The sequence below is a fragment of the Calliphora vicina genome, chromosome 2 (assembly GCF_958450345.1).
Source record: "Calliphora vicina chromosome 2, idCalVici1.1, whole genome shotgun sequence".
NCBI classification, from domain to species: domain Eukaryota; kingdom Metazoa; phylum Arthropoda; class Insecta; order Diptera; family Calliphoridae; genus Calliphora; species Calliphora vicina.
The window spans coordinates 39203172-39275260 of record NC_088781.1 but is presented as its reverse complement, the minus strand read 5'-3'; positions in this window follow the sequence as shown (position 1 = coordinate 39275260).

Here is a 72089-nt window from a genome sequence, read left to right as displayed (position 1 = left end):
ATATACAACATATTTGGAGCGAAATTTGTGTAGATACACATATAAAGTAAACATTTATGACCCATAAAGTCCAATTTCGAGAATTTATCGAAATATCTTCAAAATTGCTACCTGTACTCTGCGCACAAGGTTTACATGGACAGCCAGCCAGCCAGCCAGACGGACGGACATCGTTTAATCGACTCAGAAAGTGATTCTTTAAGGTGGGTGTTAGACTAATATTTTTGGGCGTTACAAACATCTGCACAAACGCATTATACCCTCCCCACTATGGTGGTGTAGGATATAAAAAACCTTAAACTTGAAAAGCGATCAAGTGGGGATTGTAAGCCTAGGTGAGGACATACAAATACCGTTTTCAAAGATTTTGAAACACCCTCAAAATTTTGAGTTATGTATTTTGAAACAACTCACACATTTTTGGACCGATTTAAAAATTATAAACAACTACGCAAAAGCAAAGAATTAACCTTTCATAAAATATATGCATACAATTTATAACTTATAAATGTGTCAAAAAATTCACGTCATTTTAATAAGTTTTCTTTCTAAACACGTTAAAAAATTAAAATCTGCGAATTGAGTAGACGAATATCACTAAAAACGCTTTTCTAGAATAACATCTGAATTTGAAATTTTTTTACACAATTTTTATGTACTCAACAAGACCTATACCCACGCTAAGTCGTTTTCCAAGTTTTTTTTTACTGTAGCATCGTGTACAATGGATAGAAATATATTTAAAAAAATATTTACACAAAACCAAAATTAACATTTTCTCTGTCATATTTTTAATGTCCAGTTTATTTTTGATTTCTCCAGCTTTTTAAAACCCAATGTTCAGCTTTTTGCTAATCTGAATCTGGCATCCCTATATAGGAACTCTACATTATAAACTTCAATCGCAAGACAGAGGTTTACTGATTTTGGTTATGGCCATAAAAACACGGGAATTTTCGAAAATACTGGACACCTACTTTAGTTATATACATTCAAAACAATTGACAGAATTAACGATATGGTGTTGTCCGATCGGAGATTGAAAGTGAAAGAGATTGTGGAAGCAGTAGCCATCTCACATGGCTCAGTGGTTTTAGTTTTGAATGATCACTTGGGTATGAGGAAGTTTTCCGCAAGATGAGTCCCGTGTTTGCTCACAATCGTTCTCAAACTTAATCGTGTGAAACTTTGCTGAAGTTTTAGGATTTGTTCATCCTTCAAATGTTTAAAACAATAGCGAATATATCATGGTCTCATTCAGATACACCAGACAGACAACATTGATCAAAAGCATTGATGAATCGACATTCGGCACAAATATAATTGTCTTGCATAAATATCATCAAAAATTCTCCAATTCAAATCAAATCTTAGCCAGTTTAACACCCACGCTATGGCAGAAATATCCAACATAGATCTTTCTGCCGAAATTGATATTGACGTGGTTTCAACAAGACAGTTTTAATGATCGTATACTCTCTCGTTTCGCTGATAATACTTGGCTCCCTAGATCGTGTAATTCAACAAAATTGTTTTTTTTATTGTGATATTTTTGTTTTGCTTGGAGAAGAACTCGAGGGATCTAGGAAAATATGTTATGGGATGGAGGATAGTGACAGGAAAGACTTCACTGTCCAGTCGACTACAACTTGATGAGCGTCCTCTACGAAAGAGATACTGCCGGACGCTAAGTAAATTGTTGGACTTTAAATATTTCACAAGATGGTAGTTAACCATATTCTCCATTACTGTAGAAAGTGTTTTCCAAAAAAACCGTGCTTGCAATTTATTCGATTTGTTATTCCACATATAACATGGTCTTGAATAATTTAGAAGAATTTGAAGAACAAAATTTTATTTTCTATGTTTTAAATCTTGCGAACATTTTTCATTATCAATATAGCGCTATATAAATAGCGAAAAATACACTTCAGGGTATTTCCTAATTTTTAATCTAAGTTTTAAATTTATTATTATTCAACGGTAATGTCAATTATACGAGTACATTTATTGGAAATACCTTTCGTCAAGAAGTTTATGATTGGGGAACCTGGGTAATTTTACGACGTTATGTTTTTCTTATACAGTTACTTGAATATTAGGATTACAGAAAAGACTTCACTCTTTCTCACTACTGCTTCAACAACATTTTGATAAATATTATTGATATATGGAGTGGGGGTTTTGAAAATAAATTGTTTATTATTTATCAAAAGTTCAAATGCGATGAACTGTAAATTTAATATGAATACCACCACCACACACTTAATTATAATTACAGCAACAGCAGCAGAAATAATATAGCAACATTTCCTACTAAAATTTTAGCTAATAATTGTACAACAAGAATACAAATACCAGAATATAGAAATAATCATAATTTAGTATATCAACGACTCTTTTGTTTTCACCTTTATACAATGTTAGCCTTATAAGTTAATAAATAGTTTTGAATGTGGTAAATTTAGCACCTGAACCCCTATTAAAAAAATGTGTGCCCCCACCAATGTTACATCCACTCTGTGCACTCTTTTCAGTAAATGTTAGTATTTACAACAAATTGAGACAATTACCTACACGCAATTGTGTTAAGTTACCAGAAGTGGGGTACTCGAATATGGACTGTACTTGAGTTATAGTAAAGTATGGGGTGAAAGTGATATGAGTTTTGATTGTAATTGCGCTTGTACTTTTCGTTGGTGTAAAAGTCTCAATTGAATTCTTATTAAAAGGTGTTAAATTTATTTATTCATTATTTCTAACAGTATGTATTTTTTAATAAAGGGGCAGAATTCTTGGAAGTATTAGGAATTATATTGAATGATTTTGATTACTTAAATCTAAAATATGGAACGAAACGAAACATTTCGCTAAAAATAAATTAATTTTCAAACCTGGTAAGAAGAACTGCTGAAGCACACCGATTGCTCACAAAAGATTATGGTGCATGTGTTCCATCGGTTTCAAGGTGCGCAAAATGGTTTATGCAAATCGGAAGTGGTGATTTTGACATGGAAGACAAAGATCTCCCATGTCAGCCAAAAAAGTTGGAAGAACAAGAACTGGAGGCATTACTCCATGAAGATTGTTGTCAAACTCAATAAGAGTTTGAAAAATCACTGGAAGCTACTCAGGCAGCAATGAAAAGGTTAGCGGGCAGCAGTATTCAACCAAGAGGATGGCAATTGGGTACCATACAAATTGAAGATGAGAAACGCTAACTACGTGAAGTCCGGCCAACCAGCCCAATCGACACCAAAGCCAAATATCCACGGCGCTAAGGTAATTCTCTGTATATCGTGGACCAAAAGCTTCCTAAATATTATGAGTTACTGAATTCTTGACGGACCATCACAGGGTACTGTAATATTCCATCATGATAACACTCGGCTACATGTTGCAGTACCTATAAAACTATTTAGAGTGAAGAGGTTGTGAAGTTTTGCCTCACTCGATTTATAGTCCAGAACTTGTCCCGTCCGACCACTATTTATTTCGATCGAATCAGAACGCTTCACTTTGTATTCACAGAGTATTCGATATTGGCTTGAGTCATTCTTGGCCTCAAATGATGAGCAGTACTTTGGGCTCGGAATCCATATGTTGCCAGAGAGGCGGGCATAGGTCATATATAGTGTTTATAAACCGGTTAACCAAAAAACTGGGTTTTCTTCGAAATGTCGGTTTTTTTTTGAAATGTTTGAAATGTCGATTTTCGGTAAACCGGTTTATTCGGTTTATATCACTCGGTTAACCGGTTTTTAAAATTTGGGACTACAATCAATAAATCTCATGTTTTTATGAAGTTTTTATAGTCATTTATCAAATAGTTGGTCTAATTTAAAATCTAAACTGCTGACATGCAATACAAAGCTCTTTAAATAAATTACAATGATTGTAAGTAGTAGAGGACGATGAGTTTACTTAAAAACTTCTTCAAAATCAATTACACACAATGAAACTATGAAAAATTAAAATAAAATTCCAAATAATTCTAGCCTAAACCTAACCAATAATTCATTTAAGACTTAGTGATGATTTTACTGAACATTAAATTGATTTTGATATTCGTACATTCTTTCAATAAAAGTGACTTCAGGTATACAAACGTGCTAAGTTCCTTTTCAGAAATATTGCTGGGGAGACAAAATCCTTTATTTTAATTATTTTTGAAATCTGTTAATGCAGTTTTATTAATTATTTGGTATGATTTATAATGACAAATAATCACATTTAAGAAGAAGTGCGATTGCATTATATAGGTCCTTTTTGGGACGGAATGAAAAATTGACCAAGCCCACTTTTTTCGATTTATCTAAAATCGGAAAACGGCTACATCGATTTGGGTAATTTTTTTGTTTAAATGATCATGGTAATCCTATTTAAGTTTTTACTGAATGAAATATTGGCCACGCCAATTTCTTTTCGATATATCTAAAATCGCAGGACCCTTGGACCTATTTAACAAATTTTTTTTTAGTGTTCGCAATACATAGTCCTCCAAAGTGTTTACATAAATAAAAATTGTCCACGTCCACTAATACGCCCACTTATTAAATACATCTGCAAAATACATCGGTCTGTGATCAATCATATTACAGACCAAATCCGATTACTTATATAAAAACGCACAATAGCTTAAATCGATAATAAGTTTTGCAATAAGCGTTTAATCAAGAAAAGGAGCTCGATCTGTGATCATTCATATTTCCTAACGAAAATCGATTTTTTAATAAATATCTAAATTCGCTAAAAACTTGTCCAATAAGCGTTAATCAAGAAAAGAGCTCGATCTGTGATCACTCATATTTCTGACTAAAAATCGATTTTTTATATTAAAACTCAAAATATCTAAATTCGCTAATAACTTGGCCAATAAGCGTTTAATCAAGAAAAGGAGATCGATCTGTGATCACTCATATTTCTGACCAAAAATCGATTCTTTACACAAAAACTCAAAGTATTTAAATTCGCTAATAACTTGGCCAATAAGCGTTTAATCAAGAAAAAGAGGTCGATCTGTGATCACTCATATTTCTGACCAAAAATCGATTTTTTATATAAAAACTCAAAATATCTAAATTTAATAATATCTAAAAATAATAATAATAAAGGAGTACGATCTGTGATCACTCACTTTTCTGACCAAAAATCGATTTTTTATACAAAAACTCAAAATATCTAAATTCGCTAATAACTTGGCCAATAAGCGTTTAATAAAGAAAAAGAGCTCGATCTGTGATCACTCATATTTCTGTCAAAGAAAGGTTCTTTGTCTCTCATTTTTATCCTTTTCAAACCGCTTCTCACAAATTCACAAATCGAACACAAGCATTTTTTTAGCTTGGACAGGACAACGTCAGGTCAGCTATTAAATAATAAAACAATAATACAGTACATATTTACTAGGGTATTCGAATTATTCGATTTTTCTCTTGTTCGAATAAAACGAATAATTCGAATAAGAGATTTTAACTTGTTCGAATAATTCGATTACACGTTTAAAATTAATCGAATTATTCGAATTAAATTTTTTTTAAAAAAGTAGAGAATGAACTTTTGATGTCGGTTTTTTAATATTTTATTGTTAAAGAAAAACAAAAAATAACATTAAAGTTAACAATTCAAGTATTGATAATGTTAAAAAACATTCGAAAACAAAGTACATCATTAAATTTTCAACAGAAATATTCAGATTCCCTTCCCAACAATCTACAAAACAATTGGCTAGCATAATAGTTTCAGTTTTGGATCTATGCTTTAAAAAATGAGAGCTAGTTGGACATGATCCTGAATTCAAATACAATATAAACGTATTAAGAACTTTTTATGTCGTTCATTAATTCGGGTTTTAAATTGAGTAACTAATTCTTTAGTAAATTAATTATTCACTATTTTTAAATTATTTATAACAAATTGTATTATACATCAAGCTCTATCAACGTTGCCGAATCTTTCCTTAATAAAGTGGTCTTGGGGAATTACACAATAAAGAAGGGAGTCTGTCCAAAGTCTGATATCATTGTCAGTGAACGTGGCTTATTTGAAGTCAGGCAGTGCATGATTGACGCATTTACAAATACGCAAAAAGTTTATTACCATGTTAGACAAAGATGTTCAACATTAGTTTGCAATATTTGTGTTTATCATTCGATTTATTAACTATTTTGCAACACTTATGTACGCGGTTAATAACGTTAGTTATATATATTTTAAGATCATGGCATTTATCTATTTCAATGTAATCATTATAAATGTCATCCTCAATATCACATTCGACGACAGTTTCAAAATCACATTCTCCTCACATTCAACTCCACTTTAATCTAAATTAAAATTTTGATTATTAATTGCGATTCTTCTAATATTTCGCCAGCTAAATAACAAATATTTTATTCCGTACCTTTTATTTTCGTTGGTTCAAGTCCTAAGTTAAACAGTTTGAAAGATTTGTTTTTGGAATTGTAACTTCTTGCAGTAATATTTATATATTTATAGAAGGAGCTATCGGAACACTCATCCACAGTGATCGAAAGTCCCTTTGTCTTTAGTTATTTGTCGAATTTCAGAAACAATACAATTTTTGTGAGTCATTATTACTTATTTAAATTTGAAATTATGAAACATTTTAAGCAATTTAATAAATTCAAATATATGTGAACATTTATTCGTTTTATTCGATTATTCTACATAAAATTGTTCGAATTGTTCGAATAATTATTCGTAAGAAATTATTCGATTAATCGAACGATCATTAGTCGAATGATGTACCCTAGTATGTACCAAATTCTAGCGAAATATCTTTAAAATTGCGACCTGTAGTTTGCGCACAAGGTTTACATGAACAGCCAGCAAGACGGACGCACAGTGGCGCCTGTAGATCAAGTGAGGTTGCAAAAATCAAAAATTCCATGTCACCCTAAAAAATATTGAATAAACCTATTGTACAGTAAATTGTCCAAATATTTCAAATATGCTACTCCTAATACAATCAGATTTTTGGTTCTGAAGATATAGGCCTTCAAAGTGGACTGATTTTCAGTTTTCAAAAAACATACAATTTTGAAGTAATTAGGTCCGATTTCAGATACAATATGTCGAAAACTATGTAGCGGATCATCATTATTTTTGATTCTATCGATAGATATATTTATGAAAGAATAAATAAAAATAGTATTGTTTGCATTGTATTTGTTCAGGTAAATCGATATTTACCAACTATCCATTTTTTCAATGTTTCTCAAATTTTATGGAAAATAAAAAAAATACCAATTTCTATATTTGCCATATTTTCAAAATAAGTTCTTTGATTATTCCTTTATCTAATGCAAAAAATTCCAGCTGTTCTTGACCTATTTTTTTCTAGAGATAAAATTTTGAAAAATGATAAGGTTTCAAAAGAGAAAAACCAACATAAATTTTTTTTTCAAAATTTTTTTTTTTTTTTTATCTTTTTTGGAATAATTTTAGATCATTAAAGCCTTTAAAAAGAAACATAAAAACTGAAAAATTTTAAAAAAATATTTTATTTTACTTCCCATAAAATTGATTTTTCTACAAATTTAAATTTTGCTAACCCATAAGTAGGCACCTGAAAGGCTTAGGACCACTTTCAAACACTCATTTCATATGTTCAAAAGTTATGATTTTTGCAACGAAAAAACTCAAATGGCGCGACTGTGAGACGGGCGGACTTCGGTTAATCGAATCTGAAAGTGATTCTGAGTCGATCGTTATACTTTAAAGTGGGTGTTAGACTAATAACAAAACGCAGTATACCCTCCCCACTATGGTGGTGTAGGGTATAAATAGAAATTTTGATTGTTGGATCTCAAAAATTAAAAACATTTTAATTTTCTACCATTTTTGCTATAGAGCACCCTTCGTTCTTGTTTAAAGCATTTAATATTCTAAATTTCTACCATGAACTTGGTTGGTTTTCTGTCACTTTTACGAACAATATATAATATTCCATTATAATCTTAAATCTTTTAAAAAAATGATAACATATCAAATGTATTTATTGTCAACCAGCACATCTCAGCATATGAAAATGTACCGAGGTCAAAATATTTATTGCAGGTCACAAATGCAGCAGCATCACCTACTCATACAAGCAAGAAAAACAGCAGCCACAGCAGCAGTAGCAAACATTGCAAATATGTACTTGCTGTAAGAGGGAGGCAGAAGTAAAAAAAGTGTGTAACACCATCATCAGCCCAAGGAGAAAAAAATTGTAATGGAAGAAGAAACAAAATCAAGTTTACCAGGAAAACCATTTCACACTCGATAAAATTTTCAATGGCAGGTGACATGCACAACGAGAAGAAATAAAATAAACAAAAAAGAAAAAAAACTAAGTGGAAAATACAGCCAACAGCCACCAGCTAAAAATGACACATAAGTTGGACTTCAGGGAGAGCGAGATAGAGAGAAAAATGAGGACATGATGAAGGAAAAATATATGTAGTTAAAACAAAAAAAATAAAAAAAAATCCACAACATGAAATTGTATTAAAATGGAAAGAAATTTGCTGGTAGCAAGTACATAATAAATGTTTAGTTTTGATCAAGAAAACTTAGACACGCACACACAAATCTACAAACTGTTAACTTTTTGCAATATACAACAAGATGGAATATTGTCAATGCAACTTAAGGTGGAAACTAGAACTAGGACATGCCAAGAACAACAAGACTAGTATTTTTTTCTAAGATATAAAACTAATGTCACATTGATAATAATGGTCATGTTAAACATTCACCTCGAACTGCTAAAGAGAGCTGAGTGCAGTAAAGTAACATACATTTTGTATAGTCTTGTCTTTGAGTTTTTAAATGGAAATATTGTTACTGACAGCTACGGGTGAAATTGCTGAGTAAGTTGAAAAATAAGATGGGGAAATGAAAAAAAAGTACAAAAAGAAAATCAATAGTTTTTGTTTAGGTATATTATGAATAAAATAAGTTTTAATTTATGAAATACTTCTATTTTAATATACAATACATCACCATAGTCCAACAGCTACCTTAACGTATACCGACTGACTAAGAAGCACTTTCTGGATTGATTTAGCGATGTCTCAATTTTGAAAATATGTCTGTTAAATGTGGCACGAAATCTGGTTGAAATAAAAATGTGGGATTTTTATCAAATTTTCAGGAAAAAGTCATAGCTTACAATGGCCAATAAATTTATATTGTACAAATGTTTCAAAATAAAATCTAGAAATTTAAAAAAAAAATCCCGAATTTTTAATGAATATATGAATCTTATTTTTATATCCTACACACCATAGTTGGAAGCTTACATTGGTCTAACACCCACCGATATAATCAGAATGTCCGGCCATCCGTCTGGTTGGCTGACCATGTAAGCATTGTGCGCAAAGAACAGGTCGCAATTTTGAAGATATTCCTACAAAATTTGGTACATTTTTTCAGACCAAAGCCTATTGAAACTGGCATATTTTTGATTATTTACTTAGTGTAGGCTATTAAATGTTCGGGCTTGACAGACCATAATTTCTTACTTGTTTGAATTCAACTTGAATACTAAAAATTTTAAGAGTTTTATGCTCGTTAAAGTGATTTTCGTAAAATCACTCATAATCAGATCCCACAAATTTCTGGAGTTGTGCGCGATATTACCTTTATATTTTATGACTTGACAAAGTTTGTTCTGATATTTATCGCCATGTCAAACAGTTTTGCATAGAGTTTCGTGTTCGGTTTTAATCGAAACCGAAACCGCGGTTTTTCAAGGCCTAAAACCTTTAGTTTTTACTTTAGAAAAATTAAGAAATGAAAAACAAACTATTTCTAATTCATTCAGAATCATGTGTGTCTAAATTTAAAATAATTTAATATAACAAAAAGTACAATTAGAAGATAAAGTACCAATTTTCCACAATTTAACCCCAGTCAAGTTTGAAATCAAAGTAATTTCCTGATTATAGGTTCAATATTATAGAAAGTAGTACCATTTTGAAGAACGAAAAAGTACTCCTTAGTTTGGTTTAGTTCTCCTTTTCTTGATTATTTCTTTGCTGAAAAGCATATTAGCCAACTTTAATGTATATAAGCTAATTAATTTAATATATTAAAAAAGTACCATTAAAAGAAAATGTACCAATTTTCCTTTATCCTCTTGAACACCCATCAAGTTTGAATTTTAAATTTGTTAGCTTTTCCTATATTATCAACTGATTTTGTTTCTATAACACCGTACGACTCTCAATATTAAACACGAACCGGATGATATACGTTTGAAACAATAAATTAAATGGAGAAAAACTGTGTTTACAGTTTTTCATTTCGTGATCCTGTTTCCTTTTAAAAGGACTTCAAATTTTCAGAGGAGTACATTTTTAAAAAAATGTTTTAAAATACTTCTGATCATCCTACTATGTCAAATTTGGTGTCAAATAATCAAGAAGAGTTGTAAAATATTTCGTGTTATTTTTATTTTATCCTGTAGGGATCAAAAGATTTCAAAAATGTCCTTTAAAATTTTTATTCTTGATTATCCTTTTAGATTTCCAATATTTTTTTTTAAAAAAATAGTGAGTTAAAGATCCAAATATTGGATAACACATGCCAAAATTTCGTTTTATCCAAAAAAAATATCAAAATCCGTTGTGAAAAGCAACGAAGAGACTTTTCAATAATCAACTAAAATGGTATAGTCGGGCAAGCCCGACCTTATTATACCCTACACCGGTTATATGATTATAAAGAGTTTTCTTTTCATATGAAACTTATTTGTGTTGAATACACATATTTTCGATAGTGGGCCTTATATGCGAGCTATGACTAATTATGGACCAATCGTCACAAAATTTGGTGGGATGCATTGCGAATATATGAATCATATTTGTGTTGAATTTTGTTTGGATACTGACCTATTTCAGAGATTTATGTATATTAATGACATTTTCGAGAATGTTGCTTATATGGGAGCTATGGAATATTGTTGACCGATCGTCACGAAATTTGGTCGAGTTAGGCTTGCATAAAACTGAATTGTGCTGAATTTGGTGTGAATATGTTTATAATTAAGATATTTATGAGAGCTTAACTATTTTCAAATAGGCCAATTGTATGGGGGCCAGGATAAATAATGGGCTGATTCTAACCAAATTCAATAGCCTTTGTCCTTGGGGAAAAATAAAGGTTTGTGCCAAATTTTGTCGAATTATCTTTAAACCTGCGACCTGTAGTTTGATTACAAGGTTTACATGTATGGACGGACAGACGGGCGGATAACGCTTAGTCGACTCAGAAAGTGATCCTGAGCAGATTGGTATACTTTAAGGTGGGTGTTGGATAATATTTTTGCATGCTGCCATTATACCTCCCCCACAATGGTGGTGTAGTTTATAAACATGCACATTTCTTAATAAAACTTTTCTGTATAAATAATACATTTTTTTTATATTTTAATTTGACCTTTATATATATAAAGGATGGACACTTGATATTTAATAAACTGTCAAAAAACCGACCGAAATCGATCGGTTTTAAATTTTTTAAAACCAAAACCGCGGTTTTGAAATTCTTCGGTTTTTTGGAAACTCTACTTTTGCATATGTAGAACTAAGAACACAGATATAAATGACCAAAATGAAGGAGTTTATGGAAACTAAATCCATACAAAATAATATTCCAGCAGTTAATCAAAGTTGATCAATGATCAATCAATGCTAAGCCAAAAATGTGTACGATCAGTGAAGGTAAAATATTGTAAATGAAATAAGCAATATAATTTTTTATTCAGAATCAAAAAACTTATTAAATTATGCTTTAGAATACATCAAAACTCTTAATTAAAAAAATTAATTAAACAAAATCAAGCCATTTTTAGATATTATCTGCCTATATGGAATTAATACGACAAATAATTTTTTCAAATACAACTCCTCCTACTACGTCGTACGGCTCAAACAAAGCAATTTTCAATTATAATTAAAAAATAAATAATCCCCGATAAAGAATCCACCACATCACCTCGACAACCAATAATGAGTTTTTTCTTACCTTTTCCTCCGCCAAAAAACTTTCTAAAAATAACAAGCACTCGCACTCCAGTATGGAAGTGGAAACAAAAGAAGCATTTAATTGAATTAAATTTCGTTGATATTTGAAAAACAAACATACGCATACATTCGCTAGTAAGGGTATTAAGAGGAAATGTGTTATTTTAAAAGAATATGTTTTGAATTTCTTATCAGCAAATTAGCGAAGTATGTGGAATAATGAAAATTTATTATAATTATTAGACACAATAGAAAACAAGCAGTTTCTTAGAGAGAAGGCAGGAAGAGAACAAAGGTAAATTTAACAGTATATTAGAACTATGAAAATATTTTTATAAAACAATAATAGGTTTCATTGTCTATTTGAGATGGAGAGAAAGAGCGACAAGTGAATTGAAAGGCATGTAATATTGAAATGGGTAATAATCTGATTTGGCGGGGAGGAGGTGTTAGGGTTGTTTTAAGCTTTTGGAAAAGTAATTTGTACATCTTACCTTTGTAATCCTTATTAAAAATGCTTTAATTAATAATGTAATATTTTTGTATTGTTATTAAATTATAATCTGAAGTAGTGGAAAATATGGAAAATTAATTAGTATTTAATATATACAGGAAATTTTGATGGTTGGTGAATAGACACATGCCTGTACTTTTACTGTTTTTCGAAACTTCACAATTTATAAACCTAAAACACCTTAAGGTTTTACTTAACAAATTAAAATAGAACATAAGGAATTAAGGGTTCTGGGGTAGTTCAGAGAGATATCAACATTTTTTATTCGTTTAAAAAGCATATCGCTGTCATTACGTATGGAATGTAAATGTAAATATTTGCCGAGGCTTCACTGGGTGGTGCAAATCTGAAATATCTTATTTTCCATGTCTCTGTTTCAAAAATCAGACTGAATTTTAACGATGGCTTTGGTTATGTTGCCTTTGAGGGCCGCTGTAATTTGTGGCTTTCTCGCATAGATCTGCGACTTAATAAAACATCACAACAAAATATCTAACAGTGTCAAATCGCACGATCTCGGTGACCAATTCACATCACCTCCACATGAGATGACCATGCCCTCAAACCGCTTTATGCAGAGTGTTCAATGTGGCATGAGCTGTGTTGGACGTTGAATCACATATAAAGCTACAAGTTAAATCAAGTTAGTAAATAAAAAGAGTTTTGTAATTTTTTCCAAGAATAAAATTGGTTTTCAAATTATGTATTTTAAGTGAAAATTTACAAAAATGACACCAAAAAAAACAGGCATTGACATAAACACATACAAATCACGGAAGATCAGGGAAAGAAGAGTAGCTGCGAATCACGTCTTCGTGAAAATCGAGAAAGGGAATTTACGTCTAGAAACGTGGAAACAGAAATAGAACGCGAATCATGTCTTGAGAAAAATCGCGAAAGGGCATCTACGTCTAGAGCCGCAGAAACGGAAAGAGAATACGAATCACGGTTTCAGTAGAGCTGCAGAGACACCCAAACTGGATATCGAAAGACTAGAAGCCAATCGCTCCCGAATGCATCGATCAAGAGAAAGAATCGATTTAAGGTTTGCAGAATTTCATTACAATAAATACAGGATTCACAAGAATGTACTGATTGGCGCAATGAACAAACTTTGCTTACATTGCAGCATTTTGAAGTTCCCGGGAATGTACTGTTCGAACTATAATCTTATTCTGCCACCACTTATTGAGCCGCCTGAACAGCTTCCCAATGATGATGCGAATTTCCTTCAAATTTATTTCACTGGAAATGAAGCTACAGAAGCCGAACGAACATGCGTGCACGCAGAGAAAAAATATAGTTGTGCATGTTTTAACCATTTAACCATTTTACAGTAAACAAGTATATGTTTGTGACAACCATATTTATGATGAGTAATTTTATCATAATATGTTGTTCTCAGATTATGATATCCATAAGCCGAGAGCAACATATTATGGTAAGTCCTTCATCATATAAATGGTTGCCACAAACATATGCTTGTTTAATGTAATCATGTAATGTAACGATGTAATCATGTGAATCGTAAAGTAACCATATTATGGTTACCACAATCATGTAAATAGCTACTGTGGGTATAATATTGCTAAAAAACTTGTAACAATATTGAAATGATTAACCCTAGTTAGATAACGTTATTTTTTGTACTGAAAAGATAACGATACGTCTGAAAGAGGAAAGGATATCACCGAAAATAATATTAATAATTTTTTTGGTTGAAATCATTTATATATTCAATTTGTTTTAATATAAAAGCATCTTTATACATAAAAAAATAATAAAAATAAAATTAAATTAGCCTTAAAAAAAATATGACAACTTAAAGACTTTTTTTTATAAAGGATGACTTCAGTTCGGTTCTAAAAACTAAAATAAATATTTTCTTTGTACTTTGTTTAGATAATAATATTCGTATTAATTTGTACAAACCAAAAAAAAAATAAATTCGATAAGCAGTATATGCAAGATTTTCAAACTAAATTTTTTGTGGTCGCCATATACGACTCACGGTCGTTTTCCACTGTAGGTAGAGTTAACAACTCGTCAGTAAATAATTAATTAATCTTCAATGCTGCTGATAGAGTAAGTATGCCTATTAGAGCAAAAATTTATTTTGAATTTGTGTCTTTAAAAGTTGAAGTTGTCATATCTTTTTATCGAATTATGGAAATTTCGGTATTGGTCCATTGAAAAATTTCCGAAATTATTTCGGTAATAATAAATATCGAAGCATGAAATTGGGTCGTACAGTGATTTGCATTCCTGAAATGGTTTTCTTTCCGTACGAACTACATTCATTTCAGAAATTCGCCCAGCGCTTTGAACCGGTGGTGTAGTCCAGCAGTACTTACTTTACTTCTTATGGTAGTTCAAAATACCGTAATAACCCGGCTATCGAAAGAAATTGTAAAATTATCAGGTTCATAAAGATTTTCCTGAATCGGTGGTAATTTGTCATCAGGCTCAAGGATGTCAACATGCTCATATTTTACATCACTTTAAACATCATCCTCAATTAATTCATCTTTCGATTCGCTCACATTTTCCAGTGAATCCGAGTTGTCCGAAATGCTTTGCAAAAGAGTAGCAATTTCTTCGTAAGCCATTTTTAAAGCTAGTTTGAACAAAGTATACCTTAAAATTCAACCAAAACAAAAACTTATTTTTGCTACAAAGTTACCCTAAAGATAACGATACGTCTATGAGAGGTATGTTCTGTTTATTTTGTGTTTATTTCTCAAAAACAACGGAACTCACAGCCCAAAAACAATCACCACCAATAAGCTGCTGCTAACGGCTGGGATAATTGAGAGTGAGAAAGTTGTAACAGTACAAAATTGGAAAGGCCCACGTCTCGCAGACGAACCTTATCTAACTAGGGTTAAAGTAAACATGAATAACTATATTTATACCCTACACCACCATAGTGGGGAGGGTATAATACGTTTGTGCAGATGTTTGTAACGCCCAAAAATATTAGTCTAACACCCACCCTAAAGTATCGATCTTTAGACTTAGAATCAGTGATTCTGAATCACTTTCTGTGTCGATTAAACGATGTCCGTCCGTCCGACTGGCTGGTCGGCTGGCTGTCCATGTAAATCTTGTGTGCAGAATACAGGTCTCAATTTTAAAGATATTTCGATCAAATTTGGTACATATAATTTTTTCGGCCCAAGACGGAGCCTATTGAAAATAGCTGAAATCGGTCTATTATTTCACCTAGCCCCCATACAAATGTCCTTCCGAAATTGGACTTCATCGGTCATAAATGTTTAATTTATATATGTATCTCCACCATAGCTGTAACTTGTGAATAAAATACAAAATATAAATATTTTTCAGATTATTTTAGTTTTTGTTTCCAATAATAAATATTTATTTTCCAAATTATTTATTAGTTAAATAAAGTATTTCTCTAATTTATTAATAATATTTACAATTAAATTAAATGCATATTTATATCTTTTAAAACCAAATAAATTATAAATAAAATCATTTTATATTAGTTTAATTAAATTATATTGATATTTTTTTTAGAAAATAGTACAATTTTATATATTCAAATAAAATAAAGTTGAATAAAATTTAAATTTATTTCATTTAGATACAAACATAATCAATTAATTTCCTTGGAATATTTATTCAAACAAAACTCAAAAAACTAAAATTATTCAAACAAAAAATGATTGAATAGAAATAATTCTAATAAAACTTTAGAAATATTTTTATGTCTCACAAATTTGAAACAAATAAATTTATTTTTCCAAAAATTACTGAATAGAAATAGTAATTCTAATAAATGTTAAAGAATATTTTTATTTCACAATAATACGGATATAAAATGTCTTCCGATTGCATTCTGAGTTGAAAAAGTTATTTTCGAAACGAATTACAAATTTGTTTCAGATTTAACTTGTTTTTTCTTAGTTTGGGAATGGAAAAATTCTGGGAAATGTTGAACCCTAATTCTCTGATATCTAATGTTCTATTTTTAAAAACTACTACTTAATCATTGATTATCACTAGAATATGAACACAGATTTATGGTTTCAATTGCAGGTTTATTATTAATTTAAACTTTGAAGAACAAAATTCATGAATTATTTTTAAAAACTGTTTTTAAAGTAACTAGTTGTTCAAAATGATCGTCTGACATGGCATTCCTCCTAGGGCTATTTAAAAACCTCGCAAGTGAAATTAGACCTTCAAAATATCGTTGAATTATTTTTGAGCATTGTTTTTGTTTTTTCATAGCAAACGAAGGATATTTTTCATAATCAATGGAAGAAAAATCTTTATCGTCCGAGCTCATTTTCACACACAAAAATATTTTTTTTATAAAATTTTTCAAAAATTTGTTGTTAAAATATTTGATTTTATTTTCACAAATAAAATTATTCAAGGAAAATTTCTATGAATAAAAGTATTCTAAAATTTTTTGTTGAATATTTAAATATTTTTCTTTTTTTTGGAGAAATAAAATTATTCAAAGAAAATTGCTTTGAATAAAACCTATCAACAAAATTTTCGAATAAGTAAAATAATATTTTATTCATAACTAGTTGAATAAACTAAATTAATATTTAATTTTTACCATAAAAATATAATTTGAAAATAATTACAATGTTTTCATATTGATTAGAATATTTTAAAATCTATTCATAATATAATAAATAAAATACAACTTATTGTTACTAAAATACAAATACTATTAGTATAATTTTATAAATGTTTATTCAAAACTTTTAAGTATAATTTATTTAATATCGTATTCTATTGAAATCAAATAATATTTAATGCTTTATATTCTAAATAGATATATATTAATTAGTATCCTATTTTGAATAATATAGAATGATTTCAATATAAATTTATTTTTTTAAATATAACTAAAATTCAAAAATAATTAAGTTTTTGGAAATATTTTGAATAAAAATATTCACAATTTACAGCTATGATCTCCACAAATTCCGCTCCAAATACCACCAAATTTTGTTACGATCGGTCCATAATTAGTCATAGCTTCCATATAGACCCGCTTCCGAAAACCACTTTAACGTGCATAAATCGCTTAAAAATATTGGTATAGTGTAGGGTATTATATGGTCGGGCTTGACCGACCATACTTTTTTATTTGTTTTTCTCTGATTGTGTGAATTTGCTGCCAGACCCTTCTGCCGAAACATTCTCAAAACAATTGTTGGACATCGGAAATGGAAAAATTTCAATTGATACCGCCACAAATGTGATTTCGTTCCCGCCGAACTTCTGCCAAATGCAAATAAATATTCAAGCCGTTGTCGGATTGGCTGTGGAACAAATCGATTGACACAGTAATAAGTGAAGAACAAGCCGTCAATTATCCTACTGAATTTTTGAATTCATTGGTACCAGCAGGAATGCCACCACATGTATTAACATTGAAGGTTGGATAACCGATAATGCTTCTCCGCAACTCAAAGGCAAGGGAACAAGATTGACCATCAAAAAGATTCACCAAATTTAATTGAGGCAATAATCATCATTGGAAGATTCAAAGGCGTTCTGATTCCACGTATACCGATGATTTCCAATGACTTATCATTTGAATTCAAGTGGCTCCAGTTTCCTTTTCAGCTTGCCTTTCCTATAACCACTATCAAGGCATAAGGGCAATCATTGACTATTGCTGCCTTATATTTGGAAAATTCATGTTTCTAACATGTGGCTTGCTCCCGAATTGGTACACCAAATAATTTATATATCTTTACTCCAAATAAAAATGCAAGAAACCTTAAATACATATGTTTCATTATTTAAGGTCTTAGCATGGCACTGTACTATAAAGATTTTTAACAAATAAGGAACTGGTAAGCACGGACTCATTGTCGAAAAATGTTGGTTCCTCCCATAGACTCTCAGTTTTGTCCACCATTTAACATAACTAATGTTCCAACTGCTTGGCATCAAATTTTGGCAATTGCAGCCTTAAAACTGTTATTCTAACAGGCCACCCTCATCTCACAATATACAGCCAACAACTTGAGACTTGTTTTAATAACCGAGTTTCGTTTCTTTTTTCTGCTTAAACCAAACCCTCATTTTTCGACATCCTCGACTTAAGGAGAATACACAATGAAAATAAGCTAAATAACCTGAAAACAAGTACAACACTCATAAACTGTCGAACACCTTTTGTATGTACAGTTCGCTTTAAAACAAAAATCACAATACCAAACCCCAATGCAAATGTTCCAACAACGAAGAATCACCAAATATTCAGCCAGCCAACCAACCAGTCAGCCAACCAGCCAGTCATCTAAGCAAGCAACCTACAAAGCACGTACCCACATGCCATAAAACAAACAAAGTTAAAAACAACAATTCGAGTGAACTGAACTTCATTTGCACCAACAAGTTCACAAGAAGAGGGAAGTGAAATTTTATAAAATGAAAAAAAAAATATATAAAAAAATCATTAAAAAAAAGTACTAAAATCTCACAGAGATTGTAGAGCAGCTCTGTGTAAAAGAACAATAGTCTTGATATTTTTGTTGTTGTATTTTATGAAAATACAACACCTTTGGGTGGAAAATCAACACTAAAAAAATATTGCTCAGTAGGCCTGTGCTGGGACTGTTGGTACTGCTATGCAATGCTTGTTCTATCAAGTATCCAATATGCACCATGTACTCGTAGCTGACTTTGGCTCTAGATGATTGTTGTCAAACCTCCTGTAGTGAGAGCCACTTAAGCGTCATACTGAGTGCAACCATTGTCCTATATTTATAGTGTTTTTTGTTGTTGTTATATTTGCAGCTCGCTATGACTATATACAATATTGGAAAAAAGAATGAAAATTGAGGACTTGTTTGGTGGCTGGCTGGTATTGCTTTAAAACCAGTGGAAGGTTAATATAGGTGAACAAAAGCACAAACAGAACATGATATCGAATATCAGATATACTTCATCTTGTTTTGTCGTCCTTTTGTAGTCACAGAAAACTTAATGAGAAATTAAAATTTTAAGAACGGAAATTGTAGAGAATATGAAAAACATAAAGTTTCTCAGTTACTAAAAAGCACTGAAGAAATTCTAGCTGTATATAAGTACAAAGTCATTGATAATATAATTTCCTTATATTTTATTCTGTAGTGGCAATATTTTGCAGTTTATTGTAAAATTTCGGCTTTCATCTATATATATAAAAGAGTAACGTTACTGACTGACTGACTGACTGATTCCAACAGCCCAAACGACTGAAGCTAGAATCATGAAATTTCAACTGTGGGTTCCTCCCTCCAAAAAAGGATACACTAAGAAGGGATTTTTGGAAATTCGAACGTTTAGGGGGTAAAAACGGGTAAATTCGGTAAACTTATATATTCAAATCTAATAAAGATACAAAAAAACTTAAAATGGCATGTTACTCCATTTAAAAAATTAACTGACAGGTATTTCGTACTTTTTCGAAATTCAAACCTTTTAAGGGATAAAACGGGTAAAACCATTTGGCACCCTATGTATCTTTAAAACCAATAAACCCTTAAGGGATAAAAATTGAGATTATTTTTGGTACTTTTTCATAAAATATTTTCTATAATTTGACATAGAAATACGAATATTTTATTATGAGCTCCCACAACGATACAGAAATTTATTTGAATAAAATTTTACCACCGCAATGGTGATGAAAAAGGTACCAAAAAGGAGATAACATCGGGAAAATACATTTTATTTGAAATTATTAAGCCAATTTTGATATTTTTTTTAACATTGGTTCCTGGATTCATACAAAAATTAACTAACAGGGTATTATTAGGAACTCGAGTGCCAAGGATATTGGGCCAAATCCGGGTAAACAGTTTGGTACTTTTTTTAAAACATATTTTTCCTGGGCACAGATTTTTTTCTTTTGAGACATGTCTGTAACATAAACAATTTAAAAAAAAATAGGGGATAATATTTAGGTACCAAAATCTGAGAACTGAACTTTTTTATTCTTCTAATGGTACTTTTTTAATTTTCTATAACAATGGACTTAGAAACATAAAATTAAGCATATATGGTCCTAAGTGAGTGAAAATTCTAGACGGAGACTTTTTGGTATTTTTTCTTTATTCGAATGGTACTTTTTGTAATTTCTTCACCAATGAAGCTAAAGGCATGAAATTAAGCTTATATGGACCCGAGTGAGTGGGAAACCACAAGTTGGGGCTTTTTGGAACTTTTTATATATTCTAATGGTAGTTTTTGAATTTTTTGTAATAATGGACATGGAAATATTAAATTAGGCGTGTATGGTCCTAAGTGAGTGAAAATTCAATTTTCTATAATAATGGACCTAGAGTTTCCAAAAAACCGAAGAATTTCAAAACCGCGGTTTTGTGATAATTTATTAAACATTAAGTGTTTTAGAAACAAAATTAGTAATATAGAAAATGCTATACAAATTTAAAATTCAAACTTGGTTATGGTTTAGTGAATACGAATTCAAAAGTGATAATCAGTGGTACTATTTCTTTATTGCAATGGTACTTTTTGAATATTTTATAATAATAAACCTAAAAATTTTAAATTAAGCACACATGATTCTGAATGGTAACTTTCTTTAGCATTTTCTATAATAATGGACCCAGAAATATGAAATTAGACATTTACATTTAGATTCACAAAGGGAGACTTAATAGTACTATTTTCTTCTTCTAATTGGGGTGGCGAAGCACACCGGGTCAGCTAGTTTAATATAAGTGTCTTCAGCAAATTCTTCATGATTCAGTTGCATGTCTTTCCGAAATTCTACTTAAGGGAACGTATACATATAGAGAATAACTTAAAAGCAAAGCATTGTGTTGGAACTAGGAAAATATGTTATGAGAGGGAGGATATAGGGAGTAGTGTTTGTGGACATTAGATTTGAATTTTCCTATATTGAAAGTGACAGGAAAGACTTCAGGAAGAAGCTTATTCCACATACGAACACAACGTCTAAAGAACGAATTTTCTCTGTAATTTGTTGTGCAATCGACTGCCGAGTCGACAACGAATTGATGAGCCTTGCCGAAGAACATGTGTTGCGTAAACAATTTCCCTAATTTCAGCAGAACACATACCATTATAGTATCGGTAGAACATTGAAAAACAATCCACATTACGATGATGTTCCAGTCACCGATGAGCATCATCGCCCTCTCTTGTACGCTGTCAATGAACTCCAAAATAGACTTCGAAGCACCGCACAGTGGGGTCAAATGCCCCTTTTTTACGGATTTATTAATATCTCAACAACAATAATAGCGACGCTCGCAAAATTTTACGTGGGTAGCCCTTAGACCAATCCGCATATTGTAACAAAATTTTAGGGATATAGGAGGGGGAAGTCAATTACCCACCATATAAAATAATTATTAACTGTGCTATATCTATAGAACTACAATAGTTATGCACACTAAATTTGCTGCGGGTAACTCTAAAAACAAACTACACGTTCCGCCAAAATCTGAAGGGTATACGAGGGTGGAATCGGGTTCCCCCCATACAAATGAATTATTAATTCTCCTATATCTATTGAACTACATCAGTGAGACACACTAAATTTATGCATGTTATTGATAAAAAAAACTACCATATTGTTTTAAGATGATATCATTATATTAACTAGTAATGGGAGGTTGAATAATAGAGATCTTTCCCAACTCCTGCCACTAAAAGACTTGCAAAGTTTAAATGCATTGCTTTGAAATTTATACAACACAATATTTGAAATGAGACAATATAAAAACTACAAATCTGAACGTGAGTGCTAACTGGCTCCCGATATAAAACTTTAAAATTCTCGCGATCGCGCTCACTAACATGATTTTTTTATTAAGCTAAATTGCCTGCTATCGGATGACTTCGTATTAACCACAAGAAAAAACTTCGAATTAATCACAAAAAAAAAACTTTTAAATAAGCATATACAAGCGTGAGTGCATGAGAGTTAAATTGTTAAAATTCCGCGTGCTATTCATTCACGATTAGAAAATCAACGGATGGATAACTAAACTGAAATAAAGAAAGGTAATTGGTAAAAGTTTATTATTGTTTATCTCATTATAATACACGAATATAGCCACGTAGACTTAAAGGGTGAAGCTTTTACTAATTTACATATAACTTATGAGGCGCAGCGATGCGCAACCTAATTTTTTCTGAAACAACGCCTAACTGTCCAGGCTTTTAAATTATATGAAATTCTCTGCCCAGCTGAGCCCAGCTAATAACTTTATGTCCATTTGAACTGACAAAATCCATTTTTTTTTGCACTTCCAATATAAAAACTAATATCAAAGCCACTTCCACAAATAATTCAAAATTAAATTTAACCAAAACATATCAATAAATACCTAAACTTAATGGTTGCATAATTAGATTTGTTAATTTTTTTAAATTACCTATCACAAATAGTATTTATTTGCGCAATTTTTTATTTTTTTTTTATAAATTTTTTAGGTTTTTTTCTCACAATATGTAATTTCAACACGTGACTATAAAAATACCTTTTAATATTTCACATTAATTTTTTGCCTGCTTATGTAGAATTTTGTTCTCTTTAAGCTGGCACTTTCAGTTTTCACGATACTTGAAATTTGTTTTTTCAATTAATCCGCAAAATTAGTATGTTTGGCCCCTCTGTGCACCGGCCCACACATGAGAGTTGTATTACATTTTAGTTCGGATATAAGTAGTGTACATAGTAAGGAGATCAGATGGAGTGAAGTATTTCTTACAGCGTTAAGAAATTTTTGTACTGTTATTGTGAATACTAGACTTCATTTTATATTTTTCTTAAGTTTCATCAAAATCGGCCCAAAAATATATAATATTTCGCAATCTTTCCATGAGAAATTCCAAATATTGAAAAAATTTACCTTTGACCTTCACGATTTAAGGGTTAAAGTTTTCCGATTTTAGTAAAACTTTCAGACTATATTTAAAATTACCTGGACTATATTATTCTGAATAGCTTTTTCTTAAAAATCATTACAGTAAGGAAATTCTGGTCATTCCCAAAAATATGGCCAAAAAATTAGTTTTTCTCGAAAATCGCAAAATTTATATCGCAGGTACGGAAAAACTATAGGAGGTATTGACATACTTTTTTCACATTTTTATTCCCTATTATGTTGTCAATAAATCCCCATGTGATGATCAAAAAATTCTGAAATTTGTTTAACAAAATTTTTAAAAATTTGAAATTGGAGTTTTGAAACTGCCGTTAAAAAAATTTAATTTTTTTGGTCATTCCTGCGAATAGGTTAACGGTATCCTACGAGGACAAAAACTCATATACAAGTAAATATGGATATATTTTAAGTAAAAATAAGCTTTTATTTTAATATTTCTCAAAATATGTTAATTTTGTTCATAAATTTCTTGTTCTAGTGGCCTGAGACACGTTAATGGCCTGGCGATTTTTTAATAACTTTAACATTTTTTCACCAATTTCTGTCTGTTATATCTTATTATAACGACAATTACGTAGACATTTCGATTCTTTTAAATTAAATTATAAAAGTCATTATTTAATGGCAAAATTTTTACAAAAACTGAAAAAATTGCATATTTTCCCCTTGTAAATGCACCTCAAAACTTCAGCGTCGTTGCGCCACCAGTTAACGTTATCCTATCATCCTAATATTTTACACAATGTGTTTCTACAATACATAGAACAATTCTAGAGGGGGGGACGGTCAAAATTCGCAATTTTATTTTCTTGGAGCACTCTAATACACATGCTTAGAACACCAAGAACTTCTGATTCATTAATATTTACACCACCCATAAAAACAGATGGAGCAATATGATCTGTTGAGCGTTTGTGTGTTAGCATACAACATGGAGTCTTGCGTGTATTTAAATCGACTCTATTCGCACAACCCCATTCAGGAAATGACACAATTTCTTGGTTAAGCGTATCATTCATGTTTTGCCTCATTGCCTCAATATCCAATATCTATAATTGAATGCATATGAATAGCAAATGTTGCTGTAATCTGCAAAATAGTAGACAGGGTTGGATGTTTGACGTAGAAGATCGTTTACAAAGATAAGGAATAGAGTAGGAGAAAGAACGGTACCCCTGAATTGATCTTGAATTTTTGATGAGATTCCATCTATAACAACTCGTATAATGCGATCTCTGTGAAAGCTCGATATAAATCAAGAGAAGTTTTTACCGACACCAAAAGCAATAAGTTTTGCTAAAAGCGAACCATGCCATCTGCTATCAAAAGCTTTAGAAATATCTAGAGCCACCACTTTACTTTCGCCAAAACAGTGTATGGAACGACACCATTTTTCCCATAGCAAGGCTAGCAGGTCTCCCGTAGAGCGTCCTCTACGAAAGCCATACTGTCGGTCGCTGAGTAAATTGCTGGACTCTAAATATTTCACAAGATGGTAGTTAACCATACTTTCCATGACTTTGGAAAGTGCAGAACAAATTGCTATTGGGCGATAATCTTCAGGTTAGTTAGCCTCTTCCTTTTTAGGAATTGTCGTTACAACATACAGGAAATTTGCCAGAACGGTATAAAGTGCTGAAAAGTTTTGCTAATGGACGAGCTAGCGTGGAAGAGCACTGCTTCAAGGCCAGTGCTGGTATACCGTTAGGCCCAGGAGACTTATTTATGTTGAGATCCGCTAAAACCATAAAAAGAATATAATCGGCATAGTAACTGATGCTCTTTCGAGCTGCAGTGGTAAATTGCTTTCCGGTAAGTTCGAATTATTTGCAAAAAAATTCCGCCAAAAGTTTAGCTTTATCAACCGGGTCAGTGAATGATTGGTCATCCCTTAAAAGAGTAGGAATTGATGAACTAGCATTATCCTTAATTCTTTTAACGAATGACCAAAAGCTTTTACTGCCCCTGGGAGCAGTATGAACTTTAGGTCGGAGGTGCTGCTTGCCTCAGCACTTTGGCACACGAAGATCTCGCCTTTTTGCGTTGCGAATCAGTTTCTTCATTTTTGTTAGTACGTCTGAATGCTTCCTCTCTAGATCTGATTGCAATTTAGCACTTCTGACTAAACCAGGATTTTTCCATAGTTTTAATCGAAAATTTCTTTAATGAAATGAATGTTTTCATCCCCATCATAATTATGTTTTCAACCATTGCCACCGACACTATTGTCTAAGAAACAGAGTATCCAATTAAAATGCCGAAAGAACTCATTGAGATCAGCCCCACGAGCCCTTTCGTAAATAAAATTTGAGTGTTTCGTAGCTGGTCGTGAAACGTTACAAAGTTCAGAGAGCTAAAAGGAGGCGGAAATGGTACAATGATCGGAATTACCAAGATGTGCAAAACATCTACTTCATACTTGTCAGGGTGTGAAGTTAGAAAAAGGTTGAGGTTTTTATTTGTGCGTTGGTTCATTCACTAATTGCGCAAGGTGATTGTGCGCCACTAATAGTTCAACATATTGGCCTCTGTAGTTCTATGATTTGAATGGTGAAGCCAAGAGGAACATTAAAATCCCAGCAACAACAATTTCACTGTTCGGACAACTCTCAACACAAAAAAAAAATGGATCCATTATGATAAGCTGGTGAGGCTGGTTAAGCGGTGACTATGACTACTGGTCGATATTGCGAAATGATAACAAAGTTCTTTAGAGGTATTAGTCAGATTTTAGCATTTTTGATGTCGTGTTAAAGCTAATGAATTGCAGATTTAAAGTTTTTTCTAGAAATTGGTTTCTTAGAAAAAATAGTCCGTACTTCAAGGATAATCCATATTTCAATTTCCAAAGATGTTACTTAAATTTGAGATATTGCTCAAACATGGAGGGCTCTCGATATAATGGACATGTTGTGATATAAATACTTAGACTTATAGAACTTCCGATAGGGATATCTGTAAAACTAGCTGTCATACTAATGAAGAGTGTTTGAATTTTCTTCAGAATGCTTTGGTAAATCAACATGCAAAGAGTTATACCAGAACAATTTTTACGAATCGTGAAAATATCGCCAAATGTTCGCAAAAATTATAGAGCACTTATATCGTGAAATCATCTTCAGCGATGAGGCTTATTTCTGGTTTAAGGTTATGTAAACCGGTGATGTTATGTTAGACAGATATTTTGCCAATATATTTTACTACACAACCCCTACTTAACAAAACGACTTAAGACGCCATTAATAATCTAATCGTTTTTGCTTTCTTTCTCTTTGTATAAATTAAAATTTATCTACTTTTCTTTTACCAACATCAGACAACTGCCTCCACTCTACTCTCTAGCAACAACTGTCATAAACTCATTAATAAGACATTTTAGCTAAAGTTGTTGTAAATGTTTGTAAAACAATTGCTTCAAGCATGCCAACTAATGGGTTAATTTCATGTTACAAATGCCAAAAACTACCACAATCATTAGTAAAAAAAACAAACACAAAAAAAGGAGAAATTGAACCAACAGCAAAAAAATATTGAAGGAAAACGAAGAGCAAAAAATGGAGTAACAGTTTGTGAAACTGTTTAAAATTATGGTGGTGGTGGTTCTACCCACAACATGAAGCATGCAACAAAAATCATTTGTCTTCGTTAACAAAAAAGGAAAAAAAATAGAAAACTAAACAAGAAAAAAACAGGAAATTAGTTGAAGGAAGTTTTCCTTTACCTTCAAATATATTTAAATACTCATACTAGGAAAAAACATAAACAGCCCCAGATATTTATCAGTTAGCAAGATAAACCCTAAGTTTATTGTTGCCTTTTAATTTCAACATTGAACTCTTAAATACTCTAAGGATTTTAGACCAGCCTTTTTCTTTTTTACTAAGAAACACTTAAAGGCGTTTGGGTTGTTTACATTTAAAGGATTCATTTAAAAACATACGTTGTAGTTTTGTTTCCTTTGTTTTTTTTTCTTATTTACACAAAATTTGTGCATAATTTTTGGTCTTTTCTTTTAGGTTTATTTCCAAACACAAAAAATCTTAAGAACAATTCTTAACAAACAAAATTTAGATATTTGTTAAACTTTGTTGTTTAATCTTTTAGATATGAAGTTGCACTCTACTGAGAGATTTAGCATATATTTTCTAATAGTAATCAGTTAATCCTTGCAACCTTGCACAAATGGGAAATTCTGACCATTTCCGCATCATTCTCGCATTCTGCCCTCAGGGGTTCCCTGTACGCTTCATCCGAATGTTTTGAGTTTCATTACGGGAAGGCACACTGGAATGAGCTCAAAAGTTTCTTTAGTAATTTTAATTGGAAACTATGCTTCCTCGACGCTATCATTGACTCAGCTTCCGAGATGGTAGTGAACACGATTGTGCTGGAAATAAAACTCTTCATTCCAGGAATGAAAATTTCCCTCAAATCGAAAGTAAAATGTTGGTTCAATAGAACTTGTCATGAGGCAGTTAGAACTAAAAATTGGTGTAGAAACAAAATTCTTCTTACTAATCAACTCCGTAGACAGACACGTAATGACTGTACTAGGATAATAGATCGCGAAGGGCTAAGCTACGAATATCCTATACGATTTAGAGTTCTTGATGCCCCAAAAAAAACTTTCTGGTCCTTTACCAAGAGGAGTCAGAACAACACCGCATATTGGTTGAAGAGTGTCCGAAAATAATTTTTTTCATGTTCGCCGATTTGGATAATTTTTTGGTATTTTGTTGTCAGATATCTGAATATTATGGTTTCGTAATATTAGGCTGATATATTTATTATTTGTTTGGACAGATACGCTCGAAGTTCATATATGTTCGCTTGTTTAAAATGGCATACAAATTTACTGTATATTAAATCTTTTGGTACAATCACAGTAAACTTATCATTTAAGTTTGTTGTATATTTTCTTAAATGAAAATTGTCATAGATGAGATTTGCATTAAAAAAAATTGGAAAAAGTGCCATATAAAAAAATTTCGTAGAACAAAATATAAACAACATCAAAATTTCAATGTTCATCAACTTCAGTGGACTGCAGCTTTTTAGCCATGTAGAGCGCTGTTTAACGAAAGATGTCAAATTGCAGCTCCAAGTCTCAGCTCCTTTCCAAGAAAAAACAGTAAAAACTATAAAGTGGTAAAGTAACAAAACATGAATTTTCGTACTGGCTGGTACTTCATGCATGTAACTGTGTATATGAATTTGGAGCATGATAGAAAAATTATAGCAGAAGCTATAGGCCCTTATTCAATGATTTCATTTTTATTTTTTACATATTAATAGATTACATCATTCGCGAAGAATTGGACGTGTCTTCAGACCCATTTATAAATAGAATTCGCTCAAAGCTGCAAATCAAAAAATTGGAGTAAGAAAATTATGTTAAAAAATTATTGTTTTTTCTATGGGAGATGGGCGTAAAAGTGGGCGGAACAGGAATATGATTTCACGAGCCCATTATACAATTATAATATATATATTTTTGGTGACAATTGAGTTGATGAATTCAACTTGTATTTTTCAATACAAGTTGTATGGGAAGTGGGCGTAAAAGTGGGCGGACATTTTTGAAATTTCACACAAATGATTCTGAGTGTTTAAAACTGCTATGTGCCAAAAAAACAATGCCGTAGTTCAAAATTTAATTTTCACTTTGTATGGGAGGTTGGCGTAAAAGTGGGCGGATCATTTTGATTTTTCCACTTTTTCTTGATTCAAACAAAAAATGCCTATGTGCCAAGTTTCATTGTCCTTCGGCAACTTTTTCTATTTTAAGCCGCTCTTTCTATGAACCTCAACTAATGTGCTCCGGTGCTTCAATATCTCCTCTTCTTAAGGGTAAGCGAAGCTAAGGAAAAAGAAAACCTTTTGGTAAATAATTGCTCATTAAATTCATCTATTTCCGACTACAATCAATCGGTGCGTGTGATACCTAATTCATCTTGTATTATGCCTAAAATAATCTTCAGTATTCGTGAACAAATCTCCTGGTGCGGATTGTATTCCAGCACTTGTTATATAACAAGTTGCTTCTTCGCTGGCTCGTCCACTTAGGAACCTTTTCTAGCTTTCATGATTTTACCCCAAAAAAAGCGATCCCACCAATCCGGATAATTATCAGCCAATCAAATTTTTTTGGCGCTCTCGAAGGTTATCGAGAGCATGTTAAACTATCACCTTGCCAATTATTTGGAATCGAATAGACTTTTGAATGACAGACAATATGTCTTCCGCAGTAGCCGTTCAACTTGGAACCTAAAGGCATTTCTTTCTCATCATTGGTGTCAATCAATACACCACATGGAAGAGAGTAAGCTAGTCGTACTTGACATTTCGAAAGCATTCGACTGGGTTTGGCATGATGGACTAGTTTTGAAATTGATCTAGTTCGGTGTCGGGGCAGAATTTTCTCGTTTTATTTCTACACCATTTCCAATTGTATTTCGGAAGTTTCTAATTGTATTTCAGAAATTTCCAATTGAATTTCAGAAATTTCTAATTATATTTCAGAAAATTCCAATTCAATTTCAGAAATTTCCATTTATATTTCAGAAATTTCCATTTATATTTCAGAAATTTCCAATTATATTTCAGAAATTTCTAATTATATTTCAGAATTTTCTATTTATATTTCAGAAATTTCTAATTGTATTTCAGAAATTTCCAATTGTATTTCAGAATTTTCCAATTGTATTTCAGAAATTTCCATTTGTATTTCAGAATTTTTATTTTATACTTAAAAAGTTTCCAATTGTATTTCAGAATTTTCCAATTGTATTTCAGAAATATCCATTTGTATTTCAGAAAATTCTAATAGCAATACCAATGGATATTTCTGAAATACAAATAGAAAATTCTGAAATACAATTGGAAAATTCTGAAATACAATTAGAAACATTTTAAATATAAATTAAAAATTTTGAAATACAAATGGAAATTTCTGAAATACAATTGGAAAATTCTGAAATACAATTAGAAAATTCTGAAATACAATTAGAAAGTTCTGAAATATAATTGGAAATTTCTGAAATATAAATGGAAATTTCTGAAATATAAATGGAAATTTCTGAAATATAAATGGAAATTTCTGAAATATAAATGGAAATTTCTGAAATTGAATTGGAATTTTCTGAAATATAATTAGAAATTTCTGAAATTCAATTGGAAATTTCTGAAATACAATTAGAAACTTCTGAAATACAATTGGAAATGGTGTAGTTTCCTTCGTGACGTACTACAAGGGTAGACAAATATGGGGTTTTGCTCCAAGAACTTCATATTGAGCTCTGGAGTTTCCCAGGGCTCTGTTCTTTCTCCTTCCCTTTTGTTAATTTTCATGACTGATTTACTAACAATCACTTCAAATTCAATTTATTTTTTCGAGGATGACAGAAATTTCTATCACTCATCTTTATTTGACCATAGACCAACTCTCTTTTGAGATTAAACTCTCAAAAATGAATATGGATGACTCGATAAATGGTGACCTTACAACCATATCCAGATGGGGTGAATTGAACCCAGTTAATTTCAACGAACTTAAAACTCAATATTGACTATTGACATACAAACAAACGTATTGAGATTTCACCGCAATAAATTCTTTGTATGGGTTATGAAACTATTGGAGTTTGTAATAACTTTTCGATTCTGGGTGCGCAAATACAGTATTGAAATCGTCATATATTAGATTTCGCAAAGGAAACTTTAAGGAGCTTGGATTTCATGAGACGGTGTCGGTCATATTTCTTTAATTCCGATCTACTTCGTATATACATTAGCTTCATTCGTCCAAAAATAGAATATAAATACCACATATGGGCTGGAGTTTCAAGGTCAAGTCTAAAGCTGCTGTACCGGGTTCAAAGTTGGGCGGTTGATCTTATAGGGGCTGAAACTGTTACCCCTCTTATTGATCTTTAGAACATTGTCGGATTCTAAGACGATCTAGCTATGTCTGTTGAAAACACGATAGAGCCCAAACGAAAGGAGCTAGCTGGCTGAAATTTGTTTTGTTTTATGAAAATTAACAATTTCGGTCCATGATTTCACCTAGAACCCAATGTCTCCTTGTAATACTGTTTGATCAGTCATAAATAGTGTGGTTATGTGGCAAATCAGATAACATTTTGCACAAATTATTTCTTAGTACTCTGAAATTATACCGTAAAATATTGCGAAAATCGGGCTACATTTGTTCCTAGTCCCCATTCAAGGTCCCCTTTAGAAAATGACAAAACTACAAAACTACATTGCTGGTGGGTATACAAGATTCGACACAGCCAAATATAACACTCATACTTGTAAATTCTTGTTATACTCTTCCTTTTTCCATGATAATCCTTTTAAATTTTCTTTCTTCTAGTGTGTATTTATTACCAGTTTTCAACTTTGGCTTAAGTCTTATTTAGTTTTTGTTTCTTTTCTCAAACATATACTTTTTTTTTTAATTTTCTGTGTCTAGTTCTTTTTGTTTTATTATCAAGATTATTTTATGGTCACCTTTTTGTATTTTGGTGTTGGTTTTTTTCCATTTTGCCTTTTGTGCACCCCAAATAAAGGTCTTCAGTCATGGCCTTATTTAATGTTTTCAAAGATATTTTCTCCTTTTTAAGGATATACACACATTTGTCTACCTTATATTCATTAGTATAGTATTATCCTTTCTTTGCTAGTATTTTTTCTTTTCTTCATTAGATAAGCTAAGAAAATTTTGGTTGTTTTCTATAAAAATTCATTCATATAAAAGTTAAAGTTGAAATGTTGAAGTTGCACTTAAACGTCTAGAAATAATTCTTTATTATGATTAAAAATACCAAAAAAAATCAATAAAATGTTAACCATGTTAAAGCTCACTGGTCTATAAAGGTTTTAAAATAATTTTTTTATTATTGCTGTTCTTTATTATTATTAAAATATGGTTATTACGTGTTTATATTTTTAGTAGGCAATTTAGAAGGAACAAAATATTCTTTTATCTTAATTAAGTGTTTTATTGCTATTTTTAATGTTAAAATTATTAGAAAAATAAAGGAAATGTTTACAAGTGTAACAAAGATTTGTAAGATTAATTTGAATGTTCAAATGAAGGTAGCAGTTTTAATTTTAAGTATAAACATTAGTAAATTTTAGGAAAAATACAAAGAATGCCAAGAATACGGATTTGAATATGATTTCTTAATTGGAAAAAACTTTGAAAATTATTGATATTTTTATTTATTTATACGACTTTTTTTATATTTATTTCATGATACCATGACAATTCTTTAGCTATTTAGTATTTTTCGTACTATCCTGTTCAGCACTAATTAAAAGGGATATGCGACCAATTATTAACCATACCGCCACCTTTAAGTATTTATACCAGTTGACTCTGAATCATAAGTCTACTCAATAATGTTTAGGTTATATTAGTTTAGAAGACCATAAGGTCCATTGTGATTCCCTTCAAGAGTCAGATTCAGAGAAAGAATTATACCGTACCTAAAAAAGGAAACATAAAGAAAACAAGTACAAAAGTATGGTCGGTCAAGCCCGACCATATAATACCCAACACTAAGTAAAAGACCAAAAACAATTTTCTTTTAAAATTTCAATAATTTATATTTTTGAGTGATTTTCAGAAGTGGGCCTTATATGGGGGCTATGACCAATTATGGACCGCTCACCATGAAATTATGTCGTGTGATTTATGTCTATTAACTACGTTGAATTATGTGAGTATACCAACATTTTTAAGCGATTTATGCACGTTAAAGCGATTTTCGGAAGCGGGTCTATATGGGAGCTATGACTAATTATGGACCGTTCGTAACAAAATTTGGTGACATGAATTCTGAATATATAAAACTTATTTGTAGTGCAATTTGTGGAGATACATTTATAAATTAAACATTTATGACCGATAAAGTCCAATTTCGAAAGGACATTTTTATGGGGGCTAGGTGAAATAATGCACCGATTTCAGCCAGTTTCAATAGGCTTGGTCCTTGGGCCGAAAAAATAATATGAACTAAACTTGATCGAAATATCTTCAAAATTGCGACCTGTACTCTGCGCACAAGGTTTACATGGACAGCCGCCCAGCCAGCCGCCCAGCCAGCCGACCAGACGGACGGACGGACATCGTTTAATCGACTCAGAAAGTGATTCTAAGTGGATCGGTATACTTCCCCACACACTCTGCAAAAATGCTGTGTGATATTATCCAATTTACCTATAAAGCCCCAATTAAACAGTGACTGGTTATTACTCCTACTAGTCAACTGGGACTACACCTATCCAAACCAACTAGAATTTTGGTTGTCTGGTTTGCATCCAGTTTCGGTCAAAGGGCTTTGGTTAATTTACAATCCGTAATACTGTCTCAGGACAGGTTGGTAGTAGTGACAATTACGATTTCTTACACCCCGGTCCCTAATACTATGGTCCAGATCTGAGCCTTATCTGGCCAGTTCATCTGCTTCCTCATTTCCCTGTATGTTACAGTGCTCTGGTACCCAACACAATCTGATTAAGTAGTGTACTAGTAACTCTTCTGCTGTTGTTCAGTCCTCCACTATGCTAGAATGTATTACATGACATTTCAGGTCCTTAACTGTCTGACTGTCTACATAAATTGCCACTATCATCATCAGCTCCGTGGCTATCCAGAGTCAATAGGTCTGTTTGGCAAGGCTCATGAGTCTGCTTGCATTTTTATCCAGTTACCCCTCAATACTGCTATTAGCCTTGAAATATCCTTCCAGTTCCTCTTCAAGAGTAGTAGTATACTGCGTTTCTCGACATGTTCGAACCACAATTTTTTAATGTCCACCCACCTATTATAAATACCGCCCTGTTGTAGAAAAAAAGGCACCGCTACCACAAATACTCTATTAAGTTTATCAGGTCATTCAGATAATGAGTAGAGGTAAATCTGTCAGATTAAATCATTTTTGTTTAACAAGATTTTTTAAAACAGGAATTTTAAAATTGGGTTCCTTTGAAGGCTGTTTTTGGTTTTAGTTACTTATATGTCATTTTGAAGGCTACTTACATATATGTATTTATTCTCCGTTAGGTATTGAATATTGTAGAGTAAACAACAACGATTTTTTTTACTTAAAAAATTACGAATTTTGTACCATTTTCGGGAAGTTTCGCTTTACTTCTTTAATTTGAAAAAAGGGTGCGGTAAACCAAACCGTTTGCTCTCCAAAACTTATGGTGAATGTGTTTCATCGGTTTCAATTTGCGAGAGATTGTTTTGCGGTTCAGAAGTATGTAGTGATTTTGGCACGGAAGAGAAAGGTCGCCCAGGCTACCCAAAAAAGTTTTAAAACCAAGAGTAGGAGGCATTACTTCATAAAGATTTTTGTCAAACTCAGCAAGAGCTTGAATAATCATTATTATTGCAAGCAGAGCGATTCTTCCAAAAGCAGGGAATTTGTGTACCTCACGAACTGAATCGGAGAGACCTTGAAACACGATTTTGCATGTGCGAAATGAAAGGAAATCATTTTTACACCGAATCATTACTTGCGATGAAAAATTGATCCATGGATCTGCGCCCACCAGCAAAATCAAAACCAATGCCAAATTATTAATGGCGCTAATGTAATTTCCTATTTCTTGTGATACCAAAAGGGTCCTATTTATTATGAGCTGCTGAAATGTATCCAGACCATCACAAGGAACCTGTACCGAATACAACCGATTCGTTTGAAGCTAGTATTGGCCGAAAAAAGCCCAGAATATGCGGCCAGATATGAACAACACTTGGCCGCATTTTATAATACCTGTTTAAAAATATTTAGAATGAAATGGTTCGGAAGTTTTGCCTCAGCCGCTTTATAGTCCAGACCATGCCCCATCCGACTACTGTTTGTTTTGATCGATGTAGAACGTCTTCGCCTGGGATACGCTTCAAGTTGGAACTGGGTATCTGAAATTGACTCGATTCGTTCTTAGCCTCAAAAGATGAGAAGTTCTTTTGTCTCAGAATCCATATGTTGCTAGAAATATGGAAAATGTTATAGCTAACGATGGTCAATTCTTTAAATAAATTTATATTGATTTAAAATAAAAGCAAAACATTTTCAAAAATCCCGCATTTTTAATTCATACATCTAATATTTAGCTCAGACTATACTCTGAAATATACCTTTAAAAATCCATTCATGAATATGATAAGGACTCCCATGCAATGCTTCGGTATCAAATGCTATGCTTATCTCCTAGCACAAGTCACATTGACTACCTTCAAAATGGCAAAGCAATCAATGTAGACCATTGCAAAACCTCATCCGCCCTATTCTCCGGATTTTACACCGACTGGCTATTTCTTCTATCCAAACCTGAAGAAATGGCTCGGCGGAAAGAGATTTGTATTTAATGATGAAATCATCTCTCAAACAAATACCTAGTTTGATTATCTCAGCAAATCTTAGTTTCTGGAAGGGATAAACAAATTGGAGAAACGTTGAACAAAGTGTATAGAGCTCAAAGGATACTATGTTGAAAAATAAAATGATTTTTGATCCAAAAACCTGTGTTTAATTCAGAAAGTCACGGATTTATTGAACCGCCCTCGTCTTTGGGAAAATACGTTATCAAAAATATTATACGAAAAATATTTGGTCTTTTGCTGTTCTAAAGAAGCGATTTGATCCATCACTAGCACATTACTGTCCCTTTCAAACGTTGCTTAAATACTTTGTGTGCCTGTCCTTCCTTCATTTTTCTATCACAATTTTTTCTTCTACTTTGTCAATATTTAAAATTATCTGGGTTAAATATTGTACAATTTTGTTTTCTCAAACTTTAGTTTTAATGCTTTTGTTGTGTGCAAATTGTCAAAAATTATTAATTGCGGCTATTTATGGACTCATAATTTTTGATCACCATCATCTGGTTACATTTAAGGATAATACTCACACTACTTTTATTTGAGTGCTTTCGTTGTAGTCGGTGTGTTGTAAAACTTCTTGTAGTTGGTTGTTAAATTTAAGTATCCTCGACACGCACTTTATGCTTGCAGGCATATAAGACTTGTAATAAATAAAATATGTACTTGAAAAAATAAAAAAGAAAATCCAAATAGTTAACAATGGCAACCAAAAAATAAAAAAAATAAAATAAAATTTGACTTGAATTGTTGGGCCATTACAAGTTTTTAATTACGCGTTAAGCGTTTGTTAAATTTATATTTATGCTCGTATATATTTTGGTACAACGTATTTGGTTTCATCTTAAATGGGCTGATAATGGTGGTGCTACAATTATACTTGAGGTTACTAAAGAATCTGTTATCTAACAGGGTAGTGCAATAAGTGTAACGAAATATTATCTGAAGGAAGTTAAGATTTATTATACCCTTCACCTTGGTGAGAAGGGTATATATAAGTTTGTCATTCACATTATAATTTTCCGACCCTATAAAGTATATATTCTGGATCATTATAGATAGCGGAGTCGATTAAGTCCGTCTGTCTGTTGAAATCAACAATCCGACGCTCCCAAATAACTTACATACACGATTCATACATCAATATCTCCGGAATTATTATGGCTCGGTCGAGAAAATCGGTTCACAAACGGCTGAGATATAAGGAAAAAAACCAGGAAACATAGATTTTTGACGTATATCTGGATTACTAAGTCATTAACCCTTTAATGCCCACAGCGATCTAGACTATATAAATCAATGAAATTTTGAACAGCAATTTACCTTAGCTTAATGAACCTATTTTAATAAAAAAAATTTTTCCATTTGTCCTAGATTGGGTTTTGGGGGCTGTTACATATACGTAACAGTGGGCAGTACATACAATTTTTGGGCCTAGCATTTTTCAAAATAAAACGTATATTTATTATAAACAAAACTTAACAAAAACTTCCATTTATTACATAAAAGATAACATAAAACATTTTTTTTTAATTTAATGTGTTTTACACAATAAAAATAATAAAAAATACAGAAAATAATAAAAAATAAATAAACAAATATAGTAATTCATAAAATTTTTTTAATGTTATTTAGTTTGTTGTTAGAAAATAGTGGTATTTTTCAAAGCATTTGATACACAAACCAACATTACATTTCTTGCACATGGAAGTTGGATGAGACAAGCAGTTCAAACCTGCACAACGACGTCTTTTTTTGTCCTTTGTTTCGACGACAAAGTGATTTACCCCATCATATCTGGTTGAATACTCTTGTTCATCTGTAGCTAAACGACGATAACTCTGAGGTGGTTTGTTACTGCCATAAGATTTGCAATACCGAGTTGCTATTGATCGGCGAAAACTCAACTGGGACATGCTTCCACCTGCCTTGCGATGTAGAATCCAAGCATTTTGTATTGAAACATCTACTAACCATGTAAATATTGAAAACCACCATTTCTTTCCTCGCGCCCCAATTCTATATGCATTTACATTTTGATCCATTCTATCAGTTCCACCCATATTTTTATTATATTCGTTTATAGCATGTGGTAAGGGAACCATAATTCTTTTCTTATGCGTTCGGGAAAATCTGGCTATTTTGGTGATAGGTACCTTCCCATGAATAGTGGACGCTACAGATACAACTGCATTGTCAACCCATTTGGTAATTTTTATAGCAGGAGATACCATTTTTATACTTTCAATATGACCACGCTGTTGTTTTTTTAATACATCTTTTAAAGGTAAAGGACATGATTTGGGTATGCAATTTTCTCGGATTGTTCCAGTTCCATGGTAACCGCGTTGCTTTAGACCAACCAAAGCGTTAACTGTCGTGAATAAATTGTCAAAATGAATTGAAAATTCAAGTTGCTTAACATTTTCATCAAATTCATCCAGCATACAAAACAATGGAGTTATATTTTTCCCATACCTGGTGTAATATTCAGGCTTTAAACGGGGATTTGATCCTTGATACATTTCAAAATTTATTAAGTATCCCAGCGGAGTATTTAAACTCCACATTTTGTAACCGAAACGAAGGGGTTTTCCTCTTATGAATTGTTTGCAGCTGTGACGACCATAATATTCAATCATTGATTCATCATAAGATAGACATTGTTCAGGATGAAAGTGCTTCAAGAAACGTGTTTTTAAAGCATCTGTATATGGTCGTAGTTTCCAGATTTTATCGTCTCCTTGTTGTTTTGCATTATCAATAAAATGTATATTACGAAATATTGTATCAAAGCGATTTCTACGCATAGAATCCGAAACCAATTCATTTTTAAGATCGCTTTCATTTGTCCAATAATCTCTCTTTGAAGGAACTGAAGCATAACCTGTAACAATCAGGATTCCAAGAAAAACTCGCATTTCATTCATCGATATTTTTGGGTTCTCTTGTCCACTATATACTGCATAACTGTTACTTTCATTGCATAGCATTTGTACCAACTCATCGTCAAAAAACTTCTCAAATTGCACGTAGGGTGGTAAGTCAGTGCAATCAGAAAAGTCGGGTTCAGGGAATATACGTTGACACCATACATCCTCATCTTCCACCCACTGAATAGTTTCACTTTGTAATCTTTTGGCATACTTTGATTTTTTACATTTTGATGGTCTTGGTTTCTTTGTAGAACCTGAGGCAGAGTCAAAATGCTGCACACGAGGTACCTTAGATGGGGTCTTTATCTTATTTTCCACTGCTTTTCTTTTAGGCGATTCTGCAGATGATTTTACACTCAACGGTGTAGTTGCATTAGATCTAAGGCAATCAATATTTAAATTATCAGAAGAGTTATTTATAACATCTTGCAATGTCTGCTCTAGCAATACATTTTCCATGTCTTCCGCGTTTTCCTGATCATCATCGCCACATGATCCCGACTTCCGAATTGTAATTTCGCATGGTTGTATAAGTAGAGCTTTGGGCAAATTTTGCGGGAGTCCACCACCATCTTCATCTCCAGAGTCTTCATCAGACGGCAAATAGTTAGCTCTCGGCGGCTCTATGACCACTTGTTCAATAATATTTTCCTGGCTATCATCTGACAAAAGCTCCTCAAGATATTGTGTGGCTTCTTCCAATGTTAAATACCCGTATCTAAAAAAAAAAATACTCTAAAAGTAAAACTAATGCCAAATATGTTGATATTTGTTCATATTTGTAACGTAAAAAAAGTGGTCCAAAAATAACTGAGTGCTGCCCAGTGTTACAAATACGTAACACCTGCTTTCTTCACTTTCTACCGTACACTATATAACTCAAATATTTTTTTTTACACTTAAATAATATAATTTGATATGTTTTCTTTAAGTATGCATATAATAATTATGTATAAAATAATATATATATATAAAATTAACTATCTTACCTTCTTCGTGTCGTCATAATTCACTTTTTTCAAGCTTTCAAAAAACACACTTTACAAAACAACCTTACACAACCACAAGAAGAGTAGAACTAACGAAATAATCAGTTATTGCTGCAGAAGGAACATTAAAACACAAAATAAACATGAATACACATTTGTATATTATTTATTAAGTTGACAATTTAGTTAAATATTGATGAATGTCAGTGTTACGTATATGTTACAGTGGGCGGTATTGGGTTAATATAGACAATATGGATATCTAATGATAAATATTACAAAGACCTTTGCAACGACGCACAGTGGGTTCAATGACACCGAAAGTGGCGATTAATTCATGGGAGCCGTAATTTAATTTTTTTTGAAATTTTTTTTTCAAATCGTTAAATATACATAAAAAGGCATATTATGAAAAAAAGATACACTGACAAATTTTTTTTACGATTTTATAGACATTTTTATTTTTCGGAAAATTATAGTTTGTTTCAGAATTGCCGTAATTTTAAAATGGAAAGTGATTTTTCTAAAAACTGAGAAGCAAACCGGGAATTATTTTTGTGAATTCTTAAACATGATATTTTCAGCATGGCTATTTAATCTATAATACTGATTTTAATGCAAAACAATCAGTTTCATTTGTTACAATTATTAGCAAGCCATTTTTTGTTATAAATTTTCGTTATAATGTTTTTTTTTTTTAATTTAACACTCTCGTGAATGAAGGTGACTGAAACTTGTTCACGCACCTATTTCTATTGAAATTTCTCCGACAACAATAACAACAATAGTAAACATTGAACGAATGACTATAGCAAAACAAAATACACGTTAGTTTTGTTAAATACATGACTTTGAAAAACAAGTAAGAGAGCTATATTCGGCTGTGCCGAATCTTATATACCCTTCACCAAATTATACTTTAAAATAAATAAATAAATTTTTTTTTTGAAATTGTTTTTAATTTTTTTTTCCAAATCTTTTAAAAAAAGTTTTTTTTATTAGTTTTTAATTTTTTTTTTTGGAAAAAAAAAATTTATGACAAAAAAAATTTTTTGATGAAAAAAAAAATTCGGGTAAAAAAATATTTTTCCCGATTTTGACACATTGTAGGTCCAACTTACTATAGCCTTATCTACACGTTGCAATGGACTTTGAAATATCTATCATTAGATATCCAGATATAGATCCAAAATAGGTCAACAATCGTTGTTGTCCCGGTTTTTTGCTCATATCTCCGTTATTTATGGACCGATTTTGCTGATTTTAAATAGCAAACTTCCCGAAAGCATGTCTGACAGAATTATTGTAGATTTGGATCCCGAAGATATCTGGGGTCTTCAGAAAATTGATCTATAAGGATCCAGAATATATATACTTTATAGGGTCGGAAATGAAAAATGTAGAAATTACAAACGGAATGACAAACTTATATATACGACTTCAAAAAGAAAGCAAAAAATGGAGCAACAAAACCGCAAATTTTCTTTCTTGTATTATCAAGCTAAGATTTAGAAAATATATGATTCAAAACCCAACCTTAACTAACTAAGAAGTTATGGTCCACGAAACATCAAAAATAGGCCAATTTTAGACCTTTTTTTAAAAAATCATCAAAAATATTTTCACACATAGTTTCAAAAACACTACATCTTTTTTTATACACTTAAATACCGGAAGTTGAAGGTTCCATTCTTAAAAAAAAAACTTTATTAACGTTAAATTTATAAATTACGGACTCGTTTAATACAAAATTTTACTTTTTTCACTTTTTAAAAAAATTGCAAAAAATGTTTAACTTTGACAGCTCACTACGGAGTCAGCACACAAGATAGACGCTTGAAAATTTACATAGTGATGTAGAATTTTATCTAGTTTTATCCGATATTAATACTTAATTTTAAAAAAACTTAATTTTAAAAATTCAACTAAGCGTCACTTTCGACCTATTTCAACCCAACGTGCGACGTATATAAGACCATAGAATGGGTCAAAATCGGGAAAAATATTTTTTAAACCGTATTTTTTTTCACCATAAGTTTTTTTTTTCGCTAAATATTAAACAAAAAATTGAAAAAACAAAAAAAATTTAAAATTTATTTTTTTCTTGTTTCTTGTTTCTTACTTGTTTTTTTATAACATATTTTATAGTTTTCCACATTTTGTAATCATTTGGAATTGCAGCCTTTTTTGTGTTACACCCTGTTTATGGTTTATGATATTGTACATCATTTTTGTTTCACTGATAATCAATTTTTTTATTTAACCACCACCATCATTTCCAAAAGAATAAAAGCATTTGCTTCATCTGCTGTTAGATGTTACCAATCCAAATGATTTGTAATCGTTAAATCAACGAAAAATACTTTTTTTAATGACGCTGTTAAGTTTTGAAACACAAACGTTTCCATAAAAATCTCTAGAGGAGATTTTAGTGGCAGCACTTTCTTTCTGCACTTTTTTTTTAATTTCCACTATTAACCTTGTTTTCTTCAGTCATCTTCCAGTTGCCTGCCATAAGAGTCAGCAACCAGGCAGTAGTTTGTCCAAAAGCCATTAATATTTAAGTTTTCTCAATTTCATGGAATTCATTCTCAACATCTTGGGTTTTTGCCCAATATATTTTGCTTTTTTAACATGTTTTTATATAGTTTTGGTGGCAGTGTTAAAGTTTTCATGTTCGCTGCCATCATAAAAGAAATAAATATATTTATGATTTTCAATTCTTATTTATGACTCTTTTTTTGTTAATATTATTGCGTTTTTTATATTTTCAGGAGTTTTATTAATTTTTTGTTTGTGAGAGGGTGTGTATTTATTAAAAACTGCATTTTATTGCAGTTGTTGGCTTAATTTTTTTTATATCCAGGATTTATAGTTTTCTTTTATGTAGATACTTATATTCATTTGTATGTTTATGTGGAGTTTTTTTCCTTCAATGTAATTGTTCTGGTTTACAGTTTTATTTTTGTGTCTTAATTTTTATTTTATTTTTGGGTGGAATCGTGTTTAATTGAATTTAAGTAGGATCAGCATTACTGAAGTAATAAATAACATAATTGAAAGTAAACTGTAGGAATAAAATTTAATTGTGTAATAATAAATTTTTTTAATAACTGCTGAAATAAAAGATCTTGAAGCCAAAATTTTATTGATTTACAGTGGGTACGATTAAATAACAATTTGACTTTTTTTGGGTATCAAAGACGATTTTGCATGTCCGGGATTATATTTGAACGCTATAAAAGAAAATCACTTTTGTACTGAATCATTACTTGCGTTGAAAAATGGATCAATTATGATAAACCGAAGTGTAAGAAGACCTGCTAACCAGCAGAATAGACACCAAAGCCAAATATCCATAACGCTAAGGTAATGCTCTTTATTTTCTGCGAACGCAACTTCAATACCTGATAAAAAAGTATTTAAAATAAAATGGTTGGGAAGTTCTGCCTCATCCACCTTATAGTCCAGAGCTAGTCTTGTCCAACTACTATTTGTTTCCAGAACGCTCTCTCTGGGATACGGTTCAATTCAGAACAAGATTTAAATTATATAAAAATCAAGAAAATTTACTTTGGCTTTAACTTTTAAAATTCGCACCTTATGAAGCTGATATCGGTTTTCATTTAAGGTGCATTTGAAAGATGTCACTGCGGAACAGAGTTGGTGCCCGAGATTTGAACTACGTTTTGTACAATGTGATGAAACCTTATTACTATGTTATGCTTGTTTTTTTACGTTTTCGAAATATCGCTGATTTTTTATTTATAAAAATTATAAAAACTAAAAAAAGATGGAGCAAAAAAAAAAAAATAAATAAACCTAAATAACTCATGACCTAAAAGCGATAACCAACATATGTATATATGGTTTTTGTAGACCTTCTCTAGGACTATTTATATTTTAAATAACAGCACATTCGGATTATAAATAGATTTTTGGTAATTTTTTTAAAAAATGTAAGACCCAAGGTGGCGTGTAATTTTGCTAATTAAGCGTAAAGATCTTTATTTACAACTTTGGTATCTTTGGTGACTCCCACTGAAATTTTCCGTTTAAAGCTTTCGTAGAATATTTGAATCTTTAAATGTCCTTTTTAAAAGGACTTTTTTTGATTTTCTCTAAAGAAGGGTCAAATTCGGCCCTAAAGAGAGGACTTAACCCTCTAGGTTAAGACCTTCCACAAAAATCATTCGCATAAAATTCCACAATATAACTCTGACAATAAGAATTATCTCAGACATTAAGTAACAACATTTTTTTCAGTTAGTATTCCTTCGATCAAAAAATTTAAACTTTGACCCACTATAAAAAAAAATTCAGACCAGCTCTCAACATGCCCTATCAGAATTATAGGGTCGCTATTCTGTTCCAATCAAAAAGTCTCAATTTGTTGGACAGTGTAGTTTAAGTAATTTTTTTATAATTTAAAAAAATTCGGAGATATTTTGTGATTACGCTAAACTACAAAAAAAATGTTTAGTTTAAGTATAATCATGTAGGTGTTAAACATTTAAGTTACGAACATTTGTACAATTTTTTAATATGAAAAACATATGAAAACAAGTAAGAAAGTATGGTCGGTCAAGCCCTACACTAAGTAAAAGAGCAAAAACATTTTTCTTTTAAAATTTCAATAATTTATATTTTTAGTGATTTTCGGAAGTAGGCCTTATATGGGAGCTATGACCAATTATGGAACCGATCGTAACAAAATTTGGTGACATGAATTCTGTGTATATAGAACTTATTTGGAGCGGAATTTGTGGATATACATATATAAATTAAACATTTATGACCGATAAAGTCCAATTTCGGAAGGACATTTGTATGGGGGCTAGGAGAAATAATGGACCGATTTCAGCCAGTTTCAATAGGCTTGGTCCTTGGGCCGAAGAAATAATATGTACCAAATTTGATCGAAATATCTGCAAAATTGCAACCTGTACTCTGCGCACAAGGTTTACATGGACAGCCAGCCAACCAGACGGACTGACGGACATCGTTTAATCGACTCAAAAAGTTATTCCAAGTCGGTCGGTATACTTTAAGGTGGGTGTTAGACTAATATTTTTTGGCGTTACAAACATCTGTACAAACGCATTATACCCTCCCCACCTGTGTAACAAAAAAAATACAGAATAATGAAAAAAATTGAAACCGCAATATTAAAAACAAGAGCTGCCCAAAAAAAAAACTAAAGATATTTTTGACTATGAATGTGCCATACATGTTTTATCAGAAACATTTTTGGCTGCACCAAACCAAAATGTCAAATTTGTTCCCCTGTGTAAACTACAACAAAAAAATGCGTATGATTCAAATACAATTTTCATGCACTCCACATTAATTTTAGTTTTTAAGGTTATTTGAAGAAATTTTAAATTTTACGTGGAAACATTTGCAGAGTTTTTTCAACTCTTGAGTTATAAACTTCAAGGACCTTCTTCTCAAAAATTTAGGCAAAATTGGTGAAGTGGAAACAGATTTATGGACCAACAGGTGAGACAATGGGGTAGTTAGACAAAATTGATTTTGGATTATCCACCGGCTCACCGCCCTAAAATGTGCCAATTGGCTAAAAAAAATGCGATTGGCAAAGTTTCAGCTCAATCTTGTTTGTTAATAAGAAACGTAGTTTTTCGTCCTTAAAATCGAAATTATTTTTTCAGGCATATGATAGAAAATTTTTTCTTATAAAGTTTGAACTTATTATTTTGCTAAACTTTATAGATTGAGTTTCATTCACCAGTTCAGGTTGTAGTGAATATCCTCATATATGAATTTACATGCAAAGGTTAAAGAACATTGTAATAATCAATTACAGTTAGTCGCAAAACTCTAACGATTTAATTTCTTCAATAAATTTCACTTTTTTTATTCTAAGGCACTAACTTGCTTTCTCTAATCCTTTTCGCGATAGTCGGAAAGATAAAATATAAAATTATTTTTAAATTAAATGAAATGTCGATATCGTAACCATAGAGAATGGACATAGAGCGGAAACTCTGATATCAAAGACCTAACTCAGTTGTCAGAAACCTAAGTGGTGAGAAGGTATTAGTAGAAAAAACTATGTGAAAACAAAAATATCACTCGTATGTGTGATTATTTTGAGTAATTTTTTTTCTAGTTTCCGCTCTATGTTTCTCTATGATCGTAGATATGTAGACTTTTGCGACTAAAGGCCTAACAATTTTTAAATTTAAACATCGTTTTAAAATCAGATTTTGTCTGGAAATGTGTGGCTTGTTTGCGATAAACCACGATTTTACATAAATATTGATTATAAATAATCAAATATCTTCAATATCTCTAAATTAGTTAATTAAACTTGATCCCTGAAAAAATATATTTTGAGGCAATAAATGTCTATATTTCTTTTAAAATTTCAATAACTTATTTCCGTTAGTGATATTTATGCTCGTTAATGTGATTTTCGGAAGTGATTCTTATATGGGAGCTATAACTAATTGTGGACCGATCATCACCGAAATTAAGCGACATGACTTCCGTGTATACATATATAAATCATATTTGGAGGGAATTTTTTGTAGATGCCTATAGAAGTTAAACATTTATGACCGCTAAAGTCCTATTTCGGGAGGAGGGTTAGGTGAAATAAAACGTATAATACCCTCCCCACTATGAAGGTGTCGGGTATAACTAGTCAAAATCATTAAACATACGAGTGTTGTTTTTGTATTCACATGGATTTTTTTTACTAATATGATAAGTATGTATATAGGTTTTTGACAACTGAGTTAGGTCTTTGACAGGAGTTTCCGATCTGTGTGTTTTTATTTATGACTCTAATTACCATCCATAGTCAAATTTGAGTGGTTTTTTATATTCAGTCGTGTTTGACATACTCATGGAATTGCCCATATGAAAGATCAGTATTTTGTGTGTTGTTCGAGCAGTTGTAATGTCTATAATAATGGAAATTTTCCAAAATAAAACTAATGTTCAATTCTCTGAATGAGTTTTTTATTAAATTTTATGTGACATAAATATGTATAAGGCTTAATGATTCATAACGTATTCGTATAAGCTGCCATACATTCTGTTGCAAATTAGTTAAAAACTCCCAGGGAATTTTTGTTCAAAATTGGGCTGTATGTCTTCTTAAATTGTATCTACAATTTTTCAGTTTGTTGAAATTTCCCTAAAAATTTTAAACAAACATATTTTTATCTATCGATTGCAGTCCTCTAAGTAATATAAAATTTTCATTTAAGGGTGTCTGATATATTTTTGATTTTTTATGCTGTTTGCATTTTGTTTTTGTAAATGTCACTCTCAATGTCTCAAAAACCTTGAGACGTGACAGTTTAAGTGCTATTTTTCATTTACTTTTTCTTGTTTCGATATGTCTGAATGGAAAATAACATACAAATATTATTATGTATATTTTATATGTATGTTTGTATCTATGTTTATTTAACAATATCATTGTTTATGCTTGCATGCATTATATGGAACACGACTCCTCCCACTCCACCATGTCCCACTCAAAAACATTGACAATACAACACCAAATATGCATCAAAAGGGCGTCTATTATAATTTGGTATGTGTTTGACTTTAAAACTCATACCAATTTACTTACAAGCATTTTTGTCTTCCTTTTTTTTTGGGAATTTTTGGTAACATGTCAAATGTCAGGGGGGTGTTAATGACATTGTTTCGAAGGCAAAGAAGAATAACTAGACAAGTTTTTTTTTGGGATTTTCAACTTTTGATAGACAACTACATGCCTGAATTATAATAATTGTGATTAGGAAATTTCTAATGTAGCATGGATTTAGCTTTTAACAAAGTCACAAAGGAATTAAAAGATCAATAACTTTGGAAATTATGGTAAATGCTGGAGTATTTTATGAAATATATGATAATTTCTTAGTTAAGAAAGTTCAATGGCTTTAGCTTTAAACAAATTACTTATATTACTTACAATAAGTAAATACTTTAACTGAGGATAAAATACAGATTTTTTTTTTTAACTAAACCTTAGAAAACCAGCTGATTTTTTCAACTAACATTTGCCTAAATGTAAGAGAAAGATAGTTGATGTCTTTAGGTTTTTGTTTACATATGTAGATGCTAGAGAATAAGTCAATGGAAATGTTAAATTATTCCTTAAATTTTTATAGCTACAAAATCAGTTTTTTACTATCTTTTGCTGTTTTTTTAAACATCATTTATATTCGTAATAAAAATATGCCTTTAAGCTTTTTTGGGAAATAACTTTTTACATAAACATAAAGTTCATATACATTAGGTTGGCCCTTAATTGGGAATCTTACGATTTTCGATGCTACCAAGGTGTAAAATTGTTCTCTGCCATTTAGAAACCTAATGCCCTAACCTAATTTAGAGCAAAATCGAAAACGTTTACAGCAACGCACTGTGGTTTAGAAACGTTTTTTTTAAGAAATAATTAGGTATCTCGTAGGGTGATCGATTCTTCGACATTTTTTAGAAACCGGTTTTCGGTTTCTTCAAAAAATTGCAATTTAATATAAACCGGTTTAGGTTTTTTAATAATAACCGGTTAACCGGTTTTTTGGGAAAATATTAAAACGCCTAGAAATAAGATGAAAAAAAGTTTTATTTATTAAAATAATAGTGATTAAAACCAGTTTGATAACTTCTTTTAGCCTTCACAAGGTCTTCGGTTCAAATTTGACCCATTTTGAAATTAAAATTTAATTTTTTCTAAAAGTGAGTTGCTGAAATTTTTGATATTTTATGAATTTTATTTCATTTCAAATGTCAACAACTATGTTATGTTTTTAGAAAAACAAATTGGCAAACAAAATATCTATAAACTTGTTTGGACTTAAGGTCTTTTGTTACGTACAATTAAGTTACATTTTTTTCAGAGCTTTGGTAGCACTACAATATATCTTTGGTAGCTCTAATATATATCTGTCTCTTTTCATCATACTTGCTGAAATACTGTTTTTCTTATCTTTCATAAGGTCTTCGGGTAAAATATTACCCATTTTGAAATTAAAATTGCATTTTTTATAAAAATGATTTTTGATATATTATGACTTTAATTTCAAATTTCAACAACTCCGTTAGGTTTTTTTTTTTAAAATTATATTTTCTATTTGGGTCAAATTTGACCCGATAATCGTTAACGTCAGTAAATTGGAAGACCTTATGAAGGTAAAATTATATCTTAGGATATAATTTTTGTTTTTATAAACAAGACATTGAAAATTATCTTTTACTTGGTGTATTTGTAGGACATATAGAAAACAAAGCATTGAGTAAGTTTTCAGGCTTTACTTGTGAAAAGTCTTCTAAAATAGTTGTAGCATTGGTTTTATTTTTTTTTTTGATTTTGGAAAAACCGGCTATTCGAGGAAAATAACCCGGTTTCTTCGATATTAGAAATGTGAGCTTCTCAAAAAAAAAACGAAACCGACCATAGAAAAAAATCGGATATAACCGGTTATTAAAACCGGGCCGATCACCCTAGTATCTCGGGAACTATAGGAGGTATTGTAATGAAATTCCACATGGTTCGAGCGGAGGTATTTTAGAGTTGACTCACAGTTGATCAGCTTCAAAGAGCTAATTAGTGGAAGTGTGTGGTACGTCAAAGTTTGGTCTTAAATTAGTTTAAAAAATCGCCAGAAATCCATTTATAGAAATATAAAATATAAATAGTCCTTGAGAAGATCTACAACAAAAAAGCATATGTAGTTTATCTCTATAAGTTTAAGAGATATTTAGGTTTATTGGTATAATTATACCCTACACCACCATAGTGGGGAGGGTATTATGCGTTTGTGCAGATGTTTGTAACGCCCAAAAATATTAATCTAACACCCACCTTTAAGTATACCTATCGACTTAGAATCATTTTATGAGTCGATTAAACGATGTCCGTCCATCTGGTTGGCTGGCTGGCTGTCCATGTAAACCTTGTGCGCAGAGTACAGGTCGCAATTTTAAAGATATTTCGATCAAATTTGGTACATATTATTTTTTCGGCCCAAGGACGATGCCTATTGAAACTCGCTGAAATCGGTCCATTATTTCACCTAGTCCCCATAGAAATGTCCTTCCGAAATTGGACTTTATCGGTCATAAATGTTTAATTTATAAATGCATCTCCACAAATTGCTCTCCAAATAAGTTTTATATATACAAAATTCATGTCACCAAATTTTGTTACGATCGGTCCATAATTAGTCATAGCTCCCATATAGACCCGCTTCCGAAAATCACTTTAACGCGCATAAATCGCTTAAAAATGTTGGTATACTCACAAAATTCAACATAGTAAACTTTCATATAGACATAAATCACACGACCTAATTTCATGGTGATCGGACCATAATTGGGCATAGCCCCCATATAAGGCCCACTTCCGAAAATCACTCAAAAATATAAATTATTGAAATTTTAAAAGAAAAATGATTTTGCTCTTTTACTTAGTGTAGGGTATTATATGGTCGGGCTTGACCGACCATACTTTCTTACTTGTTTTAGCATGCAATATATGAAAAAACGTAAAAAATTTTCAAAGGGAACAAGGTTTGTGGAAATTCTGAGTTCTGATATACTAAGTGTTTGATATTGGTGAAAACACTTGGACTTGAAGATTGATATTTTAGTAAAACTAAATAATTTTATAAATTTTTGAGAGGTTATTCACCTTAAATATTGAGATTTTCCTCGAAAAAAAAATATAAAATTTGAATTAATTTAAAATTTGAACGGCTAAAGATATCATAACAAAATTTGGAACAGATATGGACTCAAATGTCCTAAATGCAATAACATTATAAGTTTTTACATTTATTATTTTAAAATACAGAAATTCCTAAAACGGGGAAAATGTGTTCCAAAAACTGAGTTTGTTTAGAAAAGTGCCTACTGTGACGTTATTTACCGTGCGATAATAAAGCAATTTTTAGATGGTTAAAACACATATAGGGTTATATAAATATGGAGCTCTCTTGATGATTGGTGCTTTGCCTTTTTGGAAGTTTTTACTCAAACCCAAATTTTTTTAAAAAATTTTTCCAAGTTTGGATAGGTCTAGGGGGTGTTGAGTTCACTAGAGGGAGCCAGGCTTTAGTTTAAACGCTTTTGTATTTAGTTCGCTTTCCGGATATTATAAAATTTTTATGTAGTCTTGAAGAAAATTTTTTTCTACAAAAGAAAAAATATATGGTCTTTTTTGAGAGAAAACTTGAAAAATACGGCCTACATGTTACAAATTTGGATGCGTGTAACTCTTAGCAAGTTTTTTTATTTTATTTGGAATTTTATTATAAATATATCTGATATTCTAAAACATAATTTCGACCATCCATAGACCCGTCATATCTAAAAAACCATAAAAAGATCGAGCAAAATTAAAAACAATAAATCTAAATATCTGTTCAACTAATAGAAATAAACTACTTATGAAAGGCTATTTTTTTGTAGACCTTCTTAAGGACTATTTATATTTTAAATTTCTGCGCATTTGGATCATAAATGGATTTTTGACGATTTTTTTTAAAAAAAATTGAGAACCGAGATGAGCAATTTCGCCACGCACAGAGGGATTTTGATGTCAAAAAGTCTTAATTTCAAAAGTTAAATGATGCAGTTTTGTAAAGAAATGTTTAAAAATGAAATGTACACTGATAGTTTTAAGAAAATTTTTTTTTTTTTTTTTTGAATTGAAGTAAAGTCCATGCAAGGGTGTTAAGCAAAAATTTACTTATATTGTCAGTGGTTTATATATCTATAATTTTCCTAATAACATATTTGAAAAATATAGCATTTAAATAAATTATGGGGATATCATAAACCGTTAAGAAGATATGGCCATATTTATAAGCCTATAAAAATTATTTTATTTTTGATTTTCCATGGAGAAAAAAATGTAGCCCCACTTTCCCCCAAGCTGTTTTTTTAACTAAATGAAAGGTGGGATTGTCTTGTTTCGATTTAAAAAAAAATAGTTTTCGGAAGTTTTCGGAACAGGACGAAAACTTAACATTTTTTGTCGAATAATAAACGAAAAATCCAAAAAATTCTTATCTATGTATGGTAGAGTGTCCCAAAATTTTTTTTTTTGGAATTTTGGAACGCATACTCTCTATTTATTTTATATATATAAAACTATAGTTACATATGAAATTTTGTCTTTCTATCATGATTGTAACCCGTGCCGACTTGCGATTTAGTTTTGTGGTGCATTTACAAGGGGAAAAATGCAATTTTTTCAGTTTTTGTAAAAATTTTGCCATTAAATAATTACTTTTGCAATTTAATTTAAAAGAATCGATATGCGTACGTAATTGTCGTTCTAATAAGATATAAAACACAAAAATTGGTTAAAAAATGTTAAAGTTATTAAAAAATCGAAAGGCCATTAACGTATCTCAGGCCACTAGAACAAGAAACGTAGGAACAAAATAAACATATTTTGAGAAATATTAAAATAAGAACTAATTTTTACTTAAAATATATCCATATTTACTTGTTTATGAGATTTTGTCTTCGTAGGATACCGTTAACCTATTCGCAGGTATGACCAAAAGAAAATATTTTTTTTAACGGCAGTTTCAAAACTCCAATTTCAAATTTTTAACAAATTTGTTAAACAAATTTCAGAATTTTTTGATCATCACACAGGAATTTATTCAGAACATAATAGGGAATAAAAATGTGAAAAAAGTATGACAATACCTCCTATAGTTTTTCCGTACCTGCGATTTAAATTTTGCGATTTTCGAGAAAAAATATTTTTTTGGCCATATTTAGGCGAGTGTGCCGATTTTCCTTACTGTTATGATTTTTAAGTAAATGCTATTCAGAATATTATAGTAAATGTAATTTTAAATATAGTCTGAAAGTTTTACTAAAATCGGAAAACGTTAACCCTTAAATCGTGAGGGTCAAAGGTCGAATTTTTCAATATTTGGAATTTCTCATGGAAAGATAGACAAATGTTATATATTTTAGGGCCGATTTTGATGAAATTTAAGAAGAATATAACATGAAGTCTAGTATTTATAATAATGGCAGAAAAATTAAAATTAACCCTTAATAGCACTTGGGGTTAAAACTTCCAAAACTATAAAAAATTTTCAATTTCAATAGCGCTGATCAAAATTTGATTTTTATAGGAAACAAACATTAAAATATTGTATTGTGTATTAGAAAATAGTATTATTAAGCCATTTTGAAAAATGTTCACAATTTTGTTCAATTTTGAACACACATTTTCAAACGGCAAAATATTGTATTTATACCTGATTTTTGCTTTAATAGCGTAATTAATATTTTATTGAGAATTTTTTAATAATAAAATTGATTTTAACCCTTTAGTGTACTTTTGATCTATTAAATTTAAAAAAGTAACATGAATGATTCAGTTTATTTAATTCTGAAAGACTTTAAAAATTCATTTATTCATATTGTATGTGGTTTTCGTGATTTTAATAGTTAAGGGTCATTTTAACCCCAAGTGATATTAATGATTAATTTTAATTTTTCTGTCATTATTATAAATACTAGACTTCATGCTATATTTTTCTTAAATTTCATCAAAATCGGCCCACAAATATATAACATTTCGCTATCTTTCCATGAGAAATTGCAAATATTGAAAAAATTGAAATTTGAACTTCACGATTTAAGGGTTAACGTTTTCCGATTTTAGTAAAACATTCAAACTATATTTATAATTACCTGGGCTACAATATACTGAATAGCTTTTACTTAAAATTCATAACAGTATGAAAATTCGGCACATTCGCCAAAATATGGCCAAAAAATTTGTTTTTCTGGAAAATCGCAAAATTTAATGCGCAGGTCCGGAAAAACTATAGGAGGTATTTTCATACTTTTTTCATATTTTTATTCCCTATTATGTTCTCAATAAATCCCCGTGTGATGATAAAAAAATTCTGAAATTTGTTTAACAAAATTTTTAAAAAATTGAAATTGGAGTTTTGAAACTGCCGTTAAAAAAATTAAATAGGAAAACGGTATCCTACGAAGACAAAAACTCATGTACAAGTAAATATGGATATATTTTAAGTAAAAAAAAGCTTTTATTTTAATATTTCTCAAAACATGTTAATTTTGTTCCTACATTTCTTGTTGTAGTGGCCTGAGACACGTTAATGGCCTGGCGATTTTTTAATAACTTTAACATTTTTTAACCAATTTGGTCCATATAATTCTCGGTGCCAAATTTCAATGCTCTATGACCGCTCCTTATAATTTTTGCACAAAAATGTATTGCATTTGGATTGCATGGGAGGTATGCGGTGGGCATGGCCGATTTTAATAAATCTTAGCATACGTTCTTCTTTTGTTTCAGAAAATATATGTACTTTTACTTGGATAGAAAACATTTTATGGGAAATAATCTATTTGGATTGTATGGGCAGTGGACGATGGGCGTGGTCGATTTTGATAAAATTTTATATTTCTTAGTGTGGTCCATATAATTCTCAGTGCCAAATTTCAGTGCTCTACGATCATACATTTGCAAAAAAATGTATGAAGCCATCCCTCTGTGGCACGCACTGGCCCCCATTAGCACTAGGAAGCTGAACAAATATAAATCAACTCGAAAAGACCACAACTAAATTTCGTGACAATATATCCAATAGTCCCTGAGATACCGAATTATTTCCAAAAAAAAAAACGTTTCTACACCACTGTGCAACGGTTCTCCAATGATGGTCAGGGGCCCTCCAAGAAGCCGCATAGAACTCAGGAAACCATTAAGCTTAACCCATTAACTCCTGGCCCCGATTCCACTGTCCGTTATTGGCAATGGGCCACCCTAATAACATATATATTTATGAAAATCCTTAAAGGAAAATTGTTGCAAAAACAACAGTTATTTCGCAGTTTGTTACACTCTTGTATATCTGTGGATGTGATAAAATAATATTTATGCAACTGCTGTTGTTGTTCCTTTTTTCTTTACAACATTTTTACTGTTTACCGAGCGTACAACAGGAATTCTTACACTTACCTTAAGCTTACCAACAGCGCCACAAAAAAACAAAGTATTCTAAAACTATTATAATTTGAAAAAGTAAATGGAAAATGTTTATGAATTTGTTGCGAAACTAAGCAGCAACACCAACCACCATTTACTAGAATCCTTTCGAAAGCAGCCACCACCTTCACTTATTCCTGCAACACACTAGCTGTGTTCATGTATGTTGGTGTATATTTTACATTACGTGTTTTATCTCTTGCTATTGTTTGTATTATTTTGTTGTTGTTGTTATTGTATAATTTTGTTGTTTTCTTCTGTATGTTAGCATTTCCTATCCAGTTAAGGGTTAGATTAGCATTGGTTTACTGCTCGTACATGCATTTTCATAACAATCCTTTAGTTTAAATTCCCATTAAAGTCTTTTTTTTTTATATTAGTTGTTTTGTTATTGTAAAATTTCCCTTGGATTTCGAAAACTCTCATTTAGATGTTAATGTTTTGTTGTGCAACATTTATACCCCACCACATGTTGTCGTATTGTATGGCAGCACATGAGTTAGAAACAAATACTATTATTTTAAATGTTATGTAAACAAATTTATGGTATTAGAGAAATTATTTCTATTTTCTTTGACCTTAAGGCAATGTTGGGTTTTTGTTATTTTTATGGTTTTTATAGTTAAACTTTGATCCTTTTTTTTACTTTATATATGTATGTAAATGAAATTATTTATTAAAGATTAAAAAGTAAGCATTTTGTGCACATATGGTCAAGTTAATTGCGGCTTTAGCAAAAGTGAACTGTTGCAATAAGGTTTGTTTTTTATAAGATATAGGATTAGTTTGTTTAATGTAAACATAATTGAGTTTGTAAAGTATTTATCGAAAATATAACTAACTATTTTCCAGGCCATTATTGAGAAACAAACAAAATAGTCATAATTTTGACTGCAACATTTTCATATATGTATGTCAAGTTAACCAACTTATGAAATTTGCACCAAGCTAGTGATATTCGATAGTAATTCAGACACAATTTTGCAATAAGATCGGTCAAGAACTCTCTGAGTTAGAGGGGGTCAAAATTTGACATTTTGCCCCTTCTAACTTATTTGTAACTTATTACAAAAATGTGCCCCAAATAGTTTAGATAGCTATTTCCTTAATCCTTCGAAAGGCCCTTTTTAATTTTTTTTTTGTTCAAAAGAAAGCTTAGGTCCATTCCTTTAAGAGGTTTTTTGTCGCTTAGTAGGATGCGAGTAGGATATCTATCTTAACCCTTTGACGACGAAGAATTTTCCCCTGGAAATTTTTAATTTTTTTGCGGATTACGAGACTAAACTGTTGTCAAAATTTAAAAATTATTACTCCTTCTACGAGAAAAATCATGGGACATATGTGTCCCATTCATTGTCAAAGGTAAAAATTTGGGAACAAATGCATTGAACAATTAAAAGCTTTTTTTCGTTTCAAAAAGTAGAGTATTGCTTTATTTACATTGCAAAACCAATAAAATTGAACAGTGGCATAAGGTGTTCCCAAATCTAAAGCGGCCAATGAATTTTTAATTAAACTCCAGAGGAAAAAAGACAATCAAAATTACGTTTCGAAAGCTTATACCGACCTTGATTGCATATACGGGCAGGTTTTATACCCAGCAGAAAGGAATAAAATTTTCAATAAGTGAAGCAGATTGCAAAAAAAAAGTATCCATAAATTGGCAGAAATAAGATTGTACTCGTCAACGATGGAATATATTCAGTACCGTTTATGTCCAAGATTATGATTCGAGGTAGTTTTGAAAGTATTCTTTCAAGCTTACATTTTGCTATCAATGCTGAACAGCTAAGCCGTCGACCAATTATACCATTGAGCCTTAAAAATACGACCAGTAATAAATCATTTCAACTAGGGTATTCAATCGATTACCCGTTAATCGGTTAACCGATTAATTTTGGACGGTTAACTGTTCGAATAATTTAAAATTTCCGATTTTCAAATAACAAATAAACCGACTAATTTGTGTCGATTAATCGATTAACCGAAATACCTTTTTTTTGGACTTTAACATATTTTTTTGTATATATTTTTCCATTTCAATTCAAATTACAATTATAAATTTTTTCGAACATCCAAGAAAAATTTTTAGTGAGAATAACAACTGATATATTTAATTTACATATATTTGAAACTTTGTTTGCATTTACATGTACTGAACTTAACGAAATTATCAAAAGTATTCAATATCTAAAACAAACCTAAAAGGACACCTTAGAAAAAACTAAAAAAAAACTGAGATATTGGATATTCTTTATCATGCTTTCGATTTCTCCAACATCTACAATCAGCGAGAGAGTTTTTTCCAAGTAGTTTTATTAAATCTAAAGAAACAAATCGTTTAAAAGGAACAATTTTCATTATATTCGTTTTTTAAAAGATTATTTTAGAAGATCTCGTTAAAATCCTAAAAAAAATCAAATGTGTATACAAAAAGGATCTCAAATACCATATTTTGTTTTTTATGTTTTTGTACACAAAATTCGTGGTTTTATTTTCAATTTAAAATTAAAATAGACATTATTCGGTTAATCGAATAATTTTAAATTAACCGATTATTAACCGAATAAATCTAAACCCCGATTAATTATTTGCTCGATTAACCGATTAAACCAGAAACCCGATTAATTGAATACACTAATTTCAACTTAGAATTTGGAAAAACTTTGACCGAAGGCAAATACTTATCATATTATTGTCTTTATACGAGCATATGGTAAAATTTAAGGGCCGCATTATATGAAAGACAAACCCATAAACTTGGGTGTAGTTACGAATTTAAATTGGTTATTTATATAAAATTGATATATGTATATTAGAGTGCTCCAAGATTGTATGGACGAAAAAAACTTTCAAGGTATAGGCCGTCCCCCCCTCTAGAATTGTTCTATGTATTGTAGAAACACGTTGTGTAAAATATTAGGATGATAGGATAACGTTAACTGGTGGCGCAACGACGCTGAAGTTTTGAGGTGCATTTACAAGGGGAAAATATGACATTTTTTCAATTTTTGTAAAAATTTTGCCATTAAATAATGACTTTTACAATTTAATTTAAAAGAATCGAAATGTGTACGTAATTGTCGTTATAATCAGATATAAAAGACAAAAATAGGTGAAAAAATGTTAAAGTTATAAAAAAAACGCCAGGCCATTAACGTGTCTCAGGCCACTAGCACAAGAAATTTATGAACAAAATTAACATATTTTGAGAAATATTAAAATCAAAGCCTATTTTTACTTAACATATATCCATATTTACTTGTATATGAGTTTTTGTCCTCGTAGGATACCGTTAACCTATTCGCAGGTATGACCAAAAAAATTAAATTTTTTTTAACGGCAGTTTCAAAACTCCAATTTCAAATTTTTAAAAATTTTGTTAAACAAATTGCAGAATTTTTTGATCATCACATGGGGATTTATTGACAACATAATAGGGAATAAAAATGTGAAAAAAGTATGTCAATACCTCCTATAGTTTTTCCGTACCTGCGATATAAATTTTGCGATTTTCGAGAAAAACTAATTTTTTGGCCATATTTTGGGGAATGACCAGAATTTCCTTACTGTAATGATTTTTAAGTAAAAGCTATTCAGAATAATATAGTCCAGGTAATTTTAAATATAGTCTGAAAGTTTTACTAAAATCGGAAAACTTTAACCCTTAAATCGTGAAGGTCAAAGGTCAATTTTTTCAATATTTGGAATTTCTCATGGAAAGATAGCGAAATATTATATATTTTTGGGCCGATTTTGATGAAACTTAAGAAAAATATAAAATTAAGTCTAGTATTCACAATAACAGTACAAAAATGGAAATTAACCCTTAATAGCACTTGGGGTCCAAATGACCCTCAACTTTTAAAATCACGAAAAACACAGTCATTTGCAATATATTCAACCGTTTTTGCTCTACAGAAAAATGTGCTCACAATGCGTGTCTTTAGGTGCGTTGAACCACCACAAGGAGTGAAAATTTTTCCAAAAAAAGGACATCATTATTTTTATTTGCGCAAAAACCTTCAGAAAAATTATGATACCCGAAAATCAAATGACGTGACCTGGTCACAAACTCTAATATACATACTTACATACTTTGAATAATAGAAAATATTGTTCTTTAATTTGATATTTTTACTAATAGTTTTATTAAACTTACAAATTCCATTAAACATAAATTACTGTAACATTTAGTCCGGATAACTTATTTAATTTTAAACATAGTTTAGGCTTAACCAAATATAAATTTTATTTAATTTGTATGAAAAAAATTTATTTACACAATGAATAAGCTTTAGCTATTCTTAAAATGTTGATAAGTTATACTTAACTCAAATTTTTAAAAACTTCGTATCATAAAATACATAGTTTTATAGTAATATTCATCATAATCCCGATTTTCCCATCTTATACCGGTTTCCATTGAGGTATTTTCATATTCACCAGTAGGTTCTCTGAAATATAAGTAAAAACCATTAATATTGATTATTCTTTAACAAAAATATTAAACCAAATAATTTACCCATATCCACAATCACTATACCACCATCCACCATATTCTGCTGCACAATTTCTAGTCAATTCGTCATTATCATTATCGAAGGTGCTAAATTTCGTATTCAACAAATACGACATACCATCTATAGCAGTGCCATTATATGTGCCCAAAGATTTTAGTTTGTATAATTCAGTGGCATCCCCTACTAAAAAGTTGTCATACAAATCATAACAAGATGCTCCTGAACCATACACAAAATGAACATATAATAGCTGGCGACCATTGTTGTTAGTGAGAGCATTTAAATTTTCCAATCCTATCCAGTACTCGCCCTCTACTTCACCAAATCCATCTACGTAGTCAGAACAAGGACGTTTAAAATTTTCCGAACCATCAATGCGTCTTAAAATGTGCATCCAATTACCACCAGCAATTTCCATGTCACAAAACACCATAATTTGTTTTTCTTCATTCCCGGCTAAATATATTGTGTAATAACCACTCTTTTGTGTGCACTTGGTAGCTGCTTTGCAATCAATTGGTTCAGAGTCCGGTTGGCAATGTTTCTTTTTAAATGCTGGCAGCTCATCAACACGTACATCAAATAATGGTTTTATATCATAGGCTTCCTTCTCTAGAATTCTACATAATTTAGAAAGCAATCATTTTTTAAAATATTGATGGGAAATTCCATAATAAAATAATTTACTGTGCTGTGTGGTTATCCAGGCGTAAATTTTCGCCGTTTTCATTATTTTGTGTTAATTCTAAATACTTTTCTTCCAAATCGATGTACATCTTCTTAAAACTACAATAAAACATAAAATAGTAGTGTGATCAAACCAATTTTCAGTAAAACTTATTTCATTATCAATGTACAATACCTTTTTTCCGACAATTTTACAGTGTTTAATACGTCCAGTAGGTTTGAGTAATTTCCTTTCAGTTCAGATAATTCCTCTACTAAAATTTCTGTTAAAGAAAGTAATAGTTAAAAATATTTTTTGATATTTTCTATCTGTTCGTTTCATTAAGGGTACTCATTTAAACGCTTAAGTTTCCCATTTGTGCAAATGGGCAAATTTGCGCGACATGTTTCATGAACCCACCTTTTCAATTTTGTGCAAGTTTATACAGAAAATTTATATTTGTCAAATAAAAATACATAAATTCAACAAAAGCTTTAATAATTTTTTTTCAAATTGTATAAATTTTAATTTTAAAATGTTGAATGAAAGTTAAATCTTTGGAACAAACGGTGGTATACATAGTTTGGAGGACTTTGTTTATGTTCTAGCTGTTGGTTAATGTTTTCATACACAATGTCATTTAATACAATCATTCTGTTCCAAAGTTACACAATTTTCACATGCACAAAATTTTTATATTTTATTTGATTTTTATTTCTTATAAATAAAGGTAAACAAAAGCAGCTGATTCATCAAATGCACAATAAATTCAAGTTTGCGAGTCTAAATTGTCGCGCAAACTTATCGGAGTTGTGCAAACGAATTTCCATACATTTTTTGACATTTCATTTGCGAGAGTGTAAAAATGCACAGATTGCACAGTTTGCGAGGCTTTTAAGCGTTTACATGAGGACCCTTATTATATTCTTTATGTATTGGGTGTAAGCTAAATAAATTCAACAAGGCATCGAACATTAATTTTTCCAAATTCATTAAATCTTGGTACAAAGTCAGTGGGGCAGTATCAAATTGCTTTGGAAATAAGTCTGTAATTTCTAAACCACTTTTAAAAAGATATCATACATACATGGTCATAGGAAGAAGCCCACAGACCACTTGGAAGCAAAGTTGTGGCGTTTGACCATAACTTGGTCCTTTTTTTCAAAATCTCAGACTCAGTTCACTATCCATTTCATTAAAATTACTTCTGCTATCTAAATATTACATAAACAAGTAAAAATGATTCCTCAAAAGTAAAGAAAAGTTATGAAGATAATCCAAAAAAGGCTGAAAAACCCGATTGTTGGCAAAAACTCAATCGAAAAATCTGAAAAAAAATTTAAAAAATATTTGACCCAAAGCTTTCAAATTAAGTTTGAGCAAAAAAAAAAAATTTTGGGACACACTACAGGAAAAGAAATTATAAAAATTATGACATTTTCCAATACAATTTTCTGAGATTTTCATAAAAAAATGGTAATAAAATACCTCCAAAGTTTTTGAATTTTTAGTTACTCTTATACATTTTTTTAAACAAACACAAACTGCGAATCGTTTGCTTGTCTGCAGATACACCCCGAGTCTCTGAGGGGAATCGAACCCGCAACCCTCAGATAAAGAGTCGGGCACACTAGCAAAAGCTTGCATTACCAAGTTAAATTCCAAAATTCACAACTTGCACAATAGAGTATTTTAAAAGATTACTTTAACACGATAGGGCTGGGGGGTACAATGTCCGCTTAAGTTAGTCAAATTTTACTTTATACGTTTTTGCATTAAGTTCTCTTTCCAGATCATAAAAAAATGTATATAGCCACGAAGAAAATTAGTTTTTTATAAAAAAAAATATGGGGACTTTTTTGGGATAAAACTTAAAAAACACACGCATACAAAGTTGAAATATATAAAAAGATGCTTCAATATTGGATACGTGTAACTTTTTATATGGACGAAATAATTGTTATCAGGTTTATTTTATTTTCTTTAGAATTTTATCGCAAATATACTTCGTATATAAAAAACAAATTTCGACCTTTCGTAGGCCCATCATATATAAAATACAAAAAAATGAACGAGCAAAATTTAAAAAAAAATTAAACTTAAATATCTCTTTAACTAAAAGAGATACATACAGATAAAAGCATATTTTTGTAGACCTTCTCAAGGACTATCTACATTTTAAATTTCAGCTCATTCGGATCATAAATGGCTTTTTGGCGATTTTTTTTAAATGTGTGACATTGAAGGTCCACTCATTGATCCCAGTTCCGAACACCTCATATTATTTTAACAAAAAATCTTTGTTTTAGCGTAAAAAAATAGTAAAAACGAAAATTGTTAAGGTACAAAGTGATCTTTATGTGCTATTTAGAGTGACTAGACACGTTCAGAATTCATTGATATGTTCTCAAGAGTTGTTCAACATTAACGTAGCTACAACTTTGCTAAATATTGTTAGTGAAAAATTAGGAGACCCTGAAAGTTATTATAAAAAAAGTAAAAAAAAATTTTTTTCAACTAAAGTGCACGAAAAAGCTATTTTTTGGAAAAAAAAATGTAACAAAATTTATTTGGCGGAATTTTAGCTTTATTATTGCCATATAAAGTTAAGCCGTATCACAAAGTCTGAATTAGCTGTTAACCAAAAACTGATGATACCTTTTCTAGAGGCCCAAATGATTTTCAGAAACTTTGGGGGCCATAAAAAAAAAATCGGTCACCAAAATGGACAAACTGAGTACAGGGTTTTACTACCCTTTGGTGGTAGAGTCGAACCTATATAGTCATGATCGTGTGTTTTTTTCACTGTTGCACTGTGTTATTTTTATTTACTCTGTTGGGATTCTAAATTTACTATTTTACTGTCCACACGCTTCTGCTTGGCCTTGAAATTGAAAAATTGTGTTTTGTTTTAATCGCAATATGTTAAATAATTAATTTTACATACTTATCTGTCAGGGAATCCAACTGAGTTTTTAAACCATCAAGGGATTGCTTATCTGTAACGTGCTGCTTGATCTTAGAACTTAAATATTGTATGGTTTTACTTGGTGTAAATATGATTTTTAATTTAGCTTACTTATCTATCAGGGCATCCAAACGTGTATTTATGTGATCAAAGGATTGTTTAACAATACCAAATTTGCTGTATATAAGTGCGTAAATGTCGCTGGGATTTCTTAAAAACAGAAATATATAGTTAGTTCCTACTTATTTATACAATATACAAATTTGTATTAAAGTTTTTTTTTAGTTATAAAATATGTACATTAATCATTACATTATTTTTGTTATAGATTGGCATAATAATAAAAACCAATCATCAAATGTTTTTTATTTTTAAATATTTGTTTAAAATACGCTGAACTTAAACTCACTTTTCACTCACAGCATCCAGACGTACTTGCAATATATCAATAGTATTTTTAACACTTTCTATCTGATCAAACAAATTTAAATACTTCTCGTCTATATCATTTATCTCAGAGCTCTGGAAAATAATAGCATCAAAATTACAATTATTAAAAATTATTTGAAGATTTTATTAAAATTCTTACGGCACATATTATTGTGGACACAATAATAATTAAATATTTTAAATACATCGTAGTGCGATGTATTGCTGTAGTGAAGCTTAAAACACAATTGAAATATTTTTTTAAAAAAAAACTGAGAATGTGAGAAATGATAAGAAACTAATTTCAGTTTAATAATAATTCTCTTATATACATCGACATAATGTTAATTACACAATTATATGATTTAATATAATTTACAGATTTATCTACACAGAGAGAACAGATTCGTTGTAGCAACTAAATTCCGTGCTTATCAAATGATTCGATTACATAAAAAGTGGTAAAATTTTAATAATTTATTTTCGTGAGTGTTTTTTGGATGTGAGCTCTGCACAATAAAAGAGCGATGGCCATGAGATTAGGAGTTTTGTTTAAATTTATACAACTTTTATTTGCTTTTATACCCATTACAATGAGTAGCTAGTTTTTTATTCCGCTTATAATTTCTACATTTTTCATTTTCGACACCATAAAGTATATACAATGGCGGCCAGCTATTTATGTACAAATATTTGAATTTTATGTTCGATAGTGCCAAAATAAAAGGACCTAGGAGTATGAAATTTAGTAATGACAAAGAACATTTTCTAATAATCAAAATATAATTATAGGGTATTTCATATCAAGTGAACTAACTTTTGAAATCAAAGTCTGCTGATCGGGATGGCTTTTGAGTCAAAACATTTATATTGATATATCGCATCCCACTAAGCGACCAAAAAGCTCTTAAAGGAATAGACTTTGCGAGAAAAAAAATCCCACCCGCATCCCAAAAAAATCCCACCGCGACGAAAAATGTCTTCAAGGAAAATACTTATCTGCTGTTTTTCTATAGCGAGTGAGCGCTTTGAGTGGACGTTTTACATGTATTTTGTTTTTGTTACAATAACAAAATACATGTTAAATTTCCACTCAATGTACTCGTTCGCTATAGAAAACAAGTAAGAAAGTATGGTCGGTCAAGCCCGACCATATAATACCCTACACTAAGTAAAAGAGCAAAAAAAATTTTCTTTTAAAATTTCAATAATTTATATTTTTGAGTGATTTTCGGAAGTGGGCCTTATATGGGGGCTATGACCTATTATGGACCGATCACTATGAAATTAGGTCGTGTGATTTATGTGTATATTAAAGTTAACTATGTTGAATTTTGTGTGTTTACCAACATTTTTAAGCGATTTATGCACGTTAAAGTGATTTTCGGAAGCGGGTCTATATGGGAGCTATGACTAATTATGGACCGATCGTAACTAAATTTGGTGACATGAATTTTGTGTATATAAAACTTATTTGGAGCGGAATTTGTGGAGATACATATATAAATTAAACATTTATGGCCGAAAAAATAATATGTGCCAAATTTCATCGAAATATCTTCAAAATTGCGACCTGTACTCTGCGCACAAGGTTTACATGGACAGCCAGCCAGCCAGCCAGCCAACCAGACGGACGGACGGACGGACGGACGGACATCGCTTAATCGACTCAGAAAGTGATTCTAAGTCGATCGGTATACTTTAAGGTGGGTGTTAGACAAATATTTTTGGGCGTTACAAACATCTGCACAAACGCATAATACCCTCCCCACTATGGTGGTGTAGGGTATAAACAGCACATAAAGCTTTCTATTGAGCAAGAAAAAAAATTAAACAAGTAAGAAAGTATGGTCGGTCAAGCCCGACAATATAATACCCTACACCAAGTAAATAAGCAAAAAAATGTTTCTTTTAAAATTTCAAAAATCGTGAGTGATTTTCTGAAGTGTGCCTTATATGGGAGCTATGACCAATTATGGACCCATCACCATGAAATTAGATCATGTGATTTATGTGTATATGAAAGTTATTTATGGGGAATTTTGTGTGTATAACAACATTTTGAAGAGATTTATGCACTTTAAAGTGATTTTTGGAAGCGGGTCTATATGGGAGCTATGACTAGTTATGGACCGCTCGTAACTAAATTTGGTGACACGAATTTCGAATATATAGAACTTATTTGGAGCGAAATTTGTGGAGATACATATAAAAACAAGTAAGAAAGTATGGTCGGTCAAGCTCGACCATATAATACCCTACACTAAGTAAAAGAGCAAAAACATTTTTCTTTTAAAATTTCAATAATTTATATTTTTGAGTGATTTTCGGAAGTGGGCCTTATATGGGGGCTATGACCAATTATGGACCGATCACAATGAAATTAGGTCGTGTGATTTATGTCTCTATTAAAGTTAACTATATTGAATTTTGTGTGTATACCAACATTTTTAAGCGATTTATGCACGTTAAAGTGATTTTCGGAAGCGGGTCTATATTGGAGCTATGACTAATTATGGACCGATCGTAACAAAATTTGAATGAATTTTGTATATATAAAACTTATTTGAAGCGCAATTTGAGGAGATACATTTATAAATTAAACATTTATGACCGATAAAGTCCAATTTCGGAAGGACATTTGTATGGGGGCTAGGTGAAATAATGGACCGATTTCAGCCAGTTTCAATAGACTTGGTCCCTGGGCCAAAAAAAAATAACATGTACCTAATTTGATCGAAAGATCTTCAAAATTGCGACCTGTACTCTGCGCACAAGGTTTACATGGACAGCCAGCCAGCCAGCCAAGCGTTTTTTTTGGTGGTGTAGTGTATAATTAAACATTTTGTGAGCGATAAAGTCCAATTTCGAAAGGACATTTGTATGGGGGCTATGTGAAATAATGGACCGATTTTAGCCAGTTTCAATAGACTTGGTCCTTGGGCCGAAGCAATTATATGTAACACATTGTATCGAAATATCTTCAAAATTGCGATCTGTACTGTGCGCACAAGGTTTACATGGACAGACGGACGGACGGACGGACAACGTTTAATCGACTCAGAAAGTGATTCTAAGTCGATCGGTATACTTTAAGGTGGGTGTTAGACCAATATTTTTGGGCGTTACAAACATCTGCACAAACGCATTATACCCTCCCCACTATGGTAGTGTAGGTTATAAAAAGGGTCAAACAAAATTATATATTTTGAAATACAAAACTTTTATGTTGGTGGATATTAAACTCGCATCCCACTAAGCGACCAATAAGGTCTTCAAGGAAAAAAGTAAAAAAAAATTCAAATTTTTTTTTTTTCGAAATATTTAAGAAATAGCTATCTAAACTATTTGGGACACATTTTGCTAAGAACACACACCTATTTGGCCAAATTTTCAGAGAGTTCTCGACCGATCTTGTTAAAAAATTGTGCCTCTGTATTACTAGCCAATAGGACTAACCTCGAAGAACGCGTATAGCTGAGATATGCTGGACATTGTATGGTAATGAAGTGGAATTGCTTAGAGCTAAAAAAAAATGTAATTAATGAATACTTCCTATCGAAATTTGCTATCGAAGGTAAAATAATAGAGATCTTAGTGATTTTTAGTTAAATTTGAAAAAAAGAAAATTTTTGTCATGCTAAATTTTTGGGGTACTTTAAAATAAAATTCTTAATAAATGCGAAATTAACCCTAAGCTCTCTTTTGTTGTGTCTTATTTCTGACTTTCTGGTTGAATTTTCCGTTTTGGTGTATTCAGTGACTTATAGTAAAATTTCACGGATAATACTTTTGCGGAACATTTTAACCCCTTAAATCCCTGTTTTAATGGTGTTTTTTGCTCTTTTTTAAAAGAAGGACAAAAAGGACCCATGTCTTGAGGATTTAGAGTTTTAATATATTCTGTGGGTAGTCACCTTGAGTCTTCGGGCACGGTGCAGGGGTTTAAGCATCCTAAGGATGTGATCTAAGAACTACCCTCTCCATACCTCATAGCGTCTGTCCTCTATGTTAAGAGCGGCTGTGGGGTAAATGACCATCTTCGGTCGCCTAGCGATCACGACCTCAATTGGTAGCGTCTGTTCCCTTAGTTAGGGCGGTTACCAATTTCCTCTGTCTGCATTTTTGATGTCGGTCCGGGACTGTGGTTGGATTACCTAGGCAACATAACCGTACTATCTGGCGTCTGTTCCCTATGTTAAGGGCGGCTGGAAAGTACGATCTGGTTCTGTCAGTCCGAATGATTTTGGTAAAAAACTCAAATCCAGGATGCGTCTGACTCACATTGAGCGGCATCCTGGTCTGCGTCTGACTCCTGTGGAGCGGCAGTGTCTTTTATCTTACCTATGGTAGAGGTATAAACAGCCAAACCCCCCCATGAAATGTCAAAAAATAAAGCCCTATGTCCTTGGTCGAGGGTGCTAAAATCTCCAAGGGTAACGTGTACTCAGGTCTGAGTGCCACTGGAGCTACTGTGACTGCGACGAATCAGACGAATATCCCGGGTCTTGTAGTCGGTGATGCTACTGGGATTAACGACAGACCGAACAGTTTTCTGACAAGACAGGAAAGAGTGACTTTGGACGACAGTGACGACAACCTCTCAGGTCTGAAAGTGTTAAACCTTTATGAGACTGATGAGGAGGACTTACTCATGGTGTCCTCCGAGCCGCTAAAAGCGAAGGAAGACGTACACAATCCGGATGCCCATGACCCTGCAAAGGGAGACAAAGAACAGAAAAACAAGAAACAGGACTCATAACAGGACGAACGGAAAAGGTTGGCGGGCTACAAACGCTCTCTCCGGTATGTCAGGATGTTGGACTCACGAGATCCCGCGTCCTTGACCACCAGGGAAAAGCCACATACAGAAGTATGAGGCTATGCTAAATACTACTGTTGTGGAGGTCAGGCCAGTCAAGACTACGACCGAACCAAACCGAACCAGAGCAGGCAGGTAATCACATCTAAACATGTGCCCCATGCCAGCACTGGACCGAACACGACCACCGTCTCGGAGGATCTTGACGTACGCCCATCTACATCAAAGAGGGCCACGTCGGGACCAAAGAGAAACTTTGGTCCCGACGTGGACTCTTTTGTATCTTAGAAGGAATTCGATCAGGCTTCTTACGGGTATAATTACTGGGCACTGTATGATTGGACATATGTCGGAACGTATGGGTTACCCACGTTATAGCTACTGTAGAAGTTGTTTAGATGAAGAGGAGGAGGAATCAGTACAGCACCTTCTATGTGAATGCCCAGCCTTACAAGAGCATAGACTACTACATCTTGGTAGAGCTCTTTTCCATGATCTGGACTGTCTCAGAGATGTGTCACTAGTAAATATGATCAGATTTATTAGAAGTACCGGTTGGTTCCCACGGGGATCACAGGAATCACATAGTCAACGAAATTAGGGAGGGAAACTATTCTCACTTTATGTACGAATTTTCAGCATAAGGGAATAGTATTTCTAAGGGTATCACAATGGGACACAAGGCCTCCGAGTGAACTCGCTAAATTGCGAGCAATCCACGTAACCTAACCTAACATTTTACATAAATTTGCTGAACACATTTTATACCTAAAATGTAAGGATCACATGGTTTCTTAGCCGATTAACAATAAGAATGTGCCAGAGTTGGGAAACTTTAACCCCCCCTCAAATGAAATTCAGATATAAACTTTCAAAACGAGTGTCTTTTTTTTGTCTCTTCTATGAAAATTTATTGGTCGGACCTAGTAAATTTTTATTGTGTTGTACAGTATAATTAGTCCTTAGCCGACCTGGAGCCGAAGTATTTATCTCGTCGGATTATACTCAGTAGCTAGTTCTAACTTATAGTGCCAACGAATTCATCTCATTGGATTATATCCGTTGCATTTACAATAATACAATATAATAATAAAGCGTTAGTCGACCGGAAGCCGCAGCGTTTATCACATTCCAAAGATTCAAGACACTTCTGTGGCAAAGATTTCAAAGGAAGCAGACCTTTGAAGAACCTGGACAGACTAAGCATACCCCGGTTGGAAACAAAAACTGTATCACAATTGGAAAACATTTAGTACATACTCCCAAATGAAAGTGGTTAATACCGATTCATAATTTCGCATAGCTCCCCTTCAAATGTGCTTCCGCAATAGCACTAATAAATGTTTTCTATATATAAGAAACTTTCTTTTAGTGCATATTCCGTTTAAGGGAATATAGGATTCAGAATGGTATAATATGACATTCTAAATTGCTCAGTATTGTATAGAAATAAAATTCGGTTAACAAATCTATTTTATTTAATAACTTGTAACTTTAGCTGTTGTAGGGTAACATAAAGTTAAGCTAACCTAACTATTTATACTTGTCCATTGCTTTATCATACAATTCCCTAACAAATTACTTTAAAATAGTTTTGCCGCCATTATAAGTTTGTATTTTAAGCAAGACGTCATTTAGTGCCATGTTCTTCTACTTCTATTCATACAAACTATTTGCTCTTACTACTTTTTGTATGCATTTGATTTCCTATTTTCTTCTGATTCTTAAAACTTTAACTCTTCAATCAACAATTGAACAGAAATTATTGAATTGTTCAATAATGGTTAAAATTGCATTCATTTTCTTAAGTTGTTCATTTGCTCGTCGTCTACGACTTACAAATTTTATTGTTATTTGTTCTTTTTCTTTGCTTCTTCGTAATAGTTTTTGCTTCTTTTCTACCTTCTTACCTTATGGTCAAATGCGATCAGAAAAAAACATTGCTGGAGAAAAGTTTTGTTGGGTCCCTTATAAAAATGCTTTTTCTTCTGTTGTTTTTTCAAGCATCATTAAAGTTTTGGGTGACACTTATTTAGCCATGACCGGGTGCTGCTGGTGCTGCTTGCTGCTTTACTTGTAGTTTCAGCGAAATCTATGTAGTGGGTGGGTTTTATTTCTCTTGCTTCTTTTTACTATTTCTTGTTTTTCTAGGAAAATAATAGTGGACAAAATACATAAAAACTTATTAAACTGTAATAAGATTTTTATTTGCAAAGTTGCACAACTATTTCTTTTTGCTCTATTAAAATATTTATGATGGCATTTGATAATTAGTGCAATTGATTTGGTTTGGGGTTTTTTTTCGTTTTTATTTATTTTCTCATTTATTGCATAATTATATTGTAATAAAAATAGTTCGGTTCTTATGATTATTCTTATTAGTTTTTAGAGTTTTATTAGAGCTGAGAGTTTTTTAAGGGTAAAAGATTAAGTGTTGGGGTCAGTAAGTTGGAGTTTGTAAGAAAAATAAGATATTTCATTAAATAAAAGATAAGAAGGTTTAATATTTTAGGCCAGCTATTTAGTAAACAAAATTTTAGTTTTATAAAATTATTTTTTAGGTAATTTACAGCGCTATAAATATTAAATTAAATCATGGACCCATATTGCCCATTTTCAATACCAAACAATTGTTATCGGCAATGAGCAGTTGTGTGAAATGTCAGCCAGCTTGCTCCTTTCGTTTGGGTCCTATCGTGTTTTAAACGGACAGACAGACGGACGCATTAGAATCTTACTTTTGTTGTGTTACTAACGAAATGACAAAATCAGTATTCCTTTTTTATGGTGGGCATACAAGGTTTGAAATAAGCTTTATAAATTATTTGTGTATTGAGGTTAGAAAAATACATGGCAAAAAAACAAAACTTGAATAGAACTCGAAAACTGTTGGTGATATAGAAATACGAATTTTAATTAAAATGTAGAACATTTTATTTAATACAAATTGTATAATAACTTCTGAGCGCGTAGTTATTTTTCTGACCTTTGGATTATTTCGAGTAACGTATTTCATGAGGAATGCCGGGTATACTTAAATGAGATAATGAGACATTCTATGATAACGCATATATAGATCTCTCGACACGTAATTGTGTAGCAGATGAATTGGCTAAAAGGGGTTCGATGATAAATGAAGAGGCGATCTACCCATTTTCTGGTATTTCCCTTGTTAAATGCAAGATGGCTGTTCAGCAGAAACTATATGAGACTGAACAAAACAGGTGAACCAATGAACCCTCATGTACTACAACGAGGTCGACTTGGCCTGTATGTAATATTGATTCTAGAAGACTTGGCCTACGGTACAATGAGTCTGCCAATGTCCGGCTCAGACAATCCTGAGGGAACGCATCCTCGGATATTCATTCCTATTATGCTTGGATGAGCTATCAAGGATCAATCTTAGACGAATCTACCTTTTCATCAGGGAATCTGGTTGGTTAAACTTGGAGACAACGGAAGTATTGTTTATCCCTTGGGTAATACAATGGGATCAGATTTGGATGGACCCAAGTGCTTGAGGAGTGGCCTACCTACAATAACTTTTGAACCCATATCAGTTTTTGAGATATCAAGGATAAAATACATTTTTCCACTTTGAAGGTCGTTTTGCTAAGAATTTAAAATATTTATAAAGATAAATCCGAAGCTTTACAAATTTATTCAATCCAGACAAATTATAATTTTTCATTCTAAATTTGAAGTTTAGAGCGCTACCAAATAAGAATCATTTACATTTATTCAAATTATTGGTCACTGTTGGCTATGAACTTTTCTCATCTTTCTGGCAACATATGGATTCCTAGCTAAAAAAAAC